We start from the raw sequence: 72,089 nt of genomic DNA on the forward strand, positions 1-72,089 counted from the left end.
TATCCATGAACCTCTTCACCTCTGTCTGCATGTCCTGAGTTCTTCTATCTAATGTCTGCACCAAATTTCTCAATGTGAGAACCCTTTTGATCAACTGAATGGTCTCAGTTCTGTTGGGAATTCCCATTTTTTCCAACTGAGTACTTGTTTTATAATTCAGCACATTGATCATCCTGGTGGCAACTTCAGGCATGTTGCCTAGAGCAGCCCTTGACTTGTGAATTTCAACTTGTGCTTTTGGGATGAGTTCTAGCTGCTCATGGATTGTCTCTATATACTGCCATTGGTCAGTAATAGACTGGCCAATGTTGGCCCATAGCATTGCCTTAAGCCCAGCTATAACTTTATCTAATTTGAGCTCATTTTCTAGCTCTTTTATCCTGTCTTTGAGGGCTTTCACCTCCCTGCCCTTCTCTGCCACAGCTTGCTTGGATTTATCATATCGGTCATTCACCTTGGCCAATTTATCCCTGGTCTCATTCAGCTCTGCCATTTGAGCTTCCAAGGCTTGAATCTCATTTTTTAGCTTTTGCATGTCCAAGCTAGGGGCCTGCTCTGTTGGTGGAGGTGCTGTAGTGGATGGTGCTGCTTGCTCAGTCTGTTGAGGAGGAGGAGCAGTAATAGGGGCAGTTTCCTCAAGATTGATGATCTGAGGAGGAGGCTGAGAGGTCTGACCCTCTTCTCTTTGTTTCAGTGCTGTCTGCAATGCTGCTTGTGCGGCCTCTGATTCTCCCAGCTTTTCTTGTGTTTGGAGGAGCTGCTTGTAGAGAGATATGAGCAGATCTGTGGCATCCTGCTCATGTCTCTGCTGAGCCACTTCATCTGTTTGAGGGTGAATTGTGGCTGGAAGTTTAATCTTTCTCCTCAAAGCTGCCATGTCTGCATCCCTCAGCTTTAGTATCTCTTGTATGCCCTTGATATCTTTGGGATCATGCCCAATCTCTATGATGATATCCTCTAAGGACCTTATTCTGTTGTCCTTTGCCTGAGATGATGCTCTCTCCAATTCTAGTTGAGAGGCTGTATTATTAAGGCTATTTTGTAGCCTGTAGTTATCCAATGTTTGGTCTGCTAAGGAAGCATAGACCATTTCACCTGTTTGCTTGTGCAGTTCTATCTTATCCATTGGGTGGATATATTTGGCAAGGACTTCCAGGTTAGTCCTTAAGTAGTCAGAGGAAGATTGGGGCTGCACTGCTATTGGCTTAAAATGACTCATGATCATTTTGCCTTCCTGCACATCAAAGGCAGACATGAGTCTTTGTTGATTGGTGGGAGCCATGTTTAACAGATGGTTATACAACTGTATCCTGATGGGCTCATTTCTCCTCTTAATGTCTATAAATTGCTGCTTGATGCTCTTTTCTCCTTCCCTTTGCTGGCTGGAGGAGCTGACCTCTCCTCCCATAGTTCTATCCTATTCCTACTGGCAGGAACTGGCTGAAGCTTCTCTGCTGGGTGGGCCCATACCAAAAGATTTTCCCATTGGCATCTCTTCTTCTGAGAAGGGATTGACTCTCTGTCCTTTCTCCCCATGAGTTGCTGATGTTGTAAAGGGAGTCTCTCTGTCCCTTTTTCTAAAAATAAATGTATCCTCCCTTTGAGGAGTTTGGAGGATTGAGGCATCAGCTGGAGTTTCTTGCCTTGGAGGCACAGTTTGTTCAGTGGTCTTGGGGGTTTCCACTGTTTCTTCTTGCTGGGCAGGCTGTTCCTGCTTTTGTTCTTCCTGTTGTTGCTGTTCTTCTTGCTGCTGCACCATCTCTTCTTGTTGCTGCATTAGTGTTTCCACTTGCTCTTCTGTCATAGGAGGTGGCTGTTCCACCTGCTTTTCTTTGCCTTTGCTGGATGTCTGTGCAGTATTCACGGCAGCTTGCTGATGTGTTATTGACGATGAGGTGGCTGCTCCGAGTTGCCTTCTATATGAGAGGGGAACCTGTGCACAAGTTTCCAAGTCAGCTTCTTTTTGAATATTTCTAGCCTCTCTTTCTAGCAGCTCTTCATCAGTAAATTCCTCTTCTAGGGTGCCCTCTGTCCATCTCAATGTATTGGCATACTGCTCAATCTCTGGCAGTCTCATATGTGCATAGGTACCCAGTTTGTATTTTATTCTTCTGAGGGAAACAAAATGATTGGGGTCATAGGGTATCCACTCAAAGCTAGTTTGCAATTTGAGAGCCTCTAGGATATCATTTGCCTCTTTCCATCCCTCTTCTCTTTTATTATATAGGAAAGGGACCAGCTGGCTCCTTACCTTCAGCTGCACTTTCTTGTTCTTGCTTTGGAAGTGGTGGCAGTCAGCATTTCCAAATTGCCTGAAGTATTCTAAGGCAAAAAGTCTCATAGGGACATACCTAGGCAACCTATAAGGCTTCAACTCACAGCCATATATTCTGATTACTGTGTGGTGTTGGTAGAAGTACCAATCACCAATGCTGTATTTTTTAGAGAGATGGAGAACTCTCCTCATGTCATCAGTTAACCTTGGAGGAGGAACACCATACAATAATGTCATAGCTGGATGAATGAACAAGTCTACGAACTCACAGTATGTGTATGGTGACACAGAGCTGCAGTGAAAAACTGAGGTCCAAAACACAACTGACCTTGGATTCCCCTGGGCATTAACTTTCTTCAAGGGAATTGGGAAGCTGTCTGGTTGATAAAACAAGAGTAGATGGTAGATGTATGAAGAGTATCTAAACAATCTCTCCCTTTGCAGATTCATTAGCTGCTCATGGATCTTGTCTGCAATGTATGTGGCATAGTCATAATGTACAGCTGGAGGCTTTCCGGGAGAGAATATAGACAGCATTGCCATTATACTATCATCCACATCCTCAATTCCCCTGAACCCTAGGACATAGCTGATCAAGTCCACCAGCTTTCTGCCCGAGTCATTCAAGTATGGATATCCAATAGGAGGAGTTCTGATGGCTTCAGAGCCTGGTTGTATAAACAGCTGATTAATTTTGACGATTTGATCATTTGACAACTTAGTCCCCTTCTTTATCAAATTCTGCATGTAGAGGGGGGTCAATGATTTAGCAGTGTGGAAATGCAGCATCTCATTTATGCTCTCTGGCGTGATATGGAATAGAATTGAGCCTGTGGCGCTGAGAACAGCTCTTTGGCATGGATCATAGCACTCCTAGCATCTGTGGATCAATTCTGGCATAGGATTGACCTGAGGGAGGTTGTAGATGGGCAAATTTGAGTCCCAAATCCCTTAGATATCAGCTCCACTAAGGTGTTGGGCTTTCAACTCATTTAGCATCTGAATATTATATTTAGAGCGCATTGGGAAAATGTCTAACATTTGATAATCCATATCTCCCAGAGCTTTCCATTCCAACTCCCTTTGAGGGGCATTGAGAGGCTTGATGTTCAGTGCAATTGGAGTTTCCATGGTCTACTAAGCTTCTGTCTTGCAGGTGAACTGTTTGAAGTGAGCAGCACAGCACAGAAGTGATTTCTTACAATGAAAGTTTGAGTTTCAGGTACCAGAGGGAGAATTGATCCAACAACAATTGAAATACTGTTTGAATTAGGAATAGGACCACTGTCAGGTCTCACTCTGTCTCTTGTGGCAGGTTTTTTAATGGAGTAACCCACTGTCTCACGATTGCGTGAGCAGTTTACAGTTTTTGATAGAAACTCGGGAATTAAGGCTCAGCTAGTGTTTTTCAAGGCTGCAGTTGTAAATAGAGGTGTTGCAGAGGGAAATTGCCGGTGAAATTGTGAGTTTCAGTGTTCCTTAAGCCTTCTGAGTAATTTACAGTCAATTTAGGCATATGGAGGATGAACGGTGAGAAATACCTGGCAAACAGTGAGCAGTGGTTGTAAATGTGGGTGGAATTGGTGCTCCGGAGGTCTTCAGGTCGATTCCAGCGGGGTGGCGCAGTCTTGAACGTAAAACACCATGCAGAAGAAACAATAGCAAATAAGCAGAAAGTATGAAAAAACGCGATTTTTGGCCATAATATGGATTTTTTGCAATTTAGCGCCTTTTCTGTGATGATGTCAGCATGACGTCATAGGGTGGGGTCAAGCTCGGATGACGTCAGCATGACGTCATCAGGTGAGGTGGCGGGCTACTGTTGGTCCATGTGGATGATGCGGTGGCAGATATGATGGTGCAGATGCGGACAAAGGTACTGATGCGCTGGAGGCATGGCTCTGACGTGGGCATGATGTGGCACTGGCAAACCAGGCGGTAATGCTCTGACGGTTACGGTTAAGCGCCATAGCCGCTACGGTCTCTCGGAGCGGTCACGATACGGCCTGGCTTGTGTCAGAGTCTGACCCGAGAAAACGAGAAGGGGACACGTGGCAGAGGCCTGACGTACCCCTTCGTCACCTTCTCGGGTGCTAAAGGGTGGACGCCGGGCCCAACCCGATATCAATGAGGGCCATCGGATCCCGTGGGTCCGATCCGACGGTAGTCGGGAGGGTGAGATGATAGGTGGATACGGACGCGAGCGCGGTATTATTTAATATTTATTTTCGGGATGCGCGCTAAGGCGGAAGACCATCGGGGTATGGTGCTTTGTATGGTTTTTCAATGTATTTTGAGAAATCAAATATACGCGCCGAAACTTTGGATAAGTGAACAAAGTGGGTATTTTGGGTTATTTTCGCAAATGAAGCGGGTATAGGTAAAACAAGATTTTTGCAAAGTTTATGTGCAAATGGGGGTAATGAGTTAACAAATGGATTTGGAAAGGGGGAAGAGGGTTTGGCTTAGGTTTATCAAGATGACCAGGTGTCATTTGATCCCTGACACAGAACTTATTGGCTATAATACCAGGGGAAGGATATTTATACAAAATTTGGGGTTTATACACCATGGTGTTAATACTAGTAGGGGAAAGGTAATATAGGGGATTTACATAGTAAAGTTAGAGTTAATATGGGGGGAGATGTGAATGAGGGGGGAAAATCACTAAGTTTATTTGAAACTTACTTAGTTTAGGGAGTAGATCAAAATGAAAAGAGTTTAGACAAGAAATGTGGCTTCTAAAAGATTAAGAACCACCATGAAACCATAATCTTCTTCCATGAATCTCAGCTGATGAGGGAGCGTTAGTAATGAAGTGGAAAGGGGAAGAAGGGAGGTTGGACATGCTTCCTGCTTGCTGCAACTTGATGAAGAAGAACACCTTCTCAATTGTTTTGACTTTGCTTTAGTAAACAAAGTTAACATACCTGCAATGGTAAAGATAACCTTTCTGCAACCCCAACTACTTACCCAGCTACTTTGCCTAGCATTTTTTGTTTCTTCTTGGAGGGTGCACTTGGACTTGCAGACCCTTACTTGCCTTTTCTTTTCTCTGGCTTTTTCTCTTGTTTTTTTTATCTACTTCTACCCTTATTTCTTCCAAGGTCCCAGATTAAGCTGTTGGAACCTTTTCTTCTCTACCTGAACTACTTGTCTGCCAAGATTAAATAGTTTGGACAGACTTCTTTCTCTATTCTACAACTGGAAATTTAAACCATGGAATGATCCAGATTAGACTGTTGGACCATCCATCAAAATTGGGACACATTAAGCTATTTACACACCTTGTATTCTCTGGGAAATATGGGATCTTTGCATAATCAAAGCAGAGCATATTTGGAATTTCCCTTGTCCATCATGAAATATGAAACCTATTGGTATAGGTATCTAACAGTGGCTCCACATGGGGATGGTTTTTCATTTGAAAGACCAAGAACAGCAGGTCAGATTGCCTTGGCCCTTGACATGTTTTATCCAAAACTTGCCGTATGCTGCTTTGAAATGCCAAAATTATTCTTTTCCTTCTTGGTTTATCTCTGATTCTATGTGCCTTCTGCTGATAGTCAATAATCTTCAAAAAACTGCATTTTTACAATCTAAACAGAAAATAATATATACATCTGCATATATACAAGGGAACCTCAGGCTGCACTTATGGGTGATATTCAAAATAGTGCTTCAGCATCCTGCCATTGACAGGACCTTCATCCAAGTCAGTTTCATTGAGACTTTTTAGAAAGTAAGTGTTGTTACCTTGCACTGCTTGGATAGCAAATGGTCCTCTCCATAAGGAATCAAATTTTCCATGTTTTCCTTTGTCTTCTCTCCTTGCATCCCACTTGAGGACTTTATCACCAACATTAAAATCTTCTGCTTTGGTTCTTCTGTCAAAGGCCTTCTTTAGTTTTTCTTGTAGAACTTGAACTCTGCTGAAAACTTGATCTCTGGTTTGCTGCAGACATATGATCTGATTAATCCTTCTTTGCATATCATTTAGTTCAGCTTGGCTTTCTTGGAGAAGTTTCATAACAGGCACTCCTAGTGATGAGGGAAATTTGGCTTCTAGTCCATAAACCAACTCATAAGGGCTGGTCCCAATTGATCTTTTGGTTGTTAGTCTATCTGCCCATAGGGCATTCACAAGCTTCTTATGCCAATTCTTTTTATTTTCTTCCAACACCTTCTTTATGATGTTCACCAGGCTTTTGTTTGATGATTCAGCAAGGCCATTTCCTTGGGGATAGTATGCAGTAGAATGGCCCAAGGTGATATGAAATTTATGGCAGAAGTTCACCATTTTCTTGGATCTGAAAGCAGCTGCATTATCTGTTATTATTTTATCAGGACAGCCAAATCTAGCCAGTATATTATTCTCCAAAAACTGAATGATTGTTGAATCATTTGCTTGTCTGCATGGAATAGCTTCAATCCACTTAGTGAAGTAGTTTGTGGCTGTTAAAATCCATCTGTGCTGGCCTGAAGATGAGGGATGAATTTCCCCAATGAAATCCAAGCCCCATTGCTGAAAGGGTCTCTCTGTTGCAATAGGCCTCAAGGGAAGTGGCAGCAGCTGTCTCTTTCCCTCAAACACTTGGCATTTATGACATGAGGTTGTGAATTTCTTGACATCAGAGAACATGGTGGGCCAGTAATAATCGGCCCTCAGTATTTTGTCCACAATGGACTTCCAATACAAATGTCCACCACAGTCACCTGCATGAAATTCTTCCATGATTTTGTTAGTTTCATTTTCAATTAAACAGTGCAGCAATATACCTTCATGGTTTTTCCAAAACAAATTGCCATCCATTACACAAAATCTCGATGCTTTCATTTTTGAGAACCTACACTTAGTTCTGGACAGTCCTGGGGGAGCACACAGGTTTTGTAAGACATAAGAGATATCAGAGTACCAAGGAGATTGTTCAAAGGCTGCATTGATCTTTGGAGTCGCCAGCTCTGTTTCACTGTCCAGCTGATTGATATCTAGGGCTTGGAAATTTGCTTCTGTCATTAACTTGGCCAGACCTTGCCCTTTTATTAGTTTAGTTGGTTTTATCTCAATATCAAATTCCAAAATGTTGGCAATCCACTTTCCTCTTCTGCCCTCTAAGTTTTCTTGGGTGAGAATGTCTTTGACAATAGGACTTGGTACATAAGCTACAACATGGGAATAAAGGATGTAAATCCTAAAGTCTTTAATGGCCTTGACCAAAGCATAAGCCTGCTTTTCCATGATCTCATATTTCAGAGGTGCATCTCTAAGAGCTCTGCTAAAGAAGGCAATAGGCTTCTCATTTCCTTGGTCATCTTTCTGTAATAAAACAACAGCAATAGTATGCTGGGAGGCAAAAGAGAAGATGATGAATTCCCTGTCAAATTGAGGATTGGTCAGGATTGGGGTCTGGGTAAGGGCCAGCTTTATACCTTCAAAGGCTTGATTTTCTTCAACTGTCCATTTCACCTTTGAATCTTTCTTTAGCATATTATTAAGCAATCTGATCAACTCGGCCAGATTTGGGATAAATCTCCTTAAGAAGTTGATTTTCCCCAAGAATCCTTGCAATTCTTTTATATTTCTTGGGTGGGGCATTTGTAGGATAGCTTGTATCCTATCTGGATCAATTCTTATGCCATCTTTAGAGATGATGTGGCCCAATAGTTTACCTTCCTCTAAACCAAATAGGGATTTTTTGGGATTCAACGAAATTTCATATTTCCTACATGTTAGGAAGATCTGTCTCAAATGTTTCAAATGTTCTTGGTCAGATTTGGAAAAAGGTGTGAGGTCATCTAAATAAATGACAAGGAAATCATGAATCTCCTTCGCAAAAGCAATATCCATTGCTCTTTGAAATGTTGCCCCGGCATTCTTCAACCCAAAAGGCATTTTAACATATTTGAACGTTCCCCATGGGGTTGTAAATGCAGTTTTGTCTTGATCATCAGGGTGTACTAGGATTTGGTTGAAACCCGAGAATCCATCAAGTAATGAGATCCTTGAGGCCCCTACCACTCTTTGGAGAATATGATCCATCTTAGGTAAGGGATAGTTGTCTTTGAGGGATACTTGGTTCAGATTCCTTAAGTCCACACACAGCCTAATTTCACCGGTCTTCTTTCTTGTAGGGACTAAGTTGGAGATCCATTCAGAGAATCTGATTGGTGCTATGATGCCTGCCTTAAACATTTTCTGTACTTCTTGTTCCATTGCTGGGAGAAGCATAGGATTGATTCTCCTCAATTTTTGTTTAAAGGGCTTTTGATCAGGCTTGAGAGGGATAGTATGCTGGATAACAGAGGTGTCATAGGACTTTAGGTCCTCATAACTCCATGCAAAGACATCCTGGAACTCTTTAAAGAGGTCAATGTATTTGGGCTTTTGATCAGGCGGCAAAGATGCAGACAATTTAATTATTTTGGGTTTGTCAATTGTACCTATGTTGCATTCTTCAATGGCTGCATTTAAGGGCTGCATTTTTGGTTTTCTGGGAATATCATTTGAGTCAAAGATGTCTTCTAGGGGAGTTAGGCCTGTTGGTAGAAAATTGTCTTTCAACTCTATGACTTCAGTTTCAGCATTGGCTACTTCCTCACAATTGTTTGATTGAATTTGCTGAATGTTGTCTATGTTGAAAATAGTTGGATTTAGTATTTGCTTTGCTGTTCTGGGTGATATTGGGTGAGTAATCTGTTGGAACTGTATTTGTGATTGACTTGTTGTCTCAAGTATTTGTGATTGACTTGCTTTGTCAAGTATTTGTGATTGACTTGCTCTGTCATTGTCAATATTTAGTCCTGAAAATTCTTGCTGCAAAGTCAAGAAATTGTTTATCTGCTTGTCATCATCAAACACTTGCCAATCATTGACATTGTTTGGAATGGAGGGTTTGTGTTTTATCTCAGCTGTGAAACAATTGTTAGGTCCCAATGGCAATTTGCAAGTACTTGCAAATGTGGCCAAACTATGAGCATGCAGATTGTGGGTCCTAGAAATTTTGGTGATTTGGAATTCAAAGAAAGAGTTTAGTACATCAGCAACAGCAGACCTATAAGACCTCAATCTTTTATCATTGGTGACAAAATTTCCCTTCACTTGTTGGATAACTAGGTCTGAATCTCCTAGGATTGACACTTTTATAGCTTGTAGGGACTTTACTAACTTGAGACCTAGTAAAAGAGCCTCATATTCAGCCATGTTGTTAGTGCATCTGAAGTTTAATCTATAGGCTCTGCCTTGTGCATGACTGTTTTCCTTATTGTGTACCCAAACTCCAGCTCCCGCCCCTAATTTGTTGACTGAGCCATCAAATTCAAGGAACCATAGAATGTCCTGTTGGGAAGGAGTTTTAATGATCTTTTCATGGGCTGGCAATGTGAGTAGAAGTTGCGGTTTTTCCTTTAGCTCGTCTTCTAGGACAGTTTCATCATTTGATTGGGTATGCTTGAGATTTAGAACAGCAGCAGTATCTAGTGTTTGATTGACTGTTGTTTCATGGGTGGTGATACTTTCATTTGAGTCTTTCTCTTGTATGAATATCTTGGTTTCAACCTCACCTTTTGAGGGAGTAATGGTGTCATTGAAGAGAATGTATGAGTCTATGTCTGAATGGATAGCATATATGGGAAAGTTTTGAGGCTTTTCCTCACTGCTGACCATGTATTTCATTAGTGTTTCTCTGTACAGTCTTTTTGGTTGCCCAAAAACAGAGATGGTGGCATATGACATGTCTAATTGTAGGGAACCTTGGAGTTTAGCTCCCCATGATCTTGATAACAGCATTCCATACTTAGGTGGGATATCAGCAACCACAACATCCATTAGGATTGTCTTGTTTGGGTATTGAACCAGGGACACACATAAGTCTTTTATGAGACCTAGACACTTGACTTGGCTGGAGTCAAAAGAAAACAGGTCTTTGTATGGTCTTGTTATGTCCAAATTCAATCTTTCCATGACTGCTTTTGGCATGAGGTTGTGAGAAGCACCTGAATCAAACATTGCATTGTGTAGTATTTTGTCATGAATATGTAGGCTGACATAAAAAGGTAGTACCCCTGTGACTATTGTTTTTCCATCCACTTCTGGGCCAAATAACAATTCTGGAGTGTCATCCAACACATTGACATCATCTTTGTTGCTAGTGAGTTGAAGGGACTTTTTGATCTGTAGCTTATAGATGTCATGCTTGGCTAGTTCCAAGAGAGGAATAGCTATCTTTATTTTGCCAATTTCAGTTTCTAGATCAAAGGATTTTTCAGATTTGGTCCTGGGGTTATAGGTGACAGTCCTCTCCTTATTCATTAAATCTTCTTCTTGATTTTTATCTTGATTTTGGGACTTATCCTTTTTACTCATCTCTTGAGGAGAAATAGTTGAATAAGGATGAGAAGGGGAAGTGACCATAGGCTGCTGTTTTATGGACAGTGGTTCGGTGATCTCCTCAACAATCACTTCTTGTGTATGTGAATTTATTTTGTCATTAGGTTCTGTGCCTGTGACTCCTTCAGGCTGCCGATTATCCTTTTTCTTTTCAGGCTGGTTAACATTCACAGTTCTGCTCCTGAGCTTGTATTGTTTATGGACTTCATAAACAGCAGTGTCATAGCCTTGTTTAAAGTCAAAGGATTCACCTGATTTAGTTTGGAACAGTTTGATTTCATCATCCTCATGATCTTCTTGTGTTAAGAAAACTTGACTTTCACCGTCTAGACCCATTAAATTAATCTCAGGATCTTCATTGGGCTCTGTTGATGTGGAAGTTTCTGCATAATTTTCTTGGAAAGGGGGTCTTATGTCTTGGTCAGCACTGGCCTTGCCAATGTTTTGGTTTGGATTTCTCCTAAAATTTGGATTCCTAGGAGGATTGTTTTGTGGTGCTTCCCATGATGCTTTTCTCTCAACTGATTCTACCCTATCACCCAATCTCTTCATACCATTAAGTATTGCATCAAGTTTTTGATCAAGGGCTGTAGGTTCTTCTTTGTATATGCTTCTCTTTTCTAACCTTGCCCTGTTTCTTTTGGCAATCAAGTTTGCCTCTACTGTGACAGCAGCCTTTTGAGCGTCTTCAAGGGTTTCAGGTTCTCTTTCCTTCAACTGATATGCCATGTCAGGATCAAATCCATCAGGGAATTTGTACAAGGCCAAATCAGGAGGAGGTCTTAGGTTTTGTGGTATTGCATTGTACACATTGTTGAATCTAGCACAATACTCCAGAACGGTCTCTTGAGGACCTCTCTTGATTGTTTCATATTCACCAAGTATGTGCAGGGGATCTTTCTTCTTTTCCCATCTAGTAGTAAAGGCTTGATACAGTTCATCAGGAGTTGTAATGGAGTTTGCATTCAGGGATCTAAACCAAGTTCTTACATCCCCGGTTAAGCTTTGAACAAACATCCTCATTCTGACACTGTCATCATCTATTTCATAGGTCTCAAAATGGTCTTGCATCTTCTTCGCATGCTGGACAGCTGTCAGAGGGCCATTGGAGTCAAAATATGAGATTTTGCTTTGGTAGTCTTGAGGTAGAGCTGCAGCATTAGCTGGTATCTGCAAGGGTGCGTATCTGTTAGCCATATTTACAGGATTTAGAGGATTAACAGGGGTAGCTGGGATAATAGGAACAGCGGGTACCACAGGGGTGACAAGTGAGGGTGAACCTAGAGTGTTGGTCAAGGGGATATGAACAGTGGATGAGGATGTGAGAGGAGGAGTTTGAGATGTGGACGGTGAGCTAGGGGAACTAGGGGTAGACCGGAAAAGGACCTTGCATGGAGTAGGGATGAGGCTGGGATGATCTGACTCTGAAGTCAAATCAGCAGGTTGCTCCTGCCTTTGCTGCCTCCTAATGTTTCTAGGGATGGTATTTGGATTATCGACAATGATGGGTGGATTAGGGTCAGGATTTGCCCTAGTATGCCGTGGATTTTTCTTAGGAGCCAGCTTCTAACTGTTTTTTGGAATTTTGCAGGAAATTTTTATATCTGAAAGGACTGGATGAAGATTTTAGAATGGCTACATATTCTCAGAGCTAAGATGAAGATTCCCTAAACAAGCTCCTCCCTAAAGCTGTTAATGTGATACAGAAACAGATTAAAGGCCTCTTGGCTGATTTCAGGCTTGATAGTAGCTATGAAAATATATGGTAATTGAAAAAACTCAAGCACTCCCCAGTGGAGTCGCCAATTATGTTAACACCCAGGTTGTTCCCTATGACTCCCAAGGGAATACGGCCGGGGTAACCACTAACCAATCTTTGGATCACAGTTTCTAGCCAAACTGTAATCAGAGAGGGCTCTCTCTTTATGATTTGTCTCTGTTATGATGGTGTTTTAGGCTAGGTATTATGCTCAGGTTTTGGTTTATGTTTTGGTTGAAGGATTTCTTTCAGGGCTTAAGATGTAGTGTTTAGAGAGTAATATATCATTGGGCAATGGAGTCTGGAGTTGTGAAATGCTTTGAAATGCAGGATTGGTGATGTTCAAACTGGAGGGCCGATTGTGTATCTAAGACAAACAAATTTAACTTGAATGGTGAGGCATGTCAGCCAACAGAAAGCAATTAAGAATTTTCTATTAAGCTGGTGAGGTGAAAGTGAAATACGTCGCACAGGAGCAAACTCGAATTCCTGTGACGAAGGTCACTGTGAAAGATGCATTCTGAAAGTGCAGCAATTAAGAATTACACTTATCAAGAGTACAGCTAAAGAAAACATTCATTAACAACACAGATTGAACTCAGGGTATTCATTGAATAAATCCTGAAAGTTATTCTTTTTCCTTGTTGCTAAATATTCAAAATTAGAAACATATATGGATCAAAAATACATAATAGAGAGAGTTACGGAGACTTATTGTATTGTGTGATACACAGGAATCCAGCAGTTTTCAACAAACACCAGAACGCATTCAACACCTCAGAAATCCGAGAAATTCCATCACTTTCTTTATGAAACTTTTGAAAGGATTACAGCATAAGAACTTCTTCAGGAGAAATCAACAACAACCCTTGCAAACTCATGCGAAGGGGACTTTATAGGAAAGCTTACACAAAATATCTCAGGCATTGAGTCATCTGAGGGAGAAATATCTTCATTACTTTGTTCAGAAAGTAGAAAAGAAGTTATTACAGCTTTGAATGCAACATAAATGCTCTTTAAGTCTGTCAGAGGATATTTTGACCTTTGGAGGTCACTGAGTCGGTTGAAACGCTTTGCTTTCTCAGCTTTAATCTTGAATGTATGCTGATCTTTTTTAAGCTGTCCTTTGCTCAACAATTTATATTTTCAAAAACAAAATTTGGTGAACTGCTCACTGTCTATAAAATTCTCTGTATTGCATCTGTCCACCAGTCTTGTGTAGGGAGTTGATGCCTGAGAATTGCATCCATAGTCTCCTCTGCCTCTGTATATTTGAAAAAATTGGGAGCCACCTCAAACAGGTGATTGATCTCATGCATTATAAAAAATAGATGTTCTACCTTGTTGTAGATAGTTTGTCCTGTAGCTGGCCCTGTTTCTTCTGAGTTGCTGGGCTTCTCATTGATTTCATTTGTGGCAAATGCATTCACTCTTTTGGCATACTGCTCATGAATGAGCAGTCTCCCTGCGCTGTTCAGTAAGCTAGGGAGTCCTCTGTTTTGCAGCACCAGGAATTTATCTATGAACCTCTTCACCTCTGTCTGCATGTCCTGAGTTCTTCTATCTAATGTTTGCACCAAATTTCTCAATGTGAGAACCCTTTTGATCAAATGAATGGTCTCAGTTCTGTTGGGAATTCCCATTTTTGCCAACTGAGTACTTGTTTTATAATTCAGCACATTGATCATCCTGGTGGCAACTTCAGGCATGTTGCCTAGAGTAGCCCTTGACTTGTGAATTTCAGCTTGTGCTTTTGGGATGAGTTCTAGTTGCTCATGGATTGTCTCTATATACTGCCATTGGTCAATAATAGACTGGCCAATGTTGGCCCATAGCATTGCCTTAAGCCCAGCTATAACTTTATCTAATTTGAGCTCATTTTCTAGCTCTTTTATCCTGTCTTTGAGGGCTTTCACCTCACTGCCCTTCTCTGCCACAGCTTGCTTGGATTTATCATATCGGTCATTCACCTTGGCCAATTTATCCCTGGTCTCATTCAGCTCTGCCATTTGAGCTTCCAAGGCTTGAATCTCATTTTTTAGCTTTTGCATGTTCAGCTAGGGGCCTGCTCTGTTGGTGGAGGTGCTGTAGTGGATGGTGCTGCTTGCTCAGTCTGTTGAGGAGGAGGAGCAGTAATAGGGGCAGTTTCCTCAAGATTGATGATCTAAGGAGGAGGCTGAGAGGTCTGACCCTCTTCTCTTTGTTTCAGTGCTGTCTGCAATGCTGCTTGTGCGGCCTCTGATTCTCCCAGCTTTTCTTGTGTTTGGAGGAGCTGCTTGTAGAGAGATATGAGCAGATCTGTGGCATCCTGCTCATGTCTCTGCTGAGCCACTTCATCTGTTTGAGGGTGAATTGTGGCTGGAAGTTTAATCTTTCTCCTCAAAGCTGCCATGTCTGCATCCCTCAGCTTTAGTATCTCTTGTATGCCCTTGATATCTTTGGGATCATGCCCAATCTCTATGATGATATCCTCTAAGGACCTTATTCTGTTGTCCTTTGCCTGAGATGATGCTCTCTCCAATTCTAGTTGAGAGGCTGTATTATTAAGGCTATTCTGTAGCCTGTAGTTATCCAATGTTTGGTCTGCTAAGGAAGCATAGACCATTTCACCTGTTTGCTTGTGCAGTTCTATCTTATCCATTGGGTGGATATCTTTGGCAAGGACTTCCAGGTTAGTCCTTAAGTAGTCAGAGGCAGATTGGGGCTGCACTGCTGTTGGCTTAAAATGACTCATGATCATTTTGCCTTCCTACACATCAAAGGCAGACATGAGTCTTTGTTGATTGGTGGGAGCCATGTTTAACAGATGGTTATACAACTGTATCCTGATGGGCTCATTTCTCCTCTTAATGTCTATAAATTGCTGCTTGATGCTCTTTTCTCCTTCCCTTTGCTGGCTGGAGGAGCTGACCTCTCCTCCCATAGTTCTGTCTTGTTCCTGCTGGCAGGAACTGGCTGAAGCTTCTCTGCTGGGTGGGCCCATACGAAAAGATTTCCCCATTGGCATCTCTTCTTCTGAGAAGGGATTGACTCTCTGTCCTTTCTCCCCATGAGTTGCTGATGTTGTAAGGGGAGTCTCTCTGTCCCTTTTTCTAAAAATAAATGTATCCTCCCTTTGAGGAGTTTGGAGGATTGAGGCATCAGTTGGAGTTTCTTGCCTTGGAGGCGCAGCTTGTTCAGTGGTCTTGGGGGTTTCCACTGTTTCTTCTTGCTGGGCAGGCTGTTCCTGCTTTTGTTCTTCCTGTTGTTGCTGTTCTTCTTGCTGCTGCACCATCTCTTCTTGTTGCTGCATTAGTGTTTCCACTTGCTCTTCTGTCATAGGAGGTGGCTGTTCCACCTGCTTTTCTTTGCCTTTGCTGGATGTCTGTGCAGTATTCACGGCAGCTTGCTGATGTGTTGTTGACGATGAGGTGGCTGCTCCGAGTTGCCTTCTATATGAGAGGGGAACCTGTGCACAAGTTTCCAAGTCAGCTTCTTTTTGAATATTTCTAGCCTCTCTTTCTAGCAGCTCTTCATCAGTAAATTCCTCTTCTAGGGTGCCCTCTGTCCATCTCAATGTATTGGCATACTGCTCAATCTCTGGCAGTCTCATATGTGCATAGGTACCCAGTTTGTATTTTATTCTTCTGAGGGAAACAAAATGATTGGGGTCATAGGGTATCCACTCAAAGCTAGTTTGCAATTTGAGAGCCTCTAGGATATCATTTGCCTCTTTCCATCCCTCTTCTCTTTTATTATATAGGAAAGGGCCCAGCTGGCTCCTTACCTTCAGCTGCACTTTCTTGTTCTTGCTTTGGAAGTGGTGGCAGTCAGCGTTTCCAAATTGCCTGAAGTATTCTAAGGCAAAAAGTCTCATAGGGACATACCTAGTCAACCTATAAGGCTTCAACTCACAGCCATATATTCTGATTACTGTGTGGTGTTGGTAGAAGTACCAATCACCAATGCTGTATTTTTTAGAGAGATGGAGAACTCTCCTCATGTCATCAGTTAACCTTGGAGGAGGAACACCATAAAATAATGTCATAGCTGGATGAATGAACAAGTCTACGAACTCACAGTATGTGTATGGTGACACAGAGCTGCAGTGAAAAACTGAGGTCCAAAACACAACTGACCTTGGATTCCCCTGGGCATTAACTTTCTTCAAGGGAATTGGGAAGCTGTCTGGTTGATAAAACAAGAGTAGATGGTAGATGTATGAAGAGTATCTAAACAATCTCTCCCTTTGCAGATTCATTAGCTGCTCATGGATCTTGTCTGCAATGTATGTGGCATAGTCATAATGTACAGCTGGAGGCTTTCCGGGAGAGAATATAGACAGCATTGCCATTATACTATCATCCACATCCTCAATTCCCCTGAACCCTAGGACATAGCTGATCAAGTCCACCAGCATTCTGCCCAAGTCATTCAAGTATGGATATCCAATAGGAGGAGTTCTGATGGCTTCAGAGCCTGGTTGTATAAACAGCTGATTAATTTTGATGATTTGATCATTTGACAACTTAGTCCCCTTCTTTATCAAATTCTGCATGTAGAGGGGGGTCAATGATTTAGCAGTGTGGAAATGCAGCATCTCATTTATGCTCTCTGGGGTGATATGGAATAGAATTGAGCCTGTGGGGCTGAGAACAGCTCTTTGGCATGGATCATAGCACTCCTGGCATCTGTGGATCAATTCTGGCATAGGATTGACCTGAGGGAGGTTGTAGATGGGCAAATTTGAGTTCCAAATCCCTAGGATATCAGCTCCACTAAGGTGTTGGGCTTTCAACTCATTTAGCATCTGAATATTATATTTAGAGTGCATTGGGAAAATGTCTAACATTTGATAATCCATATCTCCCAGAGCTTTCCATTCCAACTCCCTTTGAGGGGCATTGAGAGGCTCGATGTTCAGTGCAATTGGAGTTTCCATGGTCTACTAAGCTTCTGTCTTGCAGGTGAACTGTTTGAAGTGAGCAGCACAGCACAGAAGTGATTTCTTACAATGAAAGTTTGAGTTTCAGGTACCAGAGGGAGAATTGATCCAACAGCAATTGAAATACTGTTTGAATTAGGAATAGGACCACTGTCAGGTCTCAATCTGTCTCTTGTGGCAGGTTTTTTAATGGAGTAACCCACTGTCTCACGATTGCACGAGTAGTTTACAGTTTTTGATAGAAACTCGAGAATTAAGGCTCGGCTAGTGTTTTTCAAGGCTGCAGTTGTAAATAGAGGTGTTGCAGAGGGAAATTGCCGGTGAAATTGTGAGTTTCAGTGTTCCTTAAGCCTTCTGAGTAATTTACAGTCAATTTAGTCATATGGAGGATGAACGGCGAGAAATACCTGGCAAACATCGAGCAGTGGTCGTAAATGTGGGTGGAATTGGTGCTCTGGAGGTCTTCAGGTCGATTCTAGCGGGGTGGCGCAGTCTTGAACGTAAAACACCATGCAGAAGAAATAATAGCAAATAAGCAGAAAGTATGAAAAAACGCGATTTTTGGCCATAATATGGATTTTTTGCAATTTAGCGCCTTTTCTGTGATGACGTCAGCATGACGTCATAGGGTGGGGTCAAGCTCGGATGACGTCAGCATGAAGTCATCAGGTGAGGTGGCGGGCTACTGTTGGTCCATGTGGATGATGCGGTGGCAGATATGATGGCGCAGATGCGGACAAAGGTACTGATGCGCTGGAGGCATGGCTCTGACGCGGGCATGATGTGGCACTGGCAAACCGGGCGGTAATGCTCTGACGGTTACGGTTAAGCGCCATAGCCGCTACGGTCTGTCGGAGCGGTCACGATACGGCCTGGCTTGTGTCAGAGTCTGACCCGAGAAAACGAGAAGGGGACGCATGGCAGAGGCCTGACGTACCCCTTCGTCACCTTCTCGGGTGCTAAAGGGTGGACGCCGGGCCCAACCCAATATCAATGAGGGCCGTCGGATCCCGTGGGTCCGATCCGACGGTAGTCGGGAGGGTGAGATGATAGGTGGATACGGACGCGATGCGCGCTAAGGCGGAAGACCATCGGGGTATGGTGCTTTGTAAGGTTTTTCAATGTATTTTGAGAAATCAAATATACGCGCCGAAACTTTGGATAAGCGAACAAAGTGGGTATTTTGGGTTATTTTCGCAAATGAAGCGGGTATAGGTAAAACAAGGTTTTTGCAAAGTTTATGTGCAAATGGGGGTAATGAGTTAACAAATGGATTTGGAAAGGGGGAAGAGGGTTTGGCTTAGGTTTATCAAGATGACCAGGTGTCATTTGATCCCTGACACAGAACTTATTGGCTATAATACCAGGGGAGGGATATTTATACAAAATTTGGGGTTTATACACCATGGTGTTAATACTAGTAGGGGAAAGGTAATATAGGGGATTTACATAGTAAAGTTAGAGTTAATATGGGGGGAGATGTGAATGAGGGGGCAAAATCACTAAGTTTATTTGAAACTTACTTAGTTTAGGGAGTAGATCAAAATGAAAAGAGTTTAGACAAGAAATGTGGCTTCTAAAGGATTAAGAACCACCATGAAACCATAATCTTCTTCCATGAATCTCAGCTGATGAGGGAGCGTTAGTAATGAAGTGGAAAGGGGAAGAAGGGAGGTTGGACATGCTTCCTGCTTGCTACAACTTGATGAAGAAGAACACCTTCTCAATTGTTTTGACTTTGCTTTAGTAAACAAAGTTAACATACCTGCAATGGTAAAGATAACCTTTCTGCAACCCCAACTACTTACCCAGCTACTTTGCCTAGCATTTTTTATTTCTTCTTGGAGGGTGCACTTGGACTTGCAGACCCTTACTTGCCTTTTCTTTTCTCTGGCTTTTTCTCTTGTTTTTTCTATCTACTTCTACCCTTATTTCTTCCAAGGTCCCAGATTAAGCTGTTGGAACCTTTTCTTCTCTACCTGAACTACTTGTCTGCCAAGATTAAACAGTTTGGACAGACTTCTTTCTCTATTCTACAACTGGAAATTTAAACCATGGAATGATCCAGATTAGACTGTTGGACCATCCATCAAAATTGGGACACATTAAGCTATTTACACACCTTGTATTCTCTGGGAAATATGGGATCTTTGCATAATCAAAGCAGAGCATATTTGGAATTTCCCTTGTCCATCATGAAATATGAAACCTATTGGTATAGGTATCTAACACATTGGGTCGGCATTCAAAGAACCTCATTGACTATTTTGAGGCTATTCTTGGAGTGCCAATGATTAAGGACACCCATAATCCTACAACGTGGATGTTAGAGGTCACCTCTATGGATGCAGAGCAGTGCCTTGGTATAAATTTTGTTCAGATTTATAAAGAGTCAACTCTTTTTGGGCAAAATATTGAACTTGTTAAGGAGTTATGTACTCTAGCTCCAGATGCCAAGAACCTTTATTTCCCAAATGACTATGCGCAGTGTGCTTGGAAACAACCTGCCTATGGAAATAGTTTTGGGCGTATTGGCGGAATTCCGTTTCCTTTCATTACAGGAAAAATTCAAAACCATTTTTATTAAAAGTTAACTTTTTTCAAATGGCAAAGAGAAGGTGAAAGGTCAAAGACCAAAAGCCAAAATTAGAATGAAGAATATCTACAGTAGAGAGATAGGAACGGATCGCCTATTTTTGTCTTCAGTCATGATTTCATGGGATCCACGCTACATTTTTTTCCTTTTAATTGGTCACCAAAGAAAAACAAGATGTAACACTGCTCTTTTTCAATATAGGTGGTTGGCTTTCTAGCTTTTATTAGTTAATGATTATGCAGCTCCCCATTTGTGTCGATCTGTTTTCTCACCTCTAAAGTTTATTTATTGTATGAAAAATCATTTGTAAGGGGTTCTGAGTTCTGGGAGAAGTGTGGAGGAAAAATCCAGCGCTTTCATTGTACAGTTTTGGCAGAGGATTAATGAAAAGATGCAGCTCTGATTTATGAGATTCATGTGGTGTGAGTTTGGCATAAGTGTTTTCTTACTGTTTCATATGTGTCTTGTGATGTTTTACATTTCATTCATAATCATTTCCAGCTGAATGCTTTTAAGTAAGAAAGGTAGAATTCAGTTTACTGCTCTGCCTTGGGAAAGCGTTCATGTTCTGTGTGGCTTCTTCTGTCTGAAAAGGATTCATCACATATGCCCTTTTCAGCCTCTCAACTGTCTTTCCACTCCATATTATTCAAAATTTGATTGCTAAACTTCCTGCCTATCTTGCCTCATGAAACAATCTGTGTCTTTGATTTAATTTCTAAATCTCATGCTGTTCTTTGTCACATACAACCCTGAATGTTGAGATTGCAACAAGATGATGGAGCTTAGTGAAGAGAGTCGCCTTCACTAAGTGGGCCCGCAGGCAAATTATGGCGCAAGTTCTATTTTTTATCACAGTGTGGGTGACCACAGTGTGAGTGATCACAGTGTGAGTGATCACAATGTGGGTGACCAAAGTGTGGGTGACCACAGTGTGGGTGATCAAAGTCTATTTTTAGACTGGCTGTCAAAATAGAAAAGTCAAATATTATTGTCTCATAATAATATTTGGACTATAAAATTGATCTTATTCTCTTGGAGCACTTCAGTTTGAGCTACAGATGTGGCCCATGCAGCTGTCAGAAGGAAGTATGCTTTTCTTATGAGTCAGTTGAGTTGTTGCATGCATGACTTCAGTTAGAACTCAATCAGTTGAGTTTGGTGGAGTTGATTGTGGAGTTGATGGAGTTGTGTTCAGTTTGACTTGGTTAAACTAGTTGTAGTTAGTCTAACTGCAAATAGACTAATGATGAGTTGTTAAACTAATTATTAACTCATAATACAACTATAGAATACATCAGTTAACTCAGTTGCATTTCAGTGCATGTTCAGTTCAGCAGGGACAGGTGTTAGAGAATCAGATTGCTATCAGTTGTGACTATAGTTGTGCATCAGATCTTGCACAATCAAGGGATTGAGTATGCCAATGAGTTTGCTCATGTATTTTCCCAGTTTGTAGCTTCTGCTCACGTCTTACACATTGTGTGATTCTTTGGAGGTAAAATACGAGTTTGGTAGACCATTATCATTCATTCTTGAGCAGGTATTGAGCAGTGGAGGCAAGCAAGCAGTGGAATAGATTTGGAGATCAGATCTTAGCTATATTGTGTGTAACAGGTGGAGCTAGTACTGGACTGCTTGTGATAAGCATTGTACTTTGTAATGTTACATGGTCTCAATCATTAATATACAGATAGTGTGGGGTTTTTAGCGAGATGCTTTCCCCGGGTTACATACTGTGTTAATGTGTGAATGCTCTTAATGTTTAATTGTTATTGATGCTGCTATATTGATGATCAACGTAGAGGAGCTTATGTATTGTGTATGTATTCTGCAATAGTACATGATCAGGATAATGTTTGTTGAATATGTGTTAAATTATTCAAAATTTCTACATGGTATCAGAGCGAGCTAGATAATTGTAGAAAAAGTTTCTACATGGTATCGGAGCTGTTGATCATCAGATCTACTATTCAGGAAGTGTTTACATTCTATTTATTCAAGCAGAGTCTGTAATCGGGCCAGGTAGCCTCTGGATTCATCCTTCCTTTGGAAGGTGAGATATCCGGTGAATGCCCATACAGTCAATCTCTGTACGAGAAATATTGTGTTCTCACGAATCTTAGATCCGAGGCGGTTGAGTTTGGAGCTAGTGGAAAATCGAATTTGCAGCAGTGTTGTTGAAATGTCTTTCAACGGATTGCAAATGTTATTCCAAAGCAAGAGCGACCTGGAACTCAAGGATAAACTCATAAACAATAAAGGTGAGAATGGATCTTCATCAAAGGTATCTGATGAAGAGAATTGCGCTTTGGCTGCCAAAGCAAAGAAGGGGAAGAACAAGAAAGCTTCTCATTCCGGTGCGAAAGGCAAGAAGCAGGACATGTCCAAGGTGAAGTGTTTTCACTGTCACTAGCATGGACACTATGCCACTAATTGTCCGCAGAAGAAGAAGAACAAGCAGGCTGCTAGATCTTCAGCAAGAGAGGCTCTAGCCTCACAGTTTGAACTTGATTTTTCACTGATCGCATGCTTGGTTTCAAGTGTGATGGGATCAGTGTGGTTCTTGGACAGTGGTGCGTCTTTTCACATGACGGGAGATAGAGATTTGTTCTCTAATCTGGAGGACAAAGATCTTGGAGTGCACATCGAGATGGGCGATGATGGTAGATACAGTGCGACCGGTATCGGTACCATTTCCTTTGAGAGGGAGTCTGGTAAACCCTTCGTATTGAAGGAAGTCATGCATGTTCCAGGATTGACGAAGAATCTCATCTCAGTGGCGATGTTAGAAGACAAGGGGTATGATGATGTTTTCAGCGAGGGAAAGTCTTTCCTGCGCAGCAAGACAACTGGTGAGACCCGGAAGATAGGGGTTCAAGTGAGGAACCTTTATCAGTTGCATGGAGATGGATGCGCAACAATGGCGGGCAAGGCAGAAGGATTGGTGAGCGGGGATGATGGTGAGTTGTGGCACAGGAGATTAGGTCACCTTCACCATGGAGCCTTGAAGATACTGCAGCAAATCACTACAGGGCTTCCTAAAGGCACACTTGCGCAGTCAGATCAGTGTAAGGGGTGTACTTTGGGGAAGTTTGTGAAAGCTACCTTTCATGAGAAGGATAGTCACGCCACGACGATCCTTGAGAGAATTCACACAGACGTGTGTGGACCTTTCTCAGTTGCTTCGACAGCAAAACACAGGTATTATGTGATTTTTTTTTATGATTTCTCTCGTAAGTGCTGGATCTTCTTCATGCAGAAGAAGAGCGAGACATATTCAAAGTTCTGTGAATTCAAAACACTGGTCGAGAAGGAGTCGGGGAAGAAGGTGAAGGCTCTTAGGAGCAATAATGGTGGTGAATACATCTCGGACGAGTTCAAGGATTTCTGCAAGGCAGAAGGGATTCGTAGAGAGCTCATAGCTCCCCATAACCCACAGCAGAACAGGGTAGCTGAGCAGAAGAACAGAACGATTGTGGGTGCTGCACGGGAAATGTTGCATGATCAGGGCCTACCCCTTCACTTGTGGGCGGAAGCATGCAATACAGCAGTTTATGTGAAGAACCGTTGTCCTCATAGGATGCTCGGCATGAGTACACCTGAGGAGACTTATTCTGGTAAGAAGCTTGATCTTTCTCATTTGAGGATTTTTGGTGCTAACGTTTACATGCATGTGACGAAGGATGCCAGGAAGAAGTTGGAGCTGACCACAAAGGTTGGGATATTTGTGGGGTACACTGATACACCCCACAACTATCGTGTGTATTTGCCAGACAGTGGTAAAACTGTTGTGCGCGGGATATAATATTTCAGGAGGAGAAAGCCATGAAGTGTTCGCTTGAGAGGGAGCTACACTTGCATACAGATGAGGAGCTATTAGTTCCTAAGGATGAGCTTTAGGACGTGGATCAACCACAGGACGAGGTTCATGGAGTGGAAGAGACCACTCATGCAGCGCCAACAATCAGAGGGCGAAAGCGCTTGACAGAAGCTGAGCGACTGGCTCAAGATGCAGAGAAAGTTGTAGGACCACCTACAGCCCAACGCAGGCAGAGATAGTCACCTGATCGGTACACTGGATACATGGCTCTGATGAGCAAGTGTGTTGTGACTAAGCCATCCTCTTTCGAGGAAGCTATGGAGGATCCCGCATGGGTAGACGCCATGGTGGAAGAGTATGATTCTATTGTTAGAAAAAGTGCATGGGAGATTGCTCCTAGACCGGAAGGGAAATCAGTGGTGGGTTCGAGATGGATCTACAAGGTCAAGTAGGCAGCTGACGGGAGTGTGGAGAAGTACAAGGAAAGATTTGTTGCTCGAGGCTTTTCACAGATAGAGGGGATCGATTATGAGGAGACCTTTGCACCTGTCGCAAGGTATTCTTCCATACGGATGATTCTTGCTCTCTCAGCACAGATGGGATGGCACATTCATCAGATGGATGTGAATACTGCGTTCCTCAATGGAGTCATTGAGGAGGAGGTGTACATTGAGCAGCCCGAAGGCTTTGAGGTCTTCAGCAGTGAGTCGCATGTGTGCAGGCTCAAGAGAGCGATGTATGGGTTGAAGCAAGCACCACATGCTTGGTACACACGGATAGACAACTATTTCACAGGAATTGGATTCTCCAAGAGCGAGGCGGATCCTAACCTATACCAGATTGTGGTGGAGGGTAAGTTACTTATCATTGTACTGTATGTTGATGATTTGATTCTAATGGGTGATGAGCTGTTGATACTGTCATGGAAGAAGGATCTTGCTACAAAGTTTGAGATGAAGGACTTTGGCCTCCTTCACTATTTCATAGGATTGGAAATATGGCAGTGCAGTGGTGGACTGTTTGTTTCTCAGGGCAAGTATGCTCGGGAGATACTAGAGAAGTTCAACATGCATGGTTGCAAGCCTGTTGATACTCCTCTTCCTGGAGGTTGGAGGAAGGAGGATGCCACTGTTTATCGACAGTTGGTGGGGTCGCTGATGTATTTGGTCAATACACGACCTGATATATGCTTTGCAGTTAACCAGCTTTCACAAGCTATGGTTAAGCCTACCAAGCTCTTCTGGAAGGCGGGCAAGCATGTATTGCGCTACTTGAGAGGCACATCGGGATATGGTTTGTGGTTCAGACAGGAGGATGAGGTGAAGCTATGTGGCTTCACAGATGCAGATTGGGCAGGGAGCCCAACGGACAGAAAGAGCACATCAGGAGGGGTCTTCAGTATTGGATCGACAACAGTTTCTTGGTACAGTAGGAAGCAGAGATCCGTGGCACTCAGTTCAGCAGAGGCCGAGTATATGGCAGCAAGTTTGGCTGCATGCGAGGCTATATGGATGAGGAAGATCCTGGTTGGTTTGTTCGGTTCTCATTTGGATCCTACTGTGATTTACTGTGATAACCAGAGTTGCATTAAACTCTCGGCTAATCCTGTATTTCATGATAGATCTAAGCATATTGACATCAGGTACCATCATATCAGAGATTGTGTGCAGCGGAGGATCATGTTTCTTTCATACATTCCAACGGAGGATCAGGATGCTGATATTCTGACAAAGGCTCTCACCAGGAGCAAATTCGAGTACCACCGAGGCAGGATAGGGGTTGTTGATAATCCATATCTTGTCGAGAGGGAGTGTTGAGATTGCAACAAGATGATGGAGCTTAGTGAAAAGAGTCACCTTCACTAAGTGGGCCCGCAGGCAAATTATGGCGCAAGTTCTATTTTTTATCACAGTGTGGGTGACCACAGTGTGAGTGATCACAATGTGGGTGACCAAAGTGTGGGTGATCAAAGTCTATTTTTAGACTGGCTGTCAAAAATAGAAAAGTCAAATATTATTGTCTCATAATAATATTTGGACTATAAACTTGATCTTATTCTCTTGGAGCACTTCAGTTTGAGCTACAGATGTGGCCCATGCAGCTGTCAGAAGGAAGTACGCTTTTCTTATGAGTCAGTTGAGTTGTTGCATGCATGACTTCAGTTAGAACTCAATCAGTTGAGTTTGGTGGAGTTGATTGTGGAGTTGATGGAGTTGTGTTCAGTTTGACTTGGTTAAACTAGTTGTAGTTAGTCTAACTGCAAATAGACTAATGATGAGTTGTTAAACTAATTATTAACTCATAATACAACTATAGAATACATCAGTTAACTCATTTGCATGTCAGTGCATGTTCAGTTCAGCAGGGACATGTGTTAGAGAATCAGATTGCTATCAGTTGTGACTATAGTTGTGCATCAGATCTTGCACAATCAAGGGATTGAGTATGCCAATGAGTTTGCTCATGTATTTGCCTAGTTTGTAGCTTCTGCTCACGTCTTACACATTGTGAGTGATTATTTGGAGGTAAAATACGAGTTTGGTAGACCATTCTCATTCATTCTTGAGTAGGTATTGAGAAATGGAGGCAGGCAAGCAGTGGAATAGATTTGGAGATCAGATCTTAGCTTTATTGTGTGTAACAGGTGGAGCTGATACTGGATTGCTTGTGATAAGCATTGTACTTTGTAATGTTACATGGTCTCAATCATTAATATACAGATAGTGTGGGGTTTTTAGCGAGATGCTTTCCTCGGGTTACATACTGTGTTAATGTGTGAATGCTCTTGATGTTTTATTGTTATTGATGATGCTATATTGATGATCAACATAGAGGAGCTTATGTATTGTGTATGTATTCTGCAATAGTACATGATCAGGATAATCTCTGTTGAATATGTGTTAAATTATTCAAAATTTCTACACTGAAAACTCAGTCATTTATTAAACTACCTCTTTCATATCTATTTACTAGCCTAAAATCAGTTTCCCATTTCAAGTCATCTCAAGCCTCATTGAAATACGTTTCGCTGAGATTGACCCAGAGAGAGCCCTCTCCTGTCCTCGTAGGGCTAGCTACGAGGCTGAGCATGGTTTGATGTAGACCTAGAACCTTGCCTTTTTAGCCTGAGGCAAATCTAGGCTCTAACAAGTCACATGGTCAGACCGCTGGTGTATGGCTTCAAGCGATTGCCATTCACGTTTTGTGGAAAGGGTTCTCCATTTAACTTGACCAGTTGTACCGCTCCTCCCTTGGTAATCTCCTTAATAACATAAGGCCCTAACCAATGCATCCTGAATTTTTTGGGGAATTTATCAAACTTACTATCATACAACAAAACCAGATCATTTACCTTAAATGTGCATAGCTTGATGTGTCGATCATGCCATGCCTTTTCACGCTGCTTTTGGACCTACTGGTGAAATCTAGCCAAAAATCTTTCTTCTTCAAGCTCATCTAGCTGTGCGAGCCTCTCTTCCAGGGATCTGTGATCTGTCATACCTGTGAGCGCTGCTATGCATAGACTAGGCACGATGTATTCCATAGGCATTATGGCTTCCATACCATAGACAAGCCTAAAAGGGGTTTGTCCCGTTAACTTCTTGCATGTCATTCAATAAGCCCACAATACTGCAGGTATGCGTAGGTCCCAATCACTTTGCTAAGCATTTCAAACCTTGGTTAGCACGTTTTCAACCACGTTTTTGAACACTTCCACTGTCCCGTTAGCCTGTGGGTGATAAGGTGTGCTCTTCTGGTGATATACCTGAAATTCCTCTATTAGTGTGTTGATTGTCTCATTCTGGAAGTGCGTACCACAATCACTCATTTAGATCCTCGGACATCCAAATCGCGTCAATATATGTTCAAATAAGAACTTCGCAGCCGTCGCGCCCATGCAATCCTTCACCAGCTATGCTTCTGCTTAACGAGTCAAATGCTCCGTCGTAGTGATAATGTACCTTGCTCCTGTCTTCCCTTCTGGTTGGATGGATCCTACAAAATATATCACCCACTTCTCGAAGGGTTGCAACATCATTTGTTGATTCAAAGGCATTTCATCCCTCCAAGATGGCCTACTTATTCTTTGACATACATCACACACCTTGCAATATTCTTTTGAATCCTAATGAAGGGTTGGCCATCACATCCCTGTGCGTAGAATCTTCTGTGCGGTTGCTCTCCCTGCATAGCATCCTCCCTTGGCGCCCCTATGAGCATCCGTGAGGATGCTACTTCATTCAAACTTAGGTACATGCCATCGCAATACCTCATCAGTCCCCATCTTGTATAGATGCCCAACAATGATAGAGAAATCTAACGCATGCACCACTAATTCCTTCTTTTGCTAGACAGAGTATCCTTCCAGTGCAGTTCTTGTTGTTAGGAAGTGTATTATATCCTGAAAATAACCATCTGCAACATGCACTACAAATAGTTGTGCATTAGGAAATCCTTCTTCCAAGTTAGTAGGTTCCTCCCCTGTTTCAATGCGTGACAGATGTGTTGAAAATGAAACAAGATGATGGAGCTTAGTTGAAAGGAGTCACCTTCACTAAGTGGGCCCGTAGGCTATTTTTGGCGCAAAGTCTATTTTTAGACATATGGATCATGGTCTATGAGTTGCACGATGTTGTTTATGGATGATTGGTCATGTTGGGAAAAATATATGGACTTCTATTTTTGGTTCACAGCGGAGTGATCAGAGTCTATTTTTAGACTGCCAGGCAAAAAATAGAAACAGTCAAATATTATTAGCCCTTAGTAATATTTGGACTCTAAACATTATCTTATTCTCTTGGAGCACTTCAGTTCGAGCTACGGATGTGGCACATGTAGCTGACAGAAGGAATCATGTAGTTTCTTATGTGTTACTTGAGCTATTGCATGGAGGACTTCAGTTAGAACTCATGCATGTGAGTTCTGTGGAGTTGGATGTGGAGTTGATGGAGTTGTGTTCAGTTTGACTTAGTTAAACTAGTTGTATTTAGTCTAACTAAAGAATACACTAGTGATGAGTTGTGTGAATTGATTTTTAATTAATTCACTAATTATTAACTCATAAACTAACTCAAGAATACATTAGTTAACTCAGTGCATGGACACTTCAACAGAGACATGTGTTAGAGGTAAGTGAAAGGGTGAGTTGTGACTATCAGTTGTGCATGAGATTTTTCACATGCATGGATTGAGTAATGCCAATGAGGTTTGCGCAGTGTTGGCCAATATCAAGGCAATTGTAGCTTGGGCTCATGTGATTCTCTTGCATATTGCGCAGTGGAGGCAGGCAAAGTAGCGGACGAGATTTGAACCTGTGACTTGTTCGGATCTGAGCTAGTTTTGTGTGTAACAGGTGGAGATAGTATTGAGTACTTGTGAGGAGTATTGTACTATGTATTGTTACATGTTCTCAATCATTATAATATACAGATAGTGTGGGGTTTTCAGCTGTATGCTTTCCCCAGGTTACATACTGTGTTAATGTGCACATGCGATTGATGTTTCATTGTTTTTAATGCTGCTAAATTGATTATCAACGTAGAGGAGGTTATGTATTATGCATGTATTCCGCAATAGTGTATAATCGGGATAATCTATGTGAATAAGTGTCATATTATTCAAAATTTCTACATGGTATCAGAGCCATGTTTATTTGTAGAAAAAGTTCTACAAGATATCAAATTGGGATTGATCATCAGATCTATTATTCAGAAAGTGTTTACATTCTATTTCTTCAGGCAGAGTCTGTAATCGGGCCAGGTAGCTTCTGGATTCATCCTTCTTTTGGAAGGTGAGATATCCAGTGAATGCCCATACAGTCAATCTCTGTACGAGAAATACTTTGTTCTCACGAATTTTAGATCAAAAGCGGTTGAGCTTTGAGCTAGTGGAATGGCGCTCAAGGATAAACTCATAAACATCAAAGCTGAGAATGGAGACAGTATGCCTAAGTATCTCAAGAAGTTCACCCAATGCCGGGATGAGTTGGGAAGTGTGGGGGTGACTGTCGATGATGAGGACTTGGTGAGCTTGGCTCTCCTTGGTCTTCCGAAGAGTTGGCATTCCTATCAGGACTCTATCAATGGTCGGGAGAAATTTCCAGGATGGGAGAGACTTTGGTCGGATCTTGTGTAAGAGGAGATCAGGTGGAATACTAGGGATAGATCTTCATCAAAGGCATCTGATTAAGAAAATTGTGCTTTGGCTGCCAAAGCAAAGAAGGGGAAGGAGAAGGGTTCTCTTTCCGAATCCAGTTCTTCCAATGATGGGAAGAAGGTTGACAAGTCAAATGTGAGATGCTTTTGTTGTCTTGAGTTGGGCCATTATGCTACTAATTGCCCAAAAAAGAAGTCCAAGAAAGTATCCAGGGAAGGATCCGAAGGTGAGGCACTTGCTTCACAGTTTGAGTTGGATTTCACACTTTTTGCATGCATGGTTTCATCCATGGTGGGAAGTGGTTGGTTTCTTGATAGTGGAGCTTCTTTCCACATGACTAGTGACAAGAGTTTGTTCAGTACTTTGGAGGAGAAAGATCTCCAGATGCTCATAGGGATGGGTAATGATGAGAAGTATAGTGTCTCAGGTGTAGGCACAGTTATTTTTCAGAGGGAGCATGGAGCTCGCCTTACCTTGACTGATGTCAAGTATGTATCGGGACTGAAGAGAATCTTGGTGTCAATCGTGATGCTGGAAGACAGAGGTTGTGATGTAGTCTTCAGTAAGGGAAAGATTTTCCTTAGACACATCATCACTAGACAGGTGAAGCAGATTGGTTCACGGGTCAAGAACCTATATGCTCTTGAGGTTCAAGATGCATGCAAAGCCTTGAGCAACAAGGCAACTGATGGAGACTTGGTGGTTGAGAGGGAGCATATATTACCTCTCAACATGCAGAGCCAGAAGAAGTCTCAGACGATTGTGGAGGAGCCACGATTGGTGCAGCAACTTCAGGAGGTTGTGGAGCAGCCACAACAAGAGAAGATGAGAGGAGATCAAGTACAGACATCTACTCATGCAGAGACCTCCAGTAGGGGGAAACTTCGATCCAGGTGGGCTGAGGGATCACATGCATCCATACCTCCATGTAGGAGGTGGGGTGATGTGGATTGATCGTCCCAAGGAGGAGGGGCAGGATCCTTGAGGTACCCAACCTCTTGGATGAGAACTTGCTACGGGAGCCCCGATGTGGAGTAGTAGGAACTGGCTGATTGGGTAGAGACAGATGCGGATGGAGCGGCAGAGAGAGTGACAGTGCAGGGAATCCCAGGATAGCGCATAGCTAGCAGGCTGCAAGAATGCGAGAGGCACAAATGTTTTTCATAGTGCTAGGTGGCACAAAGAGGTGTGCAATGGTGTGAGATGCATGGAGATGTTTCAATAGCATAGATGTCAGAGAGGGAGCGCTTGTCAGCAACAGGTAGAGCTTCAGCATCAGAGTATGTTCCTAGCCCAACAAAGTGGTCAGTTGGGAGTGTTTTTGTTCCCAGTGTTGTTGGAGCAAGTGGGCCGGGCAAATGTGTTGCATGCAAAACATTCCAGAGTTACAGGATAGGGGTTGCAGATAATCCATATCTTATTGAGAGGGAGTGTTGAAAATGCAACAAGATGATGGAGCGTAGTGGAAAGGAGTCACCTTCACTAAGTGGGCCTGCAGGCTATTTTTGGTGCAAAGTCTATTTTTAGACATATGGATCATGGTCTATGAGTTGCAGGATGTTGTTTATGGATGATTTTTCATGTTGGGAAAAATAGATGGACTTCTATTTTTGGTTCACAGCGGAGTGATCAGAGTCTATTTTTAGACTTCCAGGCAAAAAATAGAAACAGTCAAATATTATTAGCCCTTAGTAATATTTGGACTCTAAACATTATCTTATTCTCTTGGATCACTTCAATTCGAGCTACGGATGTGGCACATGTAGCTGACAGAAGGAATCATGTGGTTTCTTATGTGTTAGTTGAGCTATTGCATGGAGGAATTCAATTAGAACTCATGCATGTGAGTTCTGTGGAGTTGGATGTGGAGTTGATGGAGTTGTGTTCAGTTTGACTTAGTTGAACTAGTTGTATTTAGTCTAACTAAAGAATACACTAGTGATGAGTTGTGTGAATTGATTGTTAATTAATTCACTAATTCTTAACTCATAAATTAACTCAAGAATACATCAGTTAACTCAGTGCATGGACAGTTCAATAGAGACATGTGTTAGAGGTAAGTGAAAGGGTGAGTTGTGACTATCAGTTGTGCATGAGATTTTTCACATGCATGGATTGAGTAATGCCAATGATTTTTTCATAGTGTGGGCCAATATCAAGGCAATTGTAGCTTGGGCTCACGTGATTCTCTTGCAGATTGCGCAGTGGAGGCAGGCAAAGCAGCAGAGGAGATTTGAACCTGTGACTTGTTCGGATCTGAGCTAGTTTTGTGTGTAACAGGTGGAGATAGTACTGAGTACTTGTGAGGAGTATTGTACTATGTATTGTTACATGTTCTCAATCATTATAATATACAGATAGTGTGGGGTTTTCAGTTGTATGCTTTCCCCGAGTTACATACTGTGTTAATGTGTGCATGCGATTGATGTTTCATTGTTTTTAATGCTACTAAATTGATGATCAACGTAGAGGAGGTTATGTATTTGTTGGAAATAATACTGAGAGGGGGGGTGAATCAGTATTATAAAGTCACTTATTTTCTTTTTCAAACCCATATCATATACGCTACTTCAATTAGATAAAACTGCGTATATACGCAACTACAGAGAAGGAAACCCGCGTATACAATGCAGACTTATAATTTAATTTATCTTACTGATGTTGATCATTAATCTGTGTATTAGGATGAAATAAATAGTAACCAGAAACAGTAAAACAGATCTGAAGACAATTACACACAAGAACACAAGATATAAGGTGGAAACCCAATGTGGGTGAAAACCACCTGCTGCAATTCGTCTCTATCTTCTTTCAATTAGAAACTTCTTTTTACAATGTATTGGTGCAGTCCTTTACCAGTACACAGGCTACAACCTGTAGAGAGCTACAACCCTCTCTTGTTCTCTAGCTTCTCCTGGAAGGGAGCTGCAACCCCCTTAGCTCTTGCACTAGCCAAGATACTAGTACATAGGTGCTGGCCTACAGAAGGCTACAACCTTCTCTTTCTTCCAGGGACCACATTTCATAATTTTTCAGACTAGATCCATGAACATCAATCAATCATCAAGAATTTCTACATCAAACAATCTCCTTTTCACCAATTAGAACTGAATCAAGTAGATACTTCTCTGACAGCTGTACCCAAAACACAGTAACAGTAACCACACACCAAATTCTGAACCCAGAACACTGCAGCAATAAACAAAAGCAGCTTGATCACAACTCAAAAGATATACGCTACTTCAATAACCTGAAACCTACGTGCATATGCTTTTGTGTTTGGAGAAACCTGTGTATATGTTGTTTTTATTCACTGAACCAACGTGTATACGCGCCTTCGCTTCACTGAACTTGCATACAGATCTATAAAAGATAATTCACTCTTTCAAATATTCAGACACTAATTAACCCAGATTATTAGATTTATAGATCAAGCATGCGCCACATATAACAGATCAAAATCATGCAAAGATATTATCATTCAAGCCTAAAGATTATGACCCATCAATAGAACTTATCCTTCTCTTTGCACTAAGGTTCCTCCTTCATTCAGATCCAGATCTGCACCATAACCCCAATCACCAATATTTCAGATCTAGCACTTATTAGATATTCAATTCATTCAGATGATCATTTGCCAAATGATCTCCTTCCTCTTTTATAGTCTTAGGCCTTTCACAATACCACGGTCCAAAACCATAATAAAACAATACCATGGACCCAATACTTGGGATCAACACTTCTGACGAGATACCATGGTCCAAAACCATAGGTTCAAATACCAAGGACTAACTACCACGGACCAAAAGTAAGTTCTCCAACATATACGCGCTTTTCCTTGTGTGAAAGTGCGTGTATACGCAGACGCGCCTTTGTAACGTCTAACCCACATGTATACGCGCCTTCGTCTAGGTGAACCTGCATATATATCTTTTTCTTCATTTTGAGAGCCTGTACTAAGATCTGTCACCAAAGTGAGTTGCCATCGAGGACAACACCTGTGCCATAGCTCTAAATCAGTGCCACAATGCCAACAATCTCCCCCTTTGGACTTGATCGCAACCCCAAGATCCTCAAAGTCATTCTCCCCCTTTGTCATCAAGGGCAAAGGGTTGTGCTCCCCCTGAGTACATGCTGAAATTTCTGCGCTGCTGTGCTGACCATGCTCCCCCTGACTATAGGCAAGATCTGCAAAAATATGTTCTTCAAGAAGAACCATGAATTATACATCATAAAGTACCTTCCTATCACCAAAAGACTCAATACATACATCCATCACCCAACCAAGTGGGGATACATCAGAAATTTACATGTGACAACCAAGTACATTACATCTTCATCCAAGGCATAGTGGGGAAACCAAAATAGACCATTACATGACCTTGACACCATAAAAGAGATACATGACATAGAGATGAAATATCTAGAGCAAGACTTATGAAAGTCACCAATAACTGATATCAGCAGCATCTGTCAATCACCATTCAGATCAGCAACCATGATTTCCTTATGTTCTCCCTCTGCATTTGTTCCACCTAAAACCAACAACAGCTGTGAACTAGAACCAAAAGCTTCTAAGATAATGCCAACAATGCATCATTAGAAGTTTATCTGCTCCCCCTGAACCTGTGCTAGATGGTCTCTGTCAGACCCATATCAGACTATCTTCAACTAGAGCCTGTCCCTATTGATATCCATCAAGCCTCCATATATGCAACTGTCTCTGCACAAACTGGCGTATGTATGCGGATCCTCCTCAGGCAACTAACGTACACCCATTTTTCTCTGAAACAGACAAGTTTTAACAGCAAGATGATGCATCAACTACTCCCAGCTTTTGTCTGAGGTATTCAAAAGTTTCCCTGGGCAGTGGTTTGGTGAGTATATCAGCAACTTGTTCCTTAGAGGGAACATACTCCAATTTCACCTTTTGTTCCAACACTTGTTCCCGGAGAAAATGATACATGATTGGTATGTGCTTAGTCTTTGAATGCATGACAGGATTCTTTGAGATACTGATAGAACTTGTATTATAACATAAGATGGAGATAGGTGGAGTACAAGTGATTTGAAAATCCTGCAAACTTTGCATCATCCAAAGGAGTCGTGTGCAACAAGATGCGGCAGCCACATATTCTACTTCAGCTGTAGATAGAGAATTCGAACTTTGTTTCTTGCTAAACCAAGATACTAATCTGGAACCCATAAATAATGCACCACCACTTGTACTCTTTCTGTCATCCACACTTCCAGCCCAATCTGCATCTGTATAAGCATGAAGAGTGAGATCTATATCTCTAGGATACCATAAGCCATAGTTTTGAGTTCCTTGAAGATACTTGAAAATTCTCTTCATTGCCTGAAGATGAGTTTCCTTTGGATTTGCCTGAAATCTTCCAACTATTCCCACTGCATGCATGATGTCTAGTCGGGTACCTGTCAAATAAAGTAGACTTCCAATCATAGATCTATAGGTTGGTTGATGCACTGCTGCTGATTCATCATTTGTACTGAGGCTGCATCCTGTAACCATAGGGGTACATACTGGTTTTGCATCTTCCATGCCATATTTCTTCAAGATCTGCTTGAGATACTTGGTTTGAGACAAAAAGATACCGCCTTCATTTTGTTGAATTTGCAATCCAAGAAAATATGTTAGTTCTCCAAGCAAAGACATTTCAAATTCTTTCTGCATCACCAAGGCAAAGCTTTGACTCATATCTTCTTCATTGCTGCCAAAGATAATATCATCTACATACACGACAAGTACTAGCAATTTGTCATTTTCAATTTTTATATAAATATTGCTATCTGCTGATCCTTTTGTAAAACCTTGTTGATGAAGATATTTTTCCAAACGGTAGTACCAAGCCCTTGGAGCTTGTTTAAGACCATAGAGAACCTTTTTTAGTCTGCATACAAGATTTGGATCATTCCCAAGAATGAAACCATCTGTTTGCTCAATGTACACTTATTCTTCTAAGTCTCCATTCAGAAAGGTTGATTTCACGCCCATTTGAAATACTTTGAACTTCTGAAAGCTAGAGAGAGAAAGGAACATTCTGATGGCCTCAAGTCTAGCAACTGGAGCAAAAGTTTCTTCAAAGTCTATTCCTTCTTGTTGAGCATACCCTTTACAAACAAGTCTGGCCTTGTTTCTAATCACTTCCCCATTTTCATTCAACTTGTTTTTGAAGATCCATTTTGTCCCTATGACATTCTTATCTTTTGGTCTAGGAACCAACTCCCAAGTGTTATTCTTTTTTATCTGCTCATGTTCTTCATCCATTGCCTTGAACCAGCATTCATCCTTACATGCCACTTTTACATTTTGTGGTTTAGTGGAGGAGAGAAAGGCCAAATAGCTTGAGGCTTCTATAATTGTTCTTCTTGTTTGTATACCTGCCTCTTTCTGCCCCAAAATTTGAGATTCTCGATGATTCTTCTGAACGTACCTGGATGGAGTCTTCTCTTCTATTCTTATCTGTTCTTCTGGTGCCTCTTGATCTTCTTCTTCATGACAGTTCTAATTTGATGTTGATGGATAGTCCTCATCATCTTCGAAATCTTCAGAATTCACTTGCCTAGGAATGTTTCCTTCTTCATCAACCACTACATCAATGCTATCAACAATTTTTCCAAGTCTTTTGTTGTAACACTTATATGCTTTGTTGTGAGGAGAATAACCAAGGAGAATGCCTTCATCTGCTCTAGGTTCAAACTTGCCAAGATTTTCATCATTATTTTTAATATAGCATTTGCTTCCAAAAATTTTGAAATATTTTACCGAAGGAGTCTCACCATACCAGAGCTCATGAGGAGTTTGAGTGTTGTTCACCCGGACATTTGTCTTGTTGAGAATAACAACTGTAGCAAATGCGGCTTCACCCCAGAAAGTTGCGGGAGTTCCAGACTCATCAAGAATTGCACGAGCCATTTGTTGAACCATTCTGTTCATCCTTTCCACTACTCCATTTTGCTGAGGAGTCCTAGCTGTAGAGAATTCCCTTCTTATTCCATGTTCTTCACAAAAATCGAAAAATTCATTCGAGGTAAATTCTCCTCCTCAATCAAACCTGAGGCATTTGATTCTGAGATCTGATTCGTTCTCCACCAAGGATTTGAATGATTTGAATTTTTCAAAGGCTTCGTCTTTGTGCTTCACAAGTCCTATCCAACACATCCTGGAATAATCATCAATGAATAATATAAAGTATTCTTCTCCTCGAGGTGACCTTTTCCTAGTTGGTCCACATACATGAGTATGGACAAGTTCAAGCGGCTTGCTGGCTGATCCTTCCTTCTCAAGGAAGTTAGTTCTAGTTTTCTTACCAAACTGACATGATTTGCATATTTTATTGTCTAGGATTCTGATGTCTGGAAGACCACGAACTGCCTAGTATTTGCATGCTTTCCTTATCTATGAGAAACTAAGATGCCCCAATCTTCTGTTCCATAGCCAGTGTTCATCATTCTTGCTCAGATAGCATTGATGTTATCCTTCTTTGAATATGTATAAATTATTTGGAGTCCTTACGCCTTTGATCATTGTTTTTCCTGTATCAAGATCACGAACACTAGATCCATTTGATCGAAATATTACCTTAGTTACTTGATCACACATCTGGCTAACACTTAATAGATTATGCTTTAAGCCATCAATGTACATGACATTTCCAGCTTTGACCCTTTCTTTCAACTGAATAGAACCTTTACCTTTTATGAGAGCAAGGGTGTCATTTCCAAAAGAAACCTTCTTCTCCTTCTCTAAGGCACCATATGACTGAAGTTTTTCTTTATCACCTGTCATATGTTTCAAACATCCACTGTTGATGTACCATTGGTTTTCTTACCCTTCCGCATATAAGGCTATACCACATATTTCTGGTTGGGGTTCTTTTATTCTCCATGATTTGGCACTTGAGGCTTGCTCCTTCTGAGTTGTCTGCCGAAACCTACTCCTGCATTCAGACTCTTCATGACCGAAATTGTTACAAATAGAACATTCTATTTCATTTTCAAGAGCAGAGAAGTTGTTGTAGGTCCTTTTCATGATCCTAGTCATACTCCTCTGTTTATGAGCTTCTCTAGTCATGATTGTCTTATAGGCAACACATTGAGCTGCTTTGTGACCAAAGTTATGACAAGAAAAAAATTGGTCATTGAAAAAACTCCTGTGATTATCAAATCTACCAGCCAAATGATTCTAGTTCCTATTGACATCCATTCTTGAGGAAAATTGAGAAGGTTTTTCCTGTGGCTAGTTGTAGCTTCTGTTTGTCCTTGAAGTAGATTGCCCTCAATTTACCTGGTAGTCTTTGTTCATTCTTGAGGTAAATTGTCCCTGATTTACCTGGTGATTTCCATTGGGTCTTTGTTCACTTCTCCTTGCAGCGTCAAGATAACTCTTGGAGGTAGATGGTTTCTGTGCTTGAGTTGTTTCTTCATTATATCCCAGACCTGTATTGATTAGTGGAGAGTACTGCACTTTGATAATCTCATTTAACGTGTCAGATCCTTTAACAAATCTAAGATTAAGAGCTTTTGTTTTCTCAATCTCTTTTCTTAGTCCCACAATTTCACATTCTAACTTTTCATGATGTTTTTCCTTTTCAGCAAGTTGGAATTGTAGAGTATCTATGATCACATTCTTCTCTTCTAAACAAATTTTGAGTCTAGAAATCTCTTCATAAAGACTTTCTTCATCTATAGCATCCACGAAATCATCATCTTCAAAAGCCATTAAAAGTTTATATTTGTTACCTTGTTCATCTTCGTCACTATTTGAAAGTCCATCACTATCTTCATGAGTGTAATAGCTTTTCTTATTTACATTCTGTTTCTTGTTCCATCTAATAGGTTCCTTCCCCTTGTCAATCTTATCCTTATGAGGACATTTGGCAGCATAGTGACTGACTCTTCCACAAGCAAAGCATTTGAAAGGTAACTTACCTCGGAATCTTCCAGCACCCCGTTGAAGGTTCTTGACAAAATTTGATTCTTCTTCTTCTTCTGACACGTGTCCTAACTCATAGTAATCTCCTTTGCCTGAAGCCTTTAAGGTAGCTTCTCTCCTGTTTGATGGTCCTCCTTTCCTCATTTCATAAGCAGTCAGAATTCCATGCAGCAGTGACATGGTAAGGTTTCGTAGATTCCCTTTTTCTTCTATTGCAGAAACTTTAGATTCAAACCTAGCGGAAAAATATCTAAGAACCTTTTCAACCACAACAGGCTCTTTTATTTCTCCACCCAAGTTTTTCATACAATTAACAATCTCATCTACATGAAGGAAATAGTTAGCCACACTTTCATCATTGTGCATTCTGAGATTTTCATACTGAATTCTGAGGGTTTGAAGTTTTGCTCGTTTTACCTGATCATCTCCTTCATAGCTCAAAACAATCTTGTCCCATATTTCTTTTGCGGATTTATACTACATAACCTTGACGAATTCTGAATGAGATAGACATCCTAATAGAGTATTGACTGCCTTTGCATTTGTTTCATATTGCTTCTTACCAGCCGAATCTGTAGGAGTTGCTGAAGGAAAAGTGTACCCTATATCTATGATATCCCAGACTTCAGTACCAAGATATTGAAGATAGGTTGTAACTCTTACCTTCCAATAGACGAAGTTGGTCCCATCAAAAATTGGTGGCCTGATTGACGCTTCTCTCTCGTAGTTGCTCATGATGATGGATTTTCCTTCAAGCGATCAAGCTTCTTCAGAAGGACCTACTCTGATACCAATTGTTGGAAATAATACTGAGAGGGGGGTGAGTCAGTACTATCAAGTCACTTATTTTCTTTTTCAAACCCAGATCATATACGCTACTTCAGTTAGATAAAACCGCGTATATACACAACTACAGAGAAGGAAACGTGTGTATACAATGCAGACTTATAATTTAATTTATCTTACTGATGTTGATCATTAATCTATGTTTTAGGATCAAATAAATAGTAACCAGAAACAGTAAAACAGATCTGAAGACAATTACACACACAAGAACACAAGATATAAGGTGGAAACCCAATGTGGGTGAAAACCACCTGCTGCAATTCATCTCTATCTTCTTTCAATTAGAAACTTCTTTTTACAATGTACTGGTGCAGTCCTTTACCAGTACACAGGCTGCAACCTGCAGAGAACTACAACCCTCTCTCGTTCTCCAACTTCTCCTGGAAGGGAGCTACAACCCCCTTAGCTCTTGCACTAGCCAAGATACTAGTACGTAGGTGCTGGCCTACAGAAGGCTACAACCTTCTCTTTCTTCCAGGGACCACGTTTCATAAATTTTCAAACTGGATCCATGAACATCAATCAATCATCAAGAATTTCTGCATCAAACAATCTCCTTTTCACCAATTAGAACTGAATCAAGTAGATACTTCTCTGACAGTTGTACCCAAAACACAGTAACAGTAACCACACACCAAATTCTGAACCCAGAACACTGCAACAATAAACAAAAGCAGCTAGATCACAACTCAAAAGATATACGCTACTTCAATAACCTGAAACCTGCGTGCATACGCTTCTGTGTTTGGAGAAACTTGCGTATACACTGTTTTTATTCACTAAACCAACGTGTATACGTGCCTTCGCTTAATTGAACCTGTGTATAGATCTATAAAAGATAATTCACTCTTTCAAATATTCAGACACTAATTAACCCAGATTATCAGATTTATAGATCAAGCATGCGCCACATATAACATATCAAAATCATGCAAAGATATTATCATTCAAGCCTAAAGATTATGACCCATCAATAGAACTTATCCTTCTCTTTGCGCTAAGGTTCCTCCTTCATTCAGATCCAAATCTGCACCATAACCCCAATCACCAATATTTCATATCTAGCACTTATTAGATATTCAATTCATTCAGATGATCCTTTGCCAAATGATCTCCTTCATCTTTTATAGTCTTAGGCCTTTCACAAAACCATGGTCCAAAACCATAATAAAACAATACCATGGACCCAATACTTGGGATCAACACTTCTGACAAGATACCATGGTCCAAAACCATAGGTTCAGATACCAAGGACTAACTACCACGGACCAAAAGTAAGTTCTCCAACATATATGAGTTTTTCCTTGCGTGAAAGTGCGTGTATACGCATACGCGCCTTTGTAATGTCTAACCCGCGTGTATACGCACCTTCATCTAGGTGAACCTGCGTATATATCTTTTTCTTCATTCTGAGAGCCTGTATTGAGATCTGTCACCAAAGTGAGTTGCCATCAACGACAACACCTGTGCCATAGCTCTAAATCAGTGCCACAATGCCAACAGTATTATGCATGTATTCCGCAATAATGTATAATCGGGATAATCTATGTGAATAAGTGTCATATTATTCAAAATTTCTACAAGATGGTCTAGTCTCGTGTTCAATTGTCCAGGCTTCACAAAAACTTCAAAATCGTACCCTTGGAACAATAAGAGCCATATGCATATTCACCGCCCCAACACAGGCTTATTGACCAGGTACTTTAGCATGGAGTGATCCGTGTACATCTTAAAATGGCCTGCTAGCAAGTAGTGCTGGTACTTCTGGAGTGCATACACCATAGCTAGCCCCTCACTTTCAGTGGTAGAATAGTTCTTCTCTACTTTGGATAATCTGTAGCTTGCGAACATGATAGGATGGTCCAAGCCTTCTCCACCATCTTGTGTTAGTACTGCCCCCAGTGCTATACATGACGCATCGAAATGTACACGAAACACTTTCTTCCAGTCCGGGAAGACTATAATCAGTGTAGTAACCATCTTTTCTTTCAATATATCCAAGATTTTATTACAGTCATCGTTCCAACAAAATGTGACATCCTTCTTCAACAATTTTTCCATCGGCACGGTGATTTGGGCATAGCTTTTCATAAACTTTATGTAATATCCCATATGTCCCAGAGTAGCGCACAACTATTTCACACTCCTCGGTGCTTTCAAGTTTAGCATCACCGCAATCTTCGTGGGGTCTACCATCATTCCTTGTCTACAAACCGCATGACCCAATAGGTTCCCAAAAGGAACACAAAACAAACACTTCTTGAGGTTGAGCGCAATCTGGTATCTTCAACAGGTATCCAGCATCAAGTGCAAGCCTACTACGTGGCACTTAACCAGCCCAAATACATTCTAGTCATCAAAATATACCTCCAGGAGCTTATGAATAAATTCCTTGAATGATGCAACAACCACGCGCAAAAAGATTGCAGGCGCATTCTTCAATCCAAATGAATCAGAGTGTATTGAGAACAACCCCACTCAGTTGCGAAGGTTGTCTTGCTCCTATCCTCTAGCGCGATTTTGATTTGGTGGTACCCAGAGAACCCATCAGTGAAGGAATATGCTTCCTGGCCACCTACATTGTCCAACACTTCACCCATGAAAGGAGTCAGGAAAGGATCATGTGCACAAGTGTCATTCAGTTTTTGAAGATCAACACATATCCTTATCTCATCCTTTTGCTTCTTCACCACCATTGGGCTTACTGAATTGGATTCTTCCACAGGCTCAATGATACCTGCCACTAACATCTTGTCTAGCTCTAAAAGAACCTTCTCTCTGTATTTCGGATTGTGGTGGTAAGGCCTCTAGTTAATTGGCTTCGTGTCGGGCTTTAACGTGATCTTCATCACTCCTAGGTCTCCGACTATTCTTTTCACTTCCGTGAACTTGGTAAGGAATAAGTCCTAGTATTCGCAGAGAAATTCAGTGACCTTATCCATCACGTTGTCCGAGTAGTCTCCAATATTCGCGAATTTGGGCTCTGCCTCCATACCGATGTTCACTTGTTTTTCTTTCACCGGCACAATTATATCAAGGTTCTCAATATGCGGTCCTTGAACTGTGCAGTGTCCTTCTCTTTCTAGAATGTTAATCCTCCATGAATCCTCATCTTCTGCTTCAGCGATTATATTATAACATTCAAGCACGTGACTCAGCTGAGTATCCCATTCAATCTAAATCAGGTCTAACGAATCCTGTGGTATCCTAAAGATGGCTGCTTTCACCTTTGGTAGCGCTTCATCAATACTGTCAAATTCGTCCTCAAAACTGAATGTCATCAGAATCCTTCACGTAGGATATCCCATTCATGTGTCCCATGGTAGAGCTCTGTTTTTATATACCAATTCATTGGGATAACATCTAGGGTATGACAGAACGGGTGCACCCACTCAGGTTGGGGCTTTTCTCCATAAGCTTATGTCCATTTGGCTAGATGTGCGCATGGATCATTCTGCCCATCGTACTTATGTATCAGGCGCCTCTTAGGCTTCCCAAATTGTGTTCTCATCATCCTTCTACATTTGCGCCAATCATTAAAGCTTCCCTTGTGCGTACCCCACCATCTTGAGGGCGTAGCGCGTAGTTGCCAGTCCAAGGCCTGGAAGCGCTATTTTTTTGGTACCTCCCTTTGAAATGCATCCAAAAAGATATCTACCTCATTTAGACCATCATAACTAGGCATATTTCTTACCTTTGATGACACACGGTGTAGCGACCAGGTCATCATGTTGCAATTCATTGTAGTTACTTCATGTAACCAATTCTGCCCCTTGTTCTATTTCTTCATCAGAGTCCAAAGTGTAGGAACTCTCGTGATCCCACGTAATCCATACATTTGCGGTGGGATTCACCCAGTCTTGGTTTCACGCTGTTATCTTATCGATATAGTCCAGGTTTTCATCACTCTCACAGTCACAGACAGGTTCAGTATAGCATGATCCTTCAGCAGGATCAAGGGGTATTATTATGTGTAACGATTTCTTCTCAAATATTGTCTTTCACTTCTTCAGATTGATTACCCTATTCATATCTGTAACCCAGTCAATTCCCAGGAGTGCAGGGTAGGGATTGTTTTCATCCACTATCTCTATTACTTCGAAATCTGCCAGTGCGCTCACTCCCTCAATATCCGCGATCACCCCCTGTAGCCGCCCCATGGGGATGATTTTCTGCTGATTCACCATCCTTAGTTGAATCGGAGACCATTGTAGTACAGGTCTCCCCATTCGTTCCCAAGTCTACTTTGGTAGGACATTCGCATCTAACCCCAGGTCCAAAATGACATGATCCATTTCATACTCTCCTATTTGTGCGATCAGTCTCATCTCCCATCCCATCCTTGTTTTATGCTTGCCAATCTTTCGTACTATGCATGGCTCACCTGGCATGGTTCCAGCGCATCTATTGATGAGTTCTTGTAACCCTTTCACAACCTTACTGTTGCGCAGTAACTTCATATAGGTTTCCAAGAAAGTTGTGAGCATAGAGGGGTCCATCTCGGGCTCAGGCTTATCCTTGCTTCCTGAGGTAGAGGCCTCAATGAAGCTCTTCTTAGCTTCCATGAAGGTTTCACAAGCACACTCCAAATCGAACTCAGCCTCTTTCGTCGGGGCTTTGCGAACCCATGTACTATCTTCTGGTTGTTTCCCTTTGTCATCTCCCATCACGATTCCACTTCTGAGTACTATATTTATGTTTGGATCTTCCTCGCGCGACTCAAATCTCATCATCTGCAAGTTCTGAGTCAGTGGAGGTGGTAGCGCCCCTTTGTCACATATCCTAGCTATTAGCGTAGGACAATCTTCCATTTCATGATCAAAGAGCATGCAATACTTGCATGATGGACACGTTAGATTAGTGCAATCATGGGAATAGTGTCCTCGTCCTCTGTAATTGTAGAAAATCAACTGTCCTTGACCTCTACCAGGTCCTCCTCTACCTCGGCCTCATCTGTGCCCATGAAATCCTGTCCACGCCATCCCTGCATTCTGTTCAAGGGGCCCTATTTCGGCCTGAACCCTGTAGGAAGGAGTTCTATTCATCATCAATTCATAGCTCTTGCAAGTACGCTCCTCATGTCCTACCGACCTATAAAAGTTGTAGAACAGCTATTGCGGTGCTTGTACATACTTCTATAGCAAGTGACAGTTATTCGTGGCATGTTTCCAACTACTTGATAGATAGCGCACCATAAGGCAAGCCCTGTGGTAGGTCCTACTTGAGCTTCTAGCCTTAAAGGCATTGATCCTCCTCATGCAAGGTAATTTGCAAAGACTGGGTAGTGGTCTTTGTCATGACCTTGACTCTTGAATTTCAAGCACCATACCTCCTCGTGTACCTCTAGCCGAACCATCCTGTCTTGCTTCCGACTTTGCATCTCAAGGCACATATTCTTCATCTACACATCGATCTACTAAACTCCTAGATTAGGATCTTACATCAGAGTCTCATGTAGTCTCATGGAAATCTCCAAGGCCTCTGCCTAAGTTGTTATCTTCTGTTGTGACAGTTCACTCCTTAAGTGTGGTAGTAACGAAGCCACAAACCACTCGCAATGTTGTCCATCTGTCAAATTCATGTTGGCTTCACGGATTGTATATTTCAGCCTCTGATCTAGTTCCCTAGGCATCTTGCCTAGTTGCATCGTGATCTCTTTGAATCCCATAATTGACTTCGCCTCAGATTTAGGCCTACTAAATTCCCTATTTAGTGATGCCTAGATATCTGCTACTCCAGCATTCAGGTTATCATTAGAGTACTTAATATACGAAGTTAGTGGGAGATCTTGCAGAGCACTAACCAGTGTTGCCTTCTCTATATGATCATCTGTAACACCTTGAGCTTCTCATACAACCTTCACAACAAACTAGAATTGGTGCGGGTCCTCATTTCCCAGGCCTTTGAACAAAGGAAACTTCACTGTATTTTCCATACTGAACCGCAATGGAGGTGGCGGTGGTACAGGTGAAGTTGGAGGCAATGGTGGTGAAGTCAGAGGTAATGTGGGTGGAGGTGGTATTCGCGGAAATCCTTGTCTTATTAGCCAAATAACACTTCGTCAAGAGACCTTCACTATCCCTTCTTCATCTCTTCGCGGAGGTGAAATCAAGGGGCTATACTCCTAACCCTTATTTCCTTCATTCCTGTAACTTTTTCCGCTTTGTGTAGTCCTAAACATCAAGGTAGCTGCATAACCTGTTTTTTGCACAACAACATTTTAATCCAAGTATTCAAAGATTTTATGTACTTACCTCGCAGTCCTTTGAAAAAGCGTCGCTCCACCTCACTATAGCTTACTGAGGTGTCAACCGCGACTTCAGTCACAAATCCTCCTATGACAAGATCGAACCAATGATCGACAGTGTCGGTGATCTTATCCTCTGATGCTTCCAAACTTCGCACTAGCTCCGGGGTCCACACGATAGGACCGTCAAGTTTCCACCTTCCTTGGCTATCTTCTAGCTTCGTGATCCACTCATATAGCTCAATATGGAAAGAGCAGAAAAAGATTTCGTGGATCACTGTATACAGGTATCGTTCCAACCAGTGTTCTTTTGATATTTGTGGGTTTTTGTTCTGCTGTGATGCGAATTCATGGATCTTTCTATCCAACTAGTCTCCAATCTCCTTCTTAGTTCGATTCCAGTGATACTACATCACACATCTCTTATGCATATTCCGGTCCTGGCAACAGAACCATTTGTTGGCTTGAGGGGGCTTGACCCAGGTTCATCGTTCTTTAGCCAAACAAATCCCTACACTACTCTCCCTTTCGGCATCAACCCATGGAGCGTGGACCAAAGTCTCACTCGAAGCAGTATGGGGGGATGCTGGAACCAATTTTCCACACCCTTGAGATGGTCGTGATGTCGTTTGATCTCTTCTACCCCTCCCTTCACGCAGGTGATCTCACTCTAGGTCTTGTGAGACAAACCCTCTGTTCCGGCTTTCAATACCTTCGTGAAAGTACACGATCGACCTTCGTGCAGCTCTAACCTATAGCTTAGGTACTTTCACACTTCTATAGCAGTGTTCTGTACAACTTCCTCAATTATCCTACGTGATTTGCTTATCTTGTCAAATACTTAAAATTATCACTGCGGAAGCAGATATTCATGATTGTGTTCAAATATTCAATGTAATTGCATTCATTCACGCATCATATAAGCATAATAAAGGAAATTCATACACAACATATCCAAACCCATCAACAGAACAAATACACAGAAATTGTAGAATAACTCCTTTTATTAATATCTTCCAAGTTTTACAAACTATGTTCACCCTATGCACACAGTTGCAGTGGTCAGTGCACTCAGCTACGGACTTCTACCCTAGGCCTCTGTGCACTCAGCTGCAGAGCCTCTACCTATGCTACAACAAAAGACTTAGACTTCTTGCTCTAAAGCTATGACTCTCTTCCTCGTGCTATGCTATTAACTACTTAGAGCTTAGCTCTTTTTATACAATCCCATGTCTACAGACCATGGGTAGATCTCGTACAGTCAACTTTACTTTACAAAACTAAGGGCAGACTACCCTTTGTGACATATAATACCTTCACGCTCTGCAACCACAAAATGCGGAGCCTTTATAATAATATTACAAAAAATTGACTAAAAAATGGGCTTTTAGCCCCAAGAAGACCCTTGGGGGATCGCGCTCCCAACAGTTATGTTCAAATGTTTCAAAATGGGTGTGATTATGATTAGTGACTTTACATAATTGAGGTAGAGGTTAGAAGTAAGGGACACATTCACATGGGAAAAATGAATTTTAAGAGATATAATAAGGCTAGTGATTACAGGAAGAGTGTCTAAGTGAAAAATAATTTGTATAGATAGCCCAACTTAAAGGGGGTCAAATTGGGCTACAACACACCAAAAATGCCTTAGAATACTATTGAAGTTGGTAAATTAGTTTGCAATTCTTGGAATATTGAAACGATTCATGGAAAACTGCTATCAACCAATCAAATACAATAAAAGAGAGGGAAAAACGACTCTTCTTCATATTTTATGGACAGAGTATCAATAACTACATTCTCCTAAATATGATCTTGTAATCATAGCTAAAAAAATTTCTAACCCATTTTTGTTTCTCCAGTTATGAAATTCATGGCTTAAAAAAATATTTGATCCTTTCATTTTCCATTTTAATATAGAAATATTGCACAAACAAATAGGTACTCTACTTGTTGTCAACATGCAATATGGCCATCATTTATTTTTCATAAGTGGATTTTCCAAGTGTTTCTCCAAAGGTTGCTTACTACTAAAGAGGAAGGGTGAACTTCTTGCATGAGAACAACACCAATGCTTTTACTAGAGGTAACAGACTCCAAAACAAAAGTATTAGTGAAGTTAGTTAGGGTCAGGACTAGAGTGGTGCACATATCATCTTTAAAATATTGGAAGGCATGATCAATAGGGTCATGCAACTGAAATCATTTTTGTTAAGTAAAGTAGTAGATAGAACTACAATTTCTCTATAGTCATGAGAAAAATTTCTATAGTAACCTATTAAGCACAGGAATCCTCATAAGTGTAAGAGTCATAGGTCATGGAAAATCCTTCATAGATTATATTTTCTTGGGTCCATTTGTACACCATCCTTACTAACAATATGGAATAAGTATTCCACTTCCAAGGCCCCAAAGGAAAATTTGAATCTTTTAAGAAATTGTTGATGATGAGGAAGTAACTATAAGACCTTATCAATGTGGGTGAGGTGGGCCTACCTTGTCTTCTTGTAAATGAGGATGTCATCAAAGAAGGCCAAGATAAGGTGACAAAAAAATGTTGAAATATGTGATTCAAGATGCTTTGGAAGGTTGTGGGGGAAATACACAAGTCAAAAGGAATTACCAAGAACTCATAATGACCTTCATGAGTACAAAAGGAAATCATAGGAATATTGGGCTCCTTCTTACAAATCTAGTGATAACTAGAGTGAAGATCAATTTTGGTGAAAAATGGGCACTAATAAATTCATCCAAAATATCATCAATGATAGGAATAAGAAATTTTTCCTTGATGGTAATATTTTTCAGGGCATGAAAGTCATGGAACATGTACCAAATGTCTTCATTTTTTAGCACCATGACCAATGGAGATGAATAAGGGCTAGTACCATGGTGGAAATTTCATACAGCTAGCAATTTTTGAACAATTTTATTAATTTCATTATTTCAATCAAATAAGTGGTGATAAGAATGAACATTTGGGGGAAGGCTAGTAGGGATGAGTGGAATGGAATGATCATGAGAACAATAGAAAGGTAGGAGGAATGGTGGTGGGACAAGATAAGCTACATGTCAAGATTTTGGTTGGGAAGGAGTTTCAAAAGCTTGAATGCCATGGAATTTGGGAATCATGCTAGAATGGCTCTTTTGGGGGGGTTTTTCCATGTGATGTGAACTGATCATTTCTAGTGAGCCTAGTGAAATTCCATTCAAAGTGAAGAAATGCCCCTCCTACTAGAATATCATGTACTATCCTTGAAATCCATAGTGATGGTGCTTAGTGTGTGTAGCCATTCAACACCTATCACAATGTCACAACCCCTCATTTCAATGGAAAACATGTGTTATTTGAGAGAATAATCGCCAATTTGAAGGTAAACATTTTCATAATGACACCAAAATTTCATGACATTTCCATTAATAAGGATAATTTGGAAAATGTTGACTACGTGGATATAACAATAATTATATTGGGCTACTCCATGTTGAATTAAATTATGGGTACTACCATTATCGATGAGGATAATAATTTTTTTATGCTTTATGTGGCCAATAAATTCTAGAGTTTGCGTATATGAAATACTAGTTAAAGTATGTAGAGATATTTATGGCTCCACCTTAGGTTGATAAATAAAAGGAATGTCATCATTTGGCTAAGGAAAAGATTGGGGAGTTGGAGAGTGTGACAGCCCTAGTGAAAATTCCATGAAATAAGAGTTAAAAATAATAACCATAGTTGATGGGACACTTATTCTAAGATGAATGTTGGGCAAGACATCCTAGTGGGTTTTCATTTGGTTGTTTATGGCTAAGGAAATTGGCAAAGGAAATGTATAAGGATTTGGAAAGGCCAAATGACATTTTTGTCACATTCACTTATGAAAATAATGGAAATTAGGAGAAAAGGGAGGTGAAAGGTTAAGATTTCATGTGAGGAGGAAATTGAAGGAAAATAATGGAAAATGAAGAAAATAGAGGCCTCATTAATAAAAAAGGATTTTGAGGATAAGTTGGTACCCTTTTGTCTATTGAGTTTTGGATCTCTCTCATTATTCTCTCGCTCTCTATCACTCTTGGACACTTAGAGTTTTTTGGAGCATTTTTGCATTGGATCAAGAAAGGTAAAATTAGGTAAGAGGAAGCCAAGATCAAGCGGTTATAGCAGGATTCATTGTAGGTATCGATTTGAATGCGTATTTTCCTTGCTAGATTTGGAATGCATTGTATTGCATGTGGTTCTTTTGTTGTTGTGGCATGGGGTTTTCCAGGTGTAACAATGTTTTCAGCCTAGCCTTGCCATTTCTGCATAGCCATGGAGTGATTGGGGTTTTCATGTTTTGGTTGAGCTAGATTGCCGGATGGATAAGAAGTTGAGTGAGGTGGATTGTCAAAATGATAGAACACATGGCCTGGTAACCCCTAAACCAGATTATGGGTTGCTGTAAAGCTAGATTTTGTGTTGCCTCAGATGGCCTATGAATCCTTGCCACTGAATGGTGGGATATATGATAAATCCAAGATGTGGTTTGCTCTCCGTTGGGCCTAGTAATACCAGGTTTGGGATATGGAATAAATTCTAGAGAGTTGGTCTCAATTTAGGGCCTAGTGATCCGAATTTGGATTGCAGTAAAGCTTGAGAGACTACGAGGTAGGAAAATTCCTCACGGTGTAGGCGGAGATATCCGGTGGAATCCATGCTTGTTTAGCCTAGTGGCCAGGTGGAGATAACTTGAAAGCCTATTATGATGTGTCCATTGTGATGGCCTAGTGATCTGAGATGGATTATGGTAAATCTTGATTTCTATTCATGAGGGTGAGGTGGTTTAGCCTCGATATGCCCTCGTTGGTTCTTTTGTTTTGAGCCCCACATTCATGCTTGGATTATGCCATGGGGGTGAATGACTGAGGAGAGATTTGGCTCAGCCATTCTATGGTTGAGTGGAATGTGGAAGTCCCATCTCGAGTTTGGTTTTTGCATCATTAATGAAAGGTTATTTCTCCTTGCATTTTTTTGGATCACATGTGGTTTATATGGTTGTACTTTCATGAGTATTTATGTTGTTATTATGCTAGTTATATGTGTGTTTTATAGCAACAACTATGTATGGCTCTCAACATGTTTTTACTTGTAAATTAATGAATAATGTATCTATGGTCTAATAGATGGTAATGCAACAAATGACATGAGGGAACAATGGTTCTTAGCGATTCTCAGATAAGTACAAGATCCCTATGTTTAATTCTTTTGGTTACACCTATAGATTACATGATTGTGACATGTTTCACGAAATGCCTATCATGGCTAGTAGGTCTTATTAAGGTCTCATTTAACTTATTTCTATTGCATCATTGTTTCCCTATTCTTTTACTACTGCTAAGTTATCATTCCATTATGGGCAGTGACCTAGGATCTGGGCCTAAAAAATTGGCTCAAATCCCAGGGATGCTGGCATAACACTGGTAAATTGGGTCTCTAGACATTGGTAGGCAAGCCTGTGAGAGAAAATCTAGGTTTCTAGATGCTATCATGCCTATAGCATTCAAGCGAATGAGGCTTAAGATGTCAACAACATTAGTGGGACCCAGGGACAGGATGTCTGAGTGGATGACATGTCTCTTGAGGGTTTTTTTGCTGATGTGGATAGGTTGTTTGATGTGTTTTGTCGATTCCACTTCCTTAAGGTCACATAGGAGGTCTAATCCAATCATAGTAGCCTCTTGTCGCATGTTTACCTCTATTCACTGGTTACTTAGGTATATGTGTGAGGAGGGTGTTACAGAGTGGTATCAGAGCATGGTTCAACCCTCGGACTGCATGGGATATGTGTTGGTCATGCATGCATGTCAGTTGTATGTGTGTCTCTTACACTTTCATTCAATGTGCTTGTTGCATTTGCTTGATGTTGATCATGATGGTAGTAAGGATGTCATGGAGAATTTGATGTTGAGTTTGTGGAATGCATCGCCATGATTATATGACTGGTTACATATTGTTACATGTCACTTACATGTTGATTTTATGTCACCTACTTACATCCTTGTAGGTTATGTTACATTATTATATGTTTGATTACATGTATCAGTCTTCTAGGTTGATTACTAGTGTCGGCCAAATAAATCGTTCTTGCGGACAAGACCGATCTCCCTAGTATCAATTGATATCCAGCGACAATCGAGACAAGCAAATCTATCTTTCTCTAAATATTGCAATTTATAAATAAAAACTAAGAGGTGTTTTAGACCCTACCTTAAGTCCAATGCTAGTTTGTGGCATCCACACTTCGACCGTCCAAATGATTTTCCTTTTAAGAACCTGCAAACACAAACAAGCACACATCAAATAACACCTGCATAGCCAATATAATAAATCATATTCATCATGGTGATCAAGGAATCCATGAAATAAACCATAAGAGACAGCTTATTGAGAAAAATAAACTTGATTGTATTAACTTTAAACAAAGAAAAACTTTACAACCTTGGTGCCTTGATGTTGTACAAGCGCCTCCCAGGGTCCAAGCAAGAATCTCCTCTACTTTGACAAGCTTCACACTCTTCCCAATGAGACCAAAAGGTATGTAATCTCTCCTCTCAAGCTCAATTAGGAAGTCTAAATTCCAACAGCATTTACCCTCAAAAATATTCAGCTTTCAACCTCCTTAGTAACCAGCCCAATGCCTCATTTTATAGTGCAAAGGAAGGAAGTTACAGGTCCACCTATGAAGGGATAAGGGATAAGGTCCTCACATCAAGGGGTTAGCTCCTTTAGTTATGGGATGCATGAACCTCAAAGGAGCGAACTTGCCACCTCAAGATTCCCTCTAGAAGCTTCCAGAAATAACCCAAAGTCAGTTTTAAGAATGTACTTGTGCCTTTTTTACTTTTACAGGGGTCCGCACCCATTACACAGAAACAGAGTAGGCAGGTCTGCAGGGGACATGACCAGTAGGTGCGGGAGCGTAGGTAATGCTAAGAGAAACTGTGGAACCAGAGTTTTAGAGATTTTCAAGGACTTTCTCTCATTTTTCAAGGCTTGACATGAAGAGCTGAGGTTTAAGACTTGCATAGGAGGAAGGTATGAGTGGTGATAGACTCACACTGACTGCAAAATGTCATGGTGACAATATTTTGTGTAACAGATTGCCCCCTAAAGTGTGAAGTCTGTAATAGGATAGTATTTCTCATCTAAGAAGAGTGAAGTACTTTATCATTTCGAGGATCATCCTGTGGAGAGTCTTATTGGAACCTGTAAAAAACATTCAATACATAATATATATATGTGATCATATCATTGCTGAGGTAGGCATTCCCATACTTAGATCAAAACTGACTAAAAAACTAACTAAATTGCTCTTATATAGGAATGATCTTGTAATACATCACAAGTATAGATATATGTAGACACAGTATGGGCGCAGCCATCTGTTTATGAATAGTCCACTGTATAGTGAATAACAAAATTCCTCATAGCCTGGATGGTGGAAACTAGATCCAGGGTCTTGATTTTTGCTTCCAGAACTAGTACGATTCTATCCATGTGAATGAATGTGTCGAAGTTGAACATGGTAGAAACCACTTGATTACCAGTCAATGTTGTAAATTGTTAACAAGTGTGAGAGAAAGCACCAGTAATGTCAATGGCTCTCAAAGTACTCAGTACAATCCATGAAATGTGAATAGACGAGTTGATGTCGAACATGTCACGGAATCCTTTGATCAAAGGTTAATGATGCAACCTGTCGTTGAAGGCAAGAAACCTGCCATTGAGGCATGCAGATTCCAAGGTACTGACGATTTCTAGATCATCTTTCTAGATAATGAGCTGAAGTCGATAGAAAGCAATCCGTCGTAGGGAAGCCCAAAACACGAAATCATAGATCAAGTTTGAAGAAATATGTTTGCAAGGACTAACTCAAGGATGGTCAAGATGAATGACAGATATTTTGTAGATGAATGGTTTATTTGCACTGACCTCTTGAACACATAACGACACTGCAGATGGTTTGGTGACAATTGACCCAAAGATAATACCCAGAAACCAGCTGAAGACTTTCAATATGGTTTGGTTAACTGTTAGGCAAAGGATTTTCCAACCTAGGTGAACAAAAAATGTCATGTTCAAGAGTGGCTGAATGCTTTTCTGAGACACAAAGTATAACAAACAGGCTCATTTTTCTCTCTTTCCCCCACCATTTCTGGCAAGTACCTCTTTATTTTTGACAAGCTTGAGGAGGATAACATTTGCTTGGTTATAAGCTCATCCTTCGGATGAGTCCAACTTAGTTTAAAATTCAAACCCTAAGAAGGAGTGGTTTGTTCTTGTTTGTAATTGAATAGGTCCTTTACTGTTAAATTTTAACGAGTCCAGTATAGGAGAAACTCGACGTTTTTCAATTTTAGGGAGTCAGAAGAAAAACTTAAGAAAACTCCATGGTTGTCCTTTTTCATAAATTTGTGTCTCCCAAGCCTGAAAAAGTATAAAATAATACTGGAGAGAACCGCTTGACCATTACAATCAAGGAGTACTTTTCATAATTAGTGTCTCTAATCTGAAAAAGTAAAAAAGTGATCAACGACATGTCGTTTTATAACCAATATCGAATTTGATACGACAAAAATCCGACAATCTTTTCATGTTTATGCGGTCAAAAAAGAGCTGTAAGTGGACCGTCTTTTTAATTCCGTTTTAACGATCTTAAAAAGAAAAACTCGGCAATCTTTTCATGTTTTACGAGTCAGAAAAGAGCTTAAAGAGGACTCTAATGTTTTTTGTTGAAAATGATCAATTTCTCCTTAAAAATCCAATATTCTGCACAAAAACTCAAACATTACTCATACCTGTTTAAAATAAATAAAAATGCATAAAAAAGTTACCTTTTTAAAGTGAAAAATAAACAAATTAAAAATTCATTTATTCAAAAAAGCTTATAAAAAGGGCTTTTGTAAATTCATTTTTACCATTTGACTTCAGAGTGAGAAAAGAGAGCTTTTGGGTAAGAAACTTCCTGTGAAGATTGCGGAAAATCCGTCTGTTGGAATCGAAAACCGTCACCTCTAGGTAATCCACATCACTTTAATCTTTCATTTCAACCATTTGAATTTTGTTTTTAGGCTTTCATTTTGATTTTTTAGAGAAAAATTAGTTTAAAAGACCGCTCGCGGGGGTCCGCAGGTGCAACATGCGAAACCTGCGGACCCCGACTTTTTCCTACAGAGGAAAGAGCCAGGGGCCCGCACCTGCTACTTGGGTAGAGTGCGGACCTACGCACTGTCCCTAACTAGAGAGTGTGGACCCCGCGACATAGGTTTTACAACTTCAATTTTTTCAATTTCCGCCCAAAAACCTTGAAATAAAATGTTTTAATCCACCTTTTCTTTCAATGTAGGATATACACAATTCTCATTTGGAGGGAACGGGAGCACGAAGATGTGGACCTTGCTACAATTAACCATCAACCTTGAATAGATGCATTGAAGGCATGTGGGCTATTTAAATTCTAGGCCATACCTGGCATGAGGGCCCAAGTAGACTTTTTGCAGTGGCTGGTGGAGAGATGGAATATACAGGACCAATGTTTCATTATTGGTGGCCACCAGCTCGAAATGGAGCCAGAGGACATTTACTTCTTGACTGGTTTGCCCAAGAAAGGTGAAAAATTGACTCTATTTAGGACTAGGCCAGGTGGCCAGTCTGTCGATAGTCTCCGGCTAGAGTTTTGTAATGACCAAACAAAGGAAAAGCGGATTGATCTCAAAACCATATCCCATCCTGAACTCAAAGTGATTGCATTTACTATCACCAGACTCTGTGGAAGCGCTACATTGCATGTAGCCACTAGATCCCAAATGCGAATGGCAGTAGACTGTTATCAAGGCACCATCTTCAACTGGTGCAAAGCTGTGTTGGCTAATGTAAAAAGCCAACTGACTAGAGCAAAGAATGGACAACTAAAAAACTTTGGATATGGTTTCTTAGTTGTGAGCTTTGGTCTAGAGAGGGTCCCGATGTTGGTCCCACAACATCTTTCCATTGGAGCTGGACTTCCCCGAGAGCCCAAGCTGATGTGTTGGGTTGTAGTTATGTCCCGTCATCCTGAGGAGGGTTCAGAGGTTGTTCGATTTCCTCTTGAGTATTTTCATTGGTTGGAGAACCAAGTTTTTGCAATTCAGGATTTTCCTTATGCTGGGATGGATTATCGTGGTGACCCAGACATGGCTCTTCCATTAGGAGAGCAATGGGATGACTTGGGTAAAATCATTCTCAACATTTCCTAATTTTTTTTATTTTTTTTTTAAATCATCCAAAACTGATAGTAAAAAGTTTCAAATGCAGATGTAGGTCCAAGACGACTAGCCACTCTCCGGCCCTATGAGAGGAGACACCCAGCTACAGCAGTACTAGCCCCATAGGATGAATCTACAGAGACCTTGGCCAAATTGGAAAACCATCTAGAGCGTTTGACAACAGATATTCTAGAGACTAGCATAGATGACATTCCTCTTAGGTTACAGCGCTATGTGATTGGGGTCCCAGGACCTTTCAGGAGGTTCCTTTGTAGGGTGGCCCAAGCAGTGGTTTCTTATCGTGATCATCACCAGTGATAGGATGATCGCCTTTTGTAGACTCATATGACATTTTTGCTTTTTGTACTATCATTTTTGCCGATCATAAGGTGTTTTTCAACCTATGATCGAAGACGATGTATATTTGACACACTTCTATGCTATGCTATATCACTATTACTGGCTATCTTGTAAAACATGTTATGGAATGTTTTTAAATTTACTATTTGATTATTGCAAATGTCTACTTAACATTTGAGAAGCAATTGCATCTGCTAATGTATTTAAATATCTTGGAATATGCTGATATTCAATATAGTCAAATTCACGTTCCAAGAGATGAACTCTCAAAAATAATCTTAACAACACTAGATTTCTAATGGCATAAACTCTATTAAGCTACAATACAATGAGTTCAGAATCTAACCTCACAATAAAAATCTGAATCCCGAATGAAATGGATTCAGATAATAACTCAATCACTGCACTATACTCTGCAATGTTGTTCGTTGTTTGACCAAGGCTTACCCCATGCATAGATACCAACTCATCAGAGGATGAATAGATAACCCAAGCTGCAGAAGAAATGTTCCATGTATTATGACAAGCACCATCGCGAAACCAATGTATGTTTGAAGAGATGTGGACATTTGCAATATCAAGAGTAAAATCAAGATAAGCAGGAATAATGAAAAAAACACTCTCTAAACTAAGCACATTTTTCTAATCTAAAACACACCAGCTAGAAAGAAAATTAATCTAACTAAAATCTCCACACCCATATTTAAGCATAGTATCTCTTCAGTTAAAGACCATTTGTGGGCTTACCTAAAGAGACACCGTCAAAATCTACCAATTCATAGGCCCCTTTTGCCAGCTTTCGCTTAATAACATAAGGACCATGCCACATAGGTACGAATTTTCCAGCCCCTAGCTTATCATTTGCTTGATCATATAGTAAGACTAGGTCTCCTTCCAAAAAATTACGAGGTGTAACATTTCGATCATACTGAGCTTTAATTCGTTTGGCATGAGTTTCGATTGCTAGTTCAGCATCACGTCGATTCTCATCTAGCTGAGCCAAGTACAACAAATGTTTCTCCTCTTTGGAAGTGGCTGGGAGTAACTCTATGGCTATTTGCAATGACAGGATTTCGCATTCAATGGGTAACACAGCTTCCAAACCGTAAACCAGTTGGAAAGGAGTGAAACCAGTCGATGTTTTTACTGAGGTTCGATATGCCCAAAGCGCTGAAAATAACATGTTATGACAATTCGACCTATGAATACCAATGATTCGTTGGATCATAATGACTAGAACTTTGGTGATGGCTTCAACCAGACCATTATCCTGTGGGTAATATGGAGTAGAACTATCGTTATGTAGGCCAAGTTGATCTGTTAGTTCAGTCATCATGATGTTTCGAAAATGATGACCATGATCAGTGATAATCGCTTGTGGAACACCAAATCTAGTAATTATATGATTGAAAATGAAAATTGCAGCAGTTTTGCTGTCTGCCGAAAATGTAGGCATCGCCTCGGCCCACTTGGTAAAATAATCTACTGCAAGGATGATATACGCATGCCCCCTTGCCAAGTCGATGCCCCACTTTGCAAAAGGACCGACAGAAATTATAGGGTGGAGAGGAGTAGGTGGAGCACGCATCTTTCGATAAAAAATTTGACAATTGTGGCATTTTTGGACCACGTAAGTACAATCTTTAAACAAAGATGACTAGAAATAGCCAGTGCACAATATCTTTTGGTCTGTGGCATACCCAGACATATGACTGCCACACACTCCAAAGTGACAGTCATTTAGAACCTTTTCAGCTTTCTCATGAGTTAAACAACATCGAAAAATAGAGTCCGCCCCACAATGATAGAGTGCATCTTCAATGATTTTATATTGTTGGGATTGGAAACGTATTTTCCATCACTGAGATCGTGAAATTTCAAGCCAAAAAGATTGGGTTTGGAGATAAACAATGATATCTCCATACCATGGATCAAGAGTGCTGATAAGAAACAAGGATTCGTCCGCAATGGGCTCTTCCGCCACAGTTTCAGTATCAGCACGCGGGAAGTCACACATCAACTCCGCAAAAACTAAAGATTTCTTTGACTTGGATTTTTCAAATTCCAAGTCAAATTCCTGCAGGATAACAATCCATTTGGAATACTTGCCCCCTAGCAATTGTTTGGTCAAAATATATATCATAGGGTTACAATAAAAAACTACGGTAGTTTTGTGTAATAAGATGTAATGACGAAATCTTTGGACAGCTTGAATAGCTGCCAAGGCCAATTTCTCCACATGTGAATATTTTAACTCAGTTGGATTCAAAGTTCGACTAAGATAGTAAATCACATGTTCACTACCGAATTCATCTTCCTGAACTAACACCATCCCAATGGTGGAATGAGAGGCGGCGAGATACAAGAAGTAATCTTGGTTGTAGTTGGGAGGATGCAATAACGGTGCATGGGTCAACACGTGTTTAAGTGCATCAAAAGATTTGTCAGCTATCTCATCCCAAAAGAATGGAGTATTCTATTTCAACAACCTGGTAAAACCCTTTGTTATCTCAGCGTAGTTAGGAATGAATCGACGTAAAAAGTTTGCTTTCCCTTGTAAACTTTGGAGTTGGCAAAGAGTCAAAGGAGGATGCAATTTGACAATAGCTTCAACCTTCGAGGGAGCGACACGAATGCTGCCTTTTGAAACAACAAATCCCAGTAAATAACCCATTTCTATATAGAAAACAAATTTGTGTGGATTCAACCTAATTCGATAATGCCTACATCTCATAAAGATCACTCGTAAATGAGTGAGATGATTGGCTCTGCGTAATGAATGGGTAGGTAAATCATCGAGATAAGGTTGCACAATGTGCTTGATGTCATGAAACGCGTAAGACATAGCTCTTTGAAAAGTTGCTCTGGCATTTTTCAACCCAAAAGGCAATTTGAAATAAGAAAATGTCCCCCATGGACAAATAAAAGACGTTTTTGGTTGATCAGCAGGGAGAATGTTAATTTGATTGTAACCGAAAAACCATCCATAAAGGAGAAAATTTCACTGCCGTCACAATCATCAATGATTTGACCGATATAGGGAGTTGGGTAATTGTCTTTGGGACAAGCTTGATTAATATCCCTATAATCGATACATATTCTTATTGTTCCTTGCTTTTTGTTAACAACAACAATATTCGATACCCAATCCGTTAAGGGAATTGGATAAATGAAACCTGCTTTAAGTAATTTCTCAACTTCTGCTTTAATAGTAGCAACCTTTCACGGATGTATCTGACGCAAACATTACCGGACAGGTTTAGCATCTGGGTAAGTTTTGATTTCATGAACAACAATTGATGGATCAATTCCTGGAATTTCTTCGTATGACCAGGCAAACACGTCATGGAATTCTTGAAATAGGGCTTTATAAGTTTGGAGTTCATTATCCATACAGGAAGCACCTATATGAATGTTTTCAACAATTCCAGGTTTAACTGAAATGTCAATAGGAACCGTTCGAGAAATATTTCCCAAATTTAATTCAGAATCAGGATTTTGCAATGGATTCTGTGGTTCTTTGACATAATCAGTAGTAAAAATAGATGAAAAATCATTTTCAAAATGATCAATCTCAGGTAAGAACGAAGATCTATGATGAAGATCTTCCCATGGTAAATCATCAACAAACAAAATTTCACGGATCTGCTCATCAGTATGAACAAGCTCGGAAAACGTTGTTGAATCTAAGTTTGATATTGAAAGTGATTCTCCATGGACCACATTCATTAGATCAATCTCGGTTGAAGAAGGGTCAGAAAACGACTGTATGGCCTGATATGCAATTTCATAGGGACTCAAAGGCATCGCATCACCAAATGAATCCACCTCAGATTCGGAAGCTACGATCCAAGGATCATCATAAACAATAGTGTTTGATGAAATCATATGAATGGTTTCAGTAGAAGGTGATACGTTAGGAGGAGGAAAGGAAAAAGTTCCTAGTAAACCAGAATCTTTAACTAATCCTACTCCAACATCCTTGTAAGGGATAGTTGTTTTGCCGACATGCTGGATACTTTCAGAAGAGGCTGGGTCGGATGAAAAGTAAGTTAGCTGGTCTATAGTTACGATCTTTCCATTATGAGGAAACTTTATAAGCCGAAAGACCGATGAAACAACAACAGTCATAGCGTAAGACCAACTATGACCCAAGAGAAGGTTGTAATCTAGAGGGGCATCAACCACTTCCACATCTAGATTAATAGTTTTGCCTTCAAACCCTATATTCAAATCCTATAGAATGCCAAAAGGATGGAACCCACGGCCATCAAAAGCCTTTAGAATCATCGGGGATTGATTGAGTGTAGGAGAACCAAGTGATCTCCAACACTGAATTGACATAATACACATAGAAGCTCCCTCATCAATTACAGTCCTAAAGCAAGGTATGTTTTTTACTAACACTGGAATCTGGAAAGCCATTTGATGAGGTAAGCGAGGTGTACTATTTTCTAAATCGAATATTATAAGGTTCGAGTCCTGAATATCAATAGCTCCTATAGCCGACAATAGCAATTTACGTTGTGCTGGACATGATTGCAGCACCTCCAAAGCCGACATTGCTGAAGGGTAATTAGCTAAGTCTTCAACAATGTTATAGTTCTGAGCAGCCCTCGCATGTGGATTGAAAGCTGACTTCCGAATTATACCTTTAGCAAGTGATTTGATTACTAATTCTGGGTTAGGTTTCTCGATCTGTAGCGGATTAGAACCAGGAGTTGAAGTTGATGGGTTTGAATTAGAAGATTCTGCTTCCTTACCACCAACAGGACTTTTACTTCCATAATCTTGCGATCGTGTCATAATCCTAACATGGGACATCATCATTATGGGTTCTTCCAAGGCATTTGAGGAAGAACCTATCATCTTACTATCTTGACTAGGAAAAGGATCCTTCAAGACAGCAGGCGTTTGAGAACCTTTGACGATTTTTCGCAACCTCAGCGCGATGAGGGCAGTCTCTTGTAAAATGCTCTTTTTCACAAGTGAGACAAGGATAACGAGGTTTACATTTCTCCTCAGTAGATTCCATTTTATCTGATTTCTCTTTCGAATTTTTCTTATTTTTCTTCTTCCCCTTCCTTTTACTGCCTGATTTTGATTTGGCCGTAGATGATTCTACGACATGAATATCAACAGGAATTTCAGTGGAAGAGTCTCCTGTCAGGGAATCTGGTAAAGTTATGATAGGAGAAGAATTCTTTGAAGATTTCTTCTTACTTTTGGTGTTAACTGAACCAATCATATCGTCAGTGGCATGAGACCCTGAAGGAGTTGCAGTTATTTGATTTTGTTTCGGAAGGTCGGGGATTTTCTCATGTAAAGTACCCGACTGCGTATAAATGAGGTCAAGGTACTGAGCTTGAGCAATTACTTGCTCTTCAGTAACAACTCCCGCCTTAGCTACATCCTCAGTGATTTTAGGTAATAATGATTTAAAAAACCATTCTGCTAAGATTTGATCGAAAATAAAAACTTTCACTAAACGCCATCGACGTCTCCATTCATGAATATGATCTGAAATATATGTGGACGTTGATTGTTTTAATGAAGTTAATAATTCCGTGCCATTGTCATATCTGATAGGCAACTGAAAATGAGTTAAGAACGAAGTGGCTAATTGACTAAAGTTATAAAAAGAGTTTCGCGGTAACTCAATGTACCACTTGGCCGCAAGACCAATCAGAGTGCGTTGAAAAAGACGTAAATGAATTGAATCATCTATAATGGAGTTAGATGAACACCAAAGGTGATAAGTCATCACATGGTTTGACGGATCCTCTCCTAATTTACCTTCAAACTTTGGGATATCACTGGGCAACTTATTCGGCATTGGCGGCCAAAACGGAAGATAATTAATCGGATCATTCGTAAGGCGTGACAAATTAGGCAAGTCCAAAGTTGCAATGAACGGTAACTGACAATTAGGGTCTCGAAAACCCTGGGTCATAAGACCAGCTCCAGGAGGAGGATATCTAGGATAACTTGGAATTGGAATTGCATTTGGGATATTATATCCTCCCTGAAAACCAGGATTAACTGGACCGTACTGGGGTTGTTGAGGTTGTTGATAAGTATATCTAGGGTATGGTTGATACTGATAGACTGGGTTATGCTGTTGGATCCCTATAATACTAGTGATTACCCCATTACTATTGTAGTTATACCCCTTATTAATATGGTTGTGCCCCTATTTCCCCCATACTGTTATTACTATGCCCCATAGAATCCCTTTATTGTTATTTTTGTGGCTTTATATTATTATTGTTAGGTCGGTTGGATTATATTGTGACTCCTTAGACTCCTATATATAGAAAGGAGGTTTTGTCATTTGAATCATCCAAGAATTGTTCATTTATGTAATGTAAAGGAGGTTTCCCCCTCGAAGAGGATGAATTCTAAGGCATTGATCTATCTTTGCTATCTTTTCTTGAGCTGGTTTCATAACATTTGGTATCAGAGCTTTGGATTCTAGGGTTTCGCTGCTCCAAACAGGTAATCGTGGCATTTTCGCTATAATTTTTTTTTTGTGATGTTTCAGAAGTTACAAACAAAACCCATTTGCAAAGAAATCACGCTGAACCTCGGGTCGGAATTTTAGAGCATTTCGCGCTATATTTTCGGAGATATGGTCTGAGGAAGTTGGTCTTTTGCAGAGTCCTGAATTACATTCCAAACAGGTGACCTGGGGAAAATCGTCATAACTTTCGTTCTAAGCATCGGATTGAAATTTCATAAGAAGTTACAGAAAGAGGACAGACTGTAGTTTTCTTGTATATATTTTTTAGAGTCAATGGCCAAAATATTGACACATGGCACTTCATACAAGTTCGCTCTACTGAACTACTCTATAATCAGGTCACTGCGGGAGATTGTGCATAACTCTTTCTTGGAGAATCCAATTTGGATCAGACTAGTGGCATTGGAAAGAGGACACAGAAGGCTACTACAGATCACAATTTCAAAACTGGATGATTCGAAATTATAGAGATACATCAGATTCAATATCAGGCTTCTACAAAGTGAAAAAAGGTGTGTAGTTTTTTTTTAAATTTTTGCGTAAGCTTGGTTTGAAGGAATTCAAAGGGCATAGCAAAGCATTATTATTGGTAATTGATGCCCTGAGGAAAGAAAATGCAAACACCTAGTAAGAAACCTGAAAGCTCTAGCATGACTTATGAAGAAGAAGAAGAAATGCAACATGATATAGCAAAATTACGAGACCAAGTGCAACAAGTGTCACTTGCACAAAAAGGAACAGAATCTAAGATGGATGGTTTAAAGAAAGATGTAGAAGCTAAGATGGATGGTTTAAAGAAAGGCATAGAAGCTAAGATGGACAATTTGAAGATAGATTTGAAGACAAACATGGAAGAATTGAAGAAGTTGCTACAAGAAAGGGTCACTAATGGTGAAAGGGTAGTAAAGGAAACTCATGATGAGAACAAAAGAAATGTTAATCATGATTCCATAGACTCTAATGTTGGATTGAAGACCCACCATATTCCAAAAATCGATATGAGGAAGTTTGATGGCAAGGATCCCGCAACATGGATATTACAGATGGAGCAATTCTTCGATCTCAATAATGTGCAAAACACACAAAAGGTACGTATGGCAACTTTATATTTGGAACCAAATCAGTTTTTATGGTATCAATGGCTTTGCTCTCGTAAAAAAATTATCACTTGGGCAATTTTTACGGAAGAATTGATAGCACATTATGAGGATACAAAAAGCAACACTTTTTTTAGCCAATTGATAAGTCTCAAACAAAAGGGTTCAATAATGGAGCACATTGAGGAGTTCCAAAAATTGAACATAAGGGTAAAAAATATTCCAGAGGAGCATAGGATTGATGTGTTCATAGGGTCTTTAAAGGATAATATCCAACATGATGTTCGCCTTTGGGAACCTGATTCATTAGAGAAGGCATTCAGGTTAGCAAGAAAAATGGAAAGAAAAATTATGGCAACCAGGAAGCATACCACTCACAACTATAAAGACGGAAGTGTTGTTGCCCCTAGTCTTCCACAACCTATAAGGTTGACACCACAACAATTGGAAGAAAAAAGAGCAAAAGGGCTTTGTTACAGTTGTGATAGAAAATACACTAAAGGTCATAAGTGTGCTGAGAAGAAATTATTCTACATAGATTGTGAAGAGGAAGAAGAAAAGGAGCAAGAAAGGTCAAAAGAAGAGGATATACTCCAGAAACAAAGCCTAGATGAAGAAAAAATAAATCCGACCATATCTTGTAATGCATTGGCGGGAATTACCACTCCTCAAACCATCAAGATAGAAGGACAAATCAAGAAGAAAAAGGTAATAGTGTTGATTGATTCAGGAAGCACCCACAATTTTATTCATTGTAAGGTAGCAAAAGAATTGAATTGCTTCCTATATCCAGCACCAGAGTGTCAAGTGATGATTGCAAATGGAGGAACAATAAATTGCTCTGGAAGTGCCATAATATCAAGCTATCCATGGGAGAATATGTATTGACTAGCCCAATGCTTTCCATTCCAATGGGAGGTGCTGATGTTGTACTAGGAGTCCAATGGCTACAATCCTTGGGTACAATAGCTTTTAATTTTCAAGAACTTTTCATCAAATTTTCTACGGAAGGAAAGGAAGTTGAATTAAGGGGTATTGCAGGAAAACCAGGAAAGATAATCAGCTCTAATGGTATGACAAAGCTTCTAAAAAAGGAGCAAAGAGGTGTAATTGCACAATTATGTTCGCTAGATGTTTCCACATCGGAATCATCTATTTCTCCAGATCTCCAAAAAGTCCTGGACAATCATTCCAAGGTATTTGAGACTCCCAAAGGTCTCCCACCTATGCGTGATCATGATCATGCTATTCATCTGATTCCAGGAAGTGTTCCTCCAAACATCAGGCCGTACAGATATCCCTATGTCCAAAAGAGTGAAATTGAACGTATGGTTGCAGAAATGCTAGAGGCTGGTATAATTCAACCGAGTCAAAGTTCTTTCTCTGCTCCAGTAGTATTGGTGCACAAGAAGGATGGATCATGGCGCATGTGTCCGGATTATAGGGAGCTCAACAAGCTCACTATTAAAGATAAGTTCCCCATTCCTGTCATTGATGAATTACTGGATGAATTGCATGGATCAATTTACTTCACCAAGTTGGATCTTCGTTCAGGATATCATCAAATCAGAATGAAGACTGAAGACATTCCGAAAATAACATTTAGAACTCATGAGGGTCATTATGAATTTTTGGTCATGCCTTTTGGCCTTACCAATGCACCTTCAACATTTCAAGGTTTGATGAATTCAATTTTCAAACCATTCCTTAGAAAATTTGTGTTAGTATTTTTTGATGATATACTAATCTACAACAAGTCTTGGAAGGATCATGTTGAACATGTTGACAGGGTGCTACAACTATTGGAGGAGAAACAATTATATGCAAAAAGATCCAAATGTTTCTTTGGAGTCCAGGAGGTGGAATATTTGGGTCATATTGTATCTCATGAAGGAGTTAAGGTAGACCCTAGCAAAATTAAAGCCATTAAGGAATGGAAAATCCCCACATCCATAAAGCATCTGCGAGGATTTCTCGGGTTGACAGGGTATTATCGCAAGTTTGTTAAGAATTATGGGAGAATAGCAGCACCTCTAACAACATTATTGAAGAAAGATGCATTTTCATGGACTTTGGAAGCAACAAAGGCCTTTGAACATCTTAAAGAGGCAATGTGCCAAGCACCGGTCTTAGCTACACCGGACTTCACAAAAACCTTTATTGTGGAATGTGATGCTTCAGGAAATGGAATTGGTGCTGTTCTAATGCAAGATGAAAGACCCATTGCTTTTGAAAGTCGTCCAATCAAGGGAAAGTTTTTAAGCAAAGCTATTTATGAGAAGGAAATGTTGGCAATACTCCATGCACTTAAGAAATGGCGACCCTACCTAATGGGAAGACACTTCAAGGTAAAAACGGATCATGATAGCCTTAAATACTTTTTAGAACAAAGATTATCCTCTGAAGAGCAACAAAAGTGGGTCACAAAGATGTTGGGTTATGACTTTGAAATCATCTACAAAAAAGGGAAGCAAAATGTGGTGGCAGATGCACTCTCAAGAAAGGATGAGGATGTGGAAGCATTGTTGTGTGCCATTTCTATTATCCAACCAGATTGGATAAATGAAGCAAGGGAGGAATGGAAGAATGACGAAGAAGTGTGGGCACTTATTCGAAATTACAACAAGATTTCAGTACATCTGATACATTTAGCTGGAAAAATGATTCGTTATGGTACAAAGATCGCTTATACCTCTGTAAGAATTCCCAGCTAAAACAAAAGATTCTTATGGAATTGCACACTTCTCCCTTAGGAGGGCACTCAGGATTTTTAAAAACTTACCACAGGGTTAAGAAGGAATTTTTTTGGGATGGCCTTAAATCAGATATTCAAAAGTTTGTGGCGGAATGTTTGGTTTGCCAACAAAATAAAGTTGAAACAATTAAGACACCGGGTCTATTACAACCTTTATCCATTCCAAGCCAACGTTGGGAGGAGGTTTCAATGGATTTTATCACAGGTTTACCCAAGTCTGAGGGAAAGACTTACCAAGTATGCACACTTTTGTGCATTATCACATCCATTTAAAGCCAGTACAGTTTCTACTGCATTTATGGAAACAATTCAAAAGCTACATGGAAACCCAAAGATTATTGTAAGTGACAGAGATCCCATTTTCACTGGAAATTTTTGGACAGAATTATTTTCTTGTCTTGGTACTCAGTTAGCTCATAGCTCATCTTATCATCCTCAATCTGATGGGAAAACTGAGATAGTAAACAAATGTTTGGAAGGATATCTTCGTTGCTTTGTATCTGATAAACAGACACAATGGGTCAAATGGTTGCCTCTGGCTGAATGGTGGTATAACACTTCCTTCCATACAGCAACAAAAATGACCCCATTTATGGCACTTTATGGGTATCAACCACCATCCATCACATCATATTTAAGAGAAAATTCTAAGGTTCAGGCAGTGGAACATCACATCGAACATCAACAACAAGTCCTCCAACTCTTAAAGGATAACCTCGTGTTGGCACAGAATAGAATGAAACAACAGGCAGATCAACATCGCAGTGAAAGAAGTTTTGATGTAGGTGATTGGGTATTCCTACGGCTACAACCATATAAGCAAATGATAATAAATTATCACCAAAGTATTATGGTCCATACAAGGTGTTGCAAAAGATTGGTACTATGGCATACAAATTGGAGCTTCCTGCAGCTTCTCGATTGCACCCAGTTTTCCATGTTTCATGTTTAAAGAAGGTTATAGGCGACAAGCTCCCAGTTCAAACAATATTGCCAGAACTTGACGAGGAAGGAAAAATTATATTGGAACCAGAAGCAGTCACAGAAACAAGAACTCGACAGCTACAAAATCGATCAATTTCAGAGTATCTTATCAAGTGGAAGAACTTATCCGCTGAAGATTCCACATGGGAGGATGAAAATTTTATGCAGAAGTATCCAAAACTACTCAAGCGTTGAGGAAAATACTTCTTTGAAGGAGAGGGGCATGTTGGATCCCTATAATACTAGTGATTACCCCATCACTATTGTAGTTATACCCCTTATTAATATTGTTGTGCCCCTATTGCCCCCATATTGTTATTACTATGCCCCATAGAATCCCTCTATTGTTATTTTTGTGGCTTTATATTATTATTGTTAGGTCGGCTGGATTATATTGTGACTCCTTAGACTCCTATATATAGAAAGGAGGTTTTGTCATTTGAATCATCCAAGAATTGTTGATTTATGTAATGTAAAGGAGGTTGCCCCCTCGAAGAGGTTGAATTCTAAGGCGTTGATCTAACTTTACTATCTTTTCTTGAGCTGGTTTCATAACATATGCACAGCAGGACCGAATTGGTACTATCCATGGTATGGTTGATAAGTAAATTGAGGTTGACTTGTGACAACCGTACTTGGACCAGGTTGTCCTATAGGCATCTGAACTGAAGTCTGAATTGTAGGTCCAGACTGAGGTAAAGATGCTTGAGGAGTTGATGCAAGGACAGTAGAAACCGGAGCTACCGATACTCCAGAAGTAGGTGGGGTAGATTGAACAGATGCTGCAATAGTTGCAGCAGTCGTTTGAGGCGGAGTTCGAGGTGTACTAGGCCTAGGCTGAGAAACTACACCAGGTGTAGAATTTTGAATAGTAGGTTGGACAGGTTGCTGGGTTGAACTAGAAACCAAAGGTTTTCCAGATTGAGATGAAAAATGCACATTCAGTTGCAAGATCTGTTGAGATTGAGATGGATCCCTCACCATGTTCATTCTGGGGTATGGACCCATAGAAGGTTGAGCATATTGAGGACCATAACCGGGTTGAGGGTAGGGTTGATAATTCAAAGGTACATTTCCTACTCCTTGGACAAATGATTGACCTGAATGTGGTTGGAAACCTTGGGTTGGGTACTAACCTTGAGGTTGATAACCTTGAGGCACGTACTGAAACAAGGGTTGACCTTGAGGTACATATTGATACTGGGGTTGACCTTGAGGTACGTACTGAGTCTGGGGTTGACCCTAAGGAATGTACTATCCTGAAGGTATGTACTATCCTTGAGGTTGCCCTCCAGGCGGTGACTGAGTACCTTGAGGTTGCCCCCCAGACGATAATTGAGTACCTTGAGGTTGCCCCCCAGGCGGTAACTGACTACCTTGAGGTTGCGGATTTGGAATGGTACCTGACATCATAAGAATATCTTCTACACTCAACTGTTTAGTTCCGTTATTACTAGTTGATAACCCATGTTCAATAGGTTGACGAGATGCTCCTGAAAAAGTACCAGTGAGTGACTGATACCCAGAAGGAATAGAAGGACCACCATACAAAAATGTTTCCGGTGATTGGGAAAACATGGGTGACTGTCTCGACATATTCAGAGGAGAATAATAACCTCTAGGTGTTGGATGAAAAGGAACTCGAGGTGGTGAAAAACTGAGACCCAGATTTTCTAAAAAGTTATTCAATGAAAGATACCAAGCGTCCCTCCTAGGTGGACTGTAAAAGATCGATTCACGCTCCCTAAGTTCTATAGTTGGTTGATTTTCAGGGATAGTTATACCCTCTTTTGGACTAACAAGTTCTTCAATAGCAATAAGTCTAGAAGGAATATTTTGGGTAATGATCCTTCCTACCCTGGGTGAACCAGGACCACTAGAAGTTGGAGAAGCAAATCCTGACGATGGAGTAGCAGCAGGTTCAGTTTCAGGCTCAGAAATTTCAGGTTCAATAATTCACTAGTAGAAGAAACACTACCAGTAACTTCGGAAAATGAAATTGGTTCAGAAATATACTCTGTTGCTTGAAGTTGATAATCAGGATGAACAACTAAAGAAGATTCTCTTTCTTCCGGTGACCCAACTCTATTATCAGTAGGAGTTACAAGAGCTCGTAGCCCTTCAAGCTGGCTTGGTGAATACTCGGGAGGTTGCCCCTGAAGTCTACGGGATTGTCTCGGTAATTTAGCCACGATTAAATATTTTAATTACTTCACACAAAAACAAAGAGAAATCTCAATAAAACCACCTAGAGTCTCTAAAGAACCAAAAAATTTGAATCACGTGCCTAAAAATCTAGGAGTTCAAATCACACATAAACAGTAACTTTCCGTACCAAAAACACTAGTTGGTGATGAAATCCAATGTCGCAGAATTCAATATAGAAATGGCGGTTGGAACAGTTAACCTGACAACTTGCTTAATGAAACAAACTGGCACAAGTTTTTTCACTAAACCATCTCGAGTGAAGAGAACCCCCCAGAGAGTCCAAGTGAGTCTAGTTGATGTCTGCTCTAGGTACAGTGGGATCTTCCCTCCACCGTCACCTTAGGAAAGAATCCTATAGATTATGGTCACTATGGTTACCAACATAAACAAATATACCTGGGGGAACAGTCTGTGATCCGATACACATGCAAGGGCAAAGTAACAAAGCTCAATCCCCTTGAAGGCTCCTTGACATAATCCAAGGTTTACCAAAAAGTGACCCTAGGCTCCTTGACAATGATCAATCCGAGGTTTACCATTTTTAATACGTGTATATATTCTATCGTTCCCAATGAGGAAGGATTGATTACCCCACTGGTTCAGATATGATCTTGTGCTTGACTCCTTTAAGAGGAACTTCCCAGGGCATAGATGTAACAATTGGAATTTATCTCCTACTGCAAGATATAGCTACTTGTTTGTTTTAACTATCTTGGAGAGTTAATTACTCCCTACTCCAAGATACTAGCCGAAGCTATGTTGGTGACAAAGAGCCCTAGAAATAAAAAGATTGCTAGATCAATTTTACTTTAAGCGTTATTTTTGTGGTTGTTTCTTAAATCAAAAGATATGGAGATGAAACTTTATGGTGTGAAGACTCGACTCCAAAACACTAAAAATGCACCTAAGATGATAAACAATTCTTTTTCTTCAATGAATTTCTAGCTAAAGAAAGAGTTGAGAATGCAATTGCTTGAAAAGAAAATCTTTCCTTAACATATAAATGAAAAGAAAAACTTTTTGTCTTTTCCAATAAACTCAAAATGAGACTACTAATTATGCTCACGAAAAAATCCTTTTGCTTTTTCCACACTCAAAAACTACAAAAACAAATTCTTTCAAAAGAGATTCTAAAATTTCTAGAAAACACTCAAAACTATGAAAAATCTAATCTTGAGATCTACAAATTCTAAAAACCTAATTGAAGCAAAAGCTTAAAAAAATTCCTTTTGAGGATGTTTTACTTAATTATTCAGCAAACTAAGGACTAATTCGTTCAGAATAACAAATTAATCAAAAAACACCCAGTTATGTTTTCTTTTTAAAAATGAAATTCAAAACTTTCAAAACAAGTTCTTTCAAAGCTTTGCAAAGAGAAAACGAGATCTATTTCTCACCAAGGGCATATTTCACAAATCAGTCAAACTCATAAAGAAGACCAAAAAAACCAGGGTAATCTGAGGTTTTTTATGCTTCTAATCTCTGAGTTACTACGAAGACCAAGCAATAATCAAACCAGGCATGCAAAACTTCTAGAAAATCACCTAAAACCAAAATGCCAATGGAATTCACCTACAAGAAGTTTCTGACAAGACACATGCAGATCTGGGCAGAGGCTAAAAAATGTAAACAAATCCTAAGCTTAACTGGATGAAAAGATTTTAGGTTTTTCAAAAATTTGACAGGGTCCGCAGGCTTCCGGTATAACCAGATGTGGTACCGCTCTGTGTAGTAAAGCAACAGTGCGGGGATGTCCGCACTGTGTTACAAACAGAACGTGCAGTCCTCTTTCAAAAGCGTGAAAAACAAAAAACAATTCAGAATCTAAAAAACTACCCAATCCCACACACATCAAGCAAAAACTAGAAACAGAGAAAAAGTTTCTCAAGTCAAAGTAAAAGTAAAGGCAA

Source organism: Pinus tabuliformis, chromosome 9, assembly GCF_031772625.1.
Source record: "Pinus tabuliformis cultivar Carrire ecotype Pingquan chromosome 9, CPIR1, whole genome shotgun sequence".
Taxonomy (NCBI): Eukaryota; Viridiplantae; Streptophyta; class Pinopsida; order Pinales; family Pinaceae; genus Pinus; species Pinus tabuliformis.